At 37.5% G+C, this 72089-nt stretch overlaps 4 protein-coding genes and 1 long non-coding RNA gene across 6 annotated transcripts; 2 read left to right on the forward strand and 3 right to left on the reverse strand.

Moving 5' to 3' along the window:
* Positions 1 to 2505: 2505 nt before the first annotated feature.
* LOC149960445 (basic phospholipase A2 PA-12C-like) lies at positions 2506 to 9472 on the reverse strand. Its single transcript, XM_090164417.1, has 4 exons — positions 9384 to 9472; positions 6133 to 6259; positions 3873 to 3997; positions 2506 to 2762 (listed from the first exon to the last, which is right to left on the reverse strand). Exons 1-4 carry the CDS (start codon positions 9451 to 9453, stop codon positions 2587 to 2589), a joined length of 498 nt encoding a protein of 165 aa, XP_090020543.1. The 5' UTR covers positions 9454 to 9472; the 3' UTR covers positions 2506 to 2586.
* Positions 9473 to 18763: 9291 nt separating this feature from the next.
* LOC149960446 (fibroblast growth factor 1-like) lies at positions 18764 to 23680 on the reverse strand. Its single transcript, XM_090164422.1, has 3 exons — positions 23404 to 23680; positions 21411 to 21517; positions 18764 to 20449 (listed from the first exon to the last, which is right to left on the reverse strand). The coding sequence occupies exons 1-3, from the start codon at positions 23573 to 23575 to the stop codon at positions 20270 to 20272; spliced, it is 459 nt and encodes a 152-aa protein (XP_090020548.1). The 5' UTR covers positions 23576 to 23680; the 3' UTR covers positions 18764 to 20269.
* A 2186-nt stretch (positions 23681 to 25866) lies between these two features.
* On the reverse strand, positions 25867 to 45713 carry LOC149960447 (uncharacterized). 2 transcript variants are annotated; one of them, XM_090164429.1, is made up of 6 exons: positions 45630 to 45713; positions 44371 to 44403; positions 37177 to 37266; positions 35656 to 35966; positions 29055 to 29244; positions 25867 to 26636 (listed from the first exon to the last, which is right to left on the reverse strand). In XM_090164429.1, the coding sequence occupies exons 3-6, from the start codon at positions 37244 to 37246 to the stop codon at positions 26365 to 26367; spliced, it is 843 nt and encodes a 280-aa protein (XP_090020555.1). In that variant the 5' UTR covers positions 37247 to 37266; positions 44371 to 44403; positions 45630 to 45713; the 3' UTR covers positions 25867 to 26364. The 2 variants fall into 2 exon arrangements, with proteins under 2 accessions (XP_090020555.1, XP_090020562.1); XM_090164436.1 differs by lacking the exon at positions 44371 to 44403 and having other exon boundaries at positions 45630 to 45709.
* A 239-nt stretch (positions 45714 to 45952) lies between these two features.
* On the forward strand, positions 45953 to 50867 carry LOC149960448 (uncharacterized). The gene is made up of 3 exons (XM_090164439.1): positions 45953 to 46061; positions 47519 to 47756; positions 47895 to 50867. The coding sequence occupies exons 2-3, from the start codon at positions 47669 to 47671 to the stop codon at positions 48182 to 48184; spliced, it is 378 nt and encodes a 125-aa protein (XP_090020565.1). The 5' UTR covers positions 45953 to 46061; positions 47519 to 47668; the 3' UTR covers positions 48185 to 50867.
* Positions 50868 to 54852: 3985 nt separating this feature from the next.
* On the forward strand, positions 54853 to 55768 carry LOC149960449 (uncharacterized). Its single transcript, XR_016478097.1, has 4 exons — positions 54853 to 54923; positions 54996 to 55138; positions 55198 to 55323; positions 55388 to 55768. It is a non-coding gene; the product is annotated as an uncharacterized LOC149960449 (long non-coding RNA).
* The last annotated feature ends 16321 nt before the right edge of the window (positions 55769 to 72089 follow it).

Genomic DNA, 72089 nt, shown 5'->3' on the forward strand with positions numbered 1-72089 from the left:
TTTATGGAACCTTGAACGATTTGGATATTCATGTAAAGATATAAAATACACGGTATTTATTTCGTCCTGTGAAAAATTCAATTGGAATTCAAATTTAGCGTCGAAAGAAGAAAAAATTCACAGTCACGAGCTTTAGAGACGAGAGAGTCCCTGCATACCCATTTTTAAAAGAGCGACACTTAATTCCCTCTTTGAAAGAGGGGGAGGGAAAGAGGGACACTTCATTCCCTCTTTTGAAAGAGGGAGATCACTAAGAGCGCCGAAAGGGGTGGAAATTCACACTCCGGTTACAGCCCTCCTAGAGAGAGGGAGTGGGACCAAAAATCGTAGTTCTTTTTTCAAGCAATTTGCCTCTTGAGGGAAAGTAGGTCAGTTGAGAGGGCTCACATTTATCCCCATCTCTGCCCCCAACTCCTTTGGCTTCCGACGAACAGCAATATTTTCCCTATAGAGTTGCTTTCCGAAGCTCCCCTTTTCCTTTCCCCCAATGCGCAACGGACAGCCAACTTTCCTGGCAAGTTTCCACAGTGAGAGCTACGCTCGATTATTTGGGTTCATTGTATGGGTTAAGTAATCACTTGAAGTAGAATGGACGCTCAAGAATTTCTATCGCAGTGTCGACTACACCAGTCGAATTTAGATACTGACGCGTCACTTTCACTATTAGGGAGAGCGAAGTGAAATTGTTCAGAGGATTTGACGATAATAAATAAAAGTCATTTTTAAAGTAATGGCACCAAGTCATCGAGTTTAGGGGTAAGCATATAGACCTTTACCACCAAATCTCCAGCCTACGTCAGTTTAATTTCTTTAACGTCAAATATGCCACGTTTACAATCTTATAACTTACGCCGCTAGCGCTCCCAGGTCATGATCCTTTTCGAACGTCATTCGTTCGGACCAATTGTAACCTTTGACCATAGATATAGGAAACGTATATAAAGGTCTAGACAAAATATTTTAAAGGGAGTTAATACGGAGGTGACAGCTAGCAGAAACGCGTAATTTCTGCAGGCTATCCTTATAAGGCGCTATCTATCGGTAAGAAAGCTCGTGCTATCGTCGCGAGATCCATTGTCTCCTGCTTAAAAATTATACTAAAAGTCACCAACCGATGGTGTCTAAAGACTACGGCCTGCGGAAAGGTCAAGAGCTTAGTACTAAAATGCTAAGAGAGCTCGTGCTCTTGGTCACGTGCCTTCCTCGGTGTCTGCTTGGTGTCAATTCCGTATTTTATGTTAGGCTTAGACGCCCCGAAATTTATCTAGACCTTTATATTCATTTCTTATATCTATGCCTTTGACAGGGATCCCGCGCTGGGAGCAATCCAATCACCCACCGTGGGATCGTCCACGGTGTCGCGCACCGTGAAAGGGGGACCCATACATAACTCCAAAAATATTTATGAGAGATGGCGCCAGAGCGACGACCATCATAAATTTTGCGAAAGTTCAGCAGAAGTGAACAATACCAAAAATAAAAATTAATAATTGACAGGGCGATACCAAATATATTTTCGCAATGATAAATGGATAGTGGGATTTCCACGAATCCTCTCAAAAATGTAAAACATGGCAAAAGGAATGTATTTGCACAATACAGGCGAACCTTAAAGGGAAAATTCGAAGCAATTTTTAACGTTAATAAAAGGGGGTAGGGGGCGTCGATACGCCTAAAGTCGGTGCCGCGGATCGGCCTGAAATTAAATTGCATAGGAATATGTTCCAATTAATAAATAATTTTACCCATGTAATAGTTTTATAAAGTCGCTGTATAATTAATTTAATCCGGCCCTATGTTTTCTATCTAAATGCATTTCGATAAATCAGCGGGAGCCAGCTATGGTATATTTTTCCAGCGATTAACATCAGCAGTATAGGAAGATGAATACTTATCTCGTAAAAGAAATAATATACACTTCTGCTACTACCATTAATTATTTCTACACTTCTGCTACCACCATTAATTACTTCTACACTCTACTACCACCATTAATTATTTCTACACTTCTGCTACCACCATTAATTTCTTCTACACTTCTGCTACCACCATTAATTATTTCTACACTTCTGCTACCACCATTAATTATTTCTACACTTCTGCTACCACCATTAATTATTTCAACAATTCTGCCACCACCATTAATTATTGCTACACTTCTGCTACCACCATTAATTATTTCTACACTTCTGCTACCACCATTAATTATTTCTACACTTCTGCCTCCACCATTAATTATTTCTACACTTCTGCTACCACCATTAATTATTTCAACACTTCTGCCACCACCATTAATTATTTCAACACTTCTGCCACCATAATTAATTATTTCTACACTTCTGCCAGCACCATTAATTATTTCTACACTTATGCCACCACCATTAATTATTTCTAAACTTCTGCTACCACCATTAATTATTTCTATACTTCTGCTACCACCATTAATTATTTCTACTAAGTGACAATCTTATGGAATACCATTATAGACTTATGAAAGTATAAAAATGAATTGAACTAGCTTTTTATACAATCTATTGCGTTACATTATGTTAACCATTTTTAAGATTTTTTAATGATATGCAGTCATTAGAAAAATATTGGCTGGGCAATTGGTGTTTTTCTCAAATTCTCTTTATTGAAGTACTGTTCGTTGTCTCTGAGGCACATGACCAAGTCAGCGTCACATTGACATATCAATCTTTTGCAATCGCACAGTATGTACGCAGGGTTGGGGATTTTTTTAATGATGAATGGTGGATCTCCTATAAACAATTAGAAAAAGTGACGTTTTTACAATAAAATTTTTAATAAAATGTTTGATTTAGTAACGGTGTTCTGACTGGGAACTAACTGTAGCTCTGGTTACGATATTCAAGGTGATACTATAAAGAACTTGACATAATACTTGTAGCTTTGCCCACAGATAATATAGATCTGGTACCCTAGATTCGAGAATAGAGATTTCTGATTGATAGTTTTTTGTAAAAGCGATCGATTAACCACTTATGACACGAGACATCCGGAAAACGGGCTCCATTCAGTGGCGTAACTAGGGGGTGGGGTATCGGGTGCCACATATTTTTTGGCCGTTTTGGGGGTGACACCCGACCGTGAAAAAATTAAAAACTTACACAAACTATAGAAATTCGAAAAAACGTTTTTCCACGTTTTGACTTGTAAGAGCACACCATGATATCCGACCGGGTGCCACCCATGCTAGCTACACCGCTGGCTCCATTGCCATGGTTGCTGTAGGCCGATATCTCTAGTAGGTTACCACGGAAACTATAGAGATAATGTTATTCTGAGTTCCTCTAAGAAGTGGGTAAACGCTATTTACTACGTGCAAGGCAGTGATTTCAAATCTAGGGTACGATTTTTATATTATATTTACCTAAGGGGTTTAAGGGGGCCGAGACCCCTTCCAGTAAATGATAATTATTTATGGCAACAGGCGTGGGTCTTCCGGGGCTCTTTCGCTGTGAAATTTCTTTAATCAGCCTACCAGAAGTGGATTTTAACCATTTAATTTTTGCTTAATTTTTACAATTATTCATAACTATACAATTTTGGCACAAATAACAGTGAAGAAAATATTCATTGCAGATACCGATCAAAATACCATCTGCCTTTCGCTTTTAAAGATAATACTAAAGGGTTATGATAGTTAGTGTTGAATATGAGTGCAATTAATGTAAATGTCGTCCACAGAGGCAAATAAAAATAGCGCTACGTGAAGAGAGTTTTTGTAGTCAAATGTCCAATGGAGCTGGTTAATGATGTAAGGGTGAACTAGTTTTAATTTACTGAATGCATTGGGTTCATTTGCTTTTAATAAACCGTTGGATTTTTTTAACTGCAATTTAACTTACTGCACATTTGGCAAGTAACATTTCCGGAATTTTCCAAATCCCAAGGGTAGAGAATGAGAAGACCGTGCAAAAAGTAGCATTTCTTATCGATCTGGTCGTAGCAAGCATCGTGTCGCTGACAGCACCTGCAATAACAGAACATCACAGTAACAAGAAATAGTGAAAAGGATGAATATCGAACTGCATTAAGTAATCTGCCCTCAGTTGCCAGAATGGGGGATTAGTCGTTATTATGACGTTGGCCACGCGTCATCGCTCGAAAATTGTGTTGATGGGTTAGGTTATGAAACTTTAAACGTTCAGCGCGAAATTAATTAGTAAATTTTAATGAGCCTCTTTCTTATTAAAGTACAGGTATTTTTCTTTGCCAGTAAAAATATATACGCAATCCCTGAAACGTTTTGTGGGTCGTGTCAACGACAAAGACCTCTCCTCTAATTGGCTTAAAGGGCAACGCAAGTGGCCATGCAGGGGGTAAATTATCTTAGAGATAAAAAGACTGCGCAAGCGCTATCTGCCATAGCCATTCCATCTGTAAAAAAAGGAGAACCATATTTTCCAAATTTATTTTGTATAAATGCGCCTCTTGCGGTTCTTATCCATGCTTTCCGAGGAAAGTGAAGTTTCCAAGGTTACTAACAAATCGTATCCTTTATACAAAAAATAATAATAAAATATACATATTCTGTCGGGGTATAATGATTTGGAAATTGAAAAGGGAGACTGGATATAGGCCCATGTGCGTGAGGTTAGCGGCAGAGATATACCGCGTCCAAGGCCTAATGTTTAAACCTAATTGTAAATATTCAATTGGCAAATAATTTAACATTGTTAAATCGAAAATATCAACATCAAACTCTCGGAAACTAACTCAGTTGTTTTCTCCATAATAAATAAATTATGCTAAACCTAAAATCCTCGGTTCGTTGGTGTTGAGCTGACGAAATCGAAAAATTCGCGAATGAGAGCGAAATTGCGCCGCGTGGCTACACCAACGAGAATATGGTTTTAGCGCTGTATAAAATCCTCTTTGGAAAAACAACTTACGACTTGTAGAAGAAAACAAGCGCCCCCCTACATGGCCACTTGCGTTGCCCTTTAAAAGTTATTACGTATAACACAGACAGGCACCAGCTAGATGGTAGAAAGGTTAAAGATACAGTTCGATATATTACATCGAATATTACGTTAGGAATTTTCTCTCAAGTAACTTCTTGACTAAACTCGGAGGAACGTCGGCGTGAAAGACACACGTGTCCCAATTTTGCATAAAGCGGTAAGAGTAGAAACTCATACAGAGGTTTTCCTCCTCAAATGAAATCAACGGTGCTTCTAGAGGAAAACACATGGAATTCGTTGATCCATCATAAAAAGTCCTAATCTATATTCCATTTATTGCTATTCACGCTTAATGGTTACCTAATAAATGGTATCATGAATGTATTGATTTCAAAAATCAATATCGAGCTCTATCACTACCCTTTCGGCCATTTGGGACTTGGATGGACCAAGGCCTACTGCGCTTTACGTCACCCCTTAAAGGGCAACAGTGGCGTAGCCAGAAATTGGTCAAGGGGAGAGGGGTCGAAGTATGTGAATGTTAAGGGGGTCGAGGAGGGGGAGGGAATTTAGTACAATCCAAGGTAGACCCAAGGGGGGTCTGGACCCGGAAACCCCCCTTGTCTACGCCACTGAAGGGCAACGCAAGTGACCATGTAGGGGGGCGCTTGGTTTCGAACTATGTTATACAAAATAAATTCGACAAATATGGTTCTGCTTTAGCGCATGCGCAGTCGTTCTTTTTATCTATAAGATAATTTAACCCCGTGAATGGTCACTTGCGTTGCCCTTTTAAACCAATCAGGAGACAGGCGATTGTAATTGCATTGAACCACAGAACGTTGCTAGGAATGCATGATATAACCGGTCAAGAAAATTACGTTCATAGAAAAATACCTCTACAACTACCATATCAGTTGAGAAACATAAATAAGGGTATTTACACTTAACCTATTTTCATTCAATAAAAAAGGTGTGTATGCAATAAAAATTCAAATTTTTCAAAAACGTTGCCCATCCAAACAATTTTTGAGCGGTGGCGGGTCACCAACGTCATAATAACGAAGTGCCTCTCGTCATACTACCTAGTGCAGTTCGATATTTATGGTTCAAATTAATACATTCATTATTTTATTTAACATATTTTCTAATCAGCTTCTTAGGTAGCTCCTTCTTAGAGAAATAAGCGAGGATAACCTACGCATCGACCTGGTCCATGGGAGTGCCAGCACCACCCAATCCGCAATAGTTTCCGTAGCGGGCGTACTCGAAAGGACTGTGCTCGGTCACTTTCAACATCATCGAAGTGAGACTCATCGGGTCACTCACTACAATACAGAAAAATACCATTCAATAATCATTTGCCATAATACAAATGGCCGCTGTATGAGTATTAAACTAAGTTCCTAAATTTGAGCCAGTGATTCTAACAAAATAAACCGTTTTCTTACTTTTGGGGCTTATCAGGACTATGTAGGAATTCTGGCTTTTCTCGGAAATCTATCAATATCAGTAAAACCAAAAGTAGCATAAGACCCAAAAGTGTGTCAGAACGGTATAGTAGTTAATGGGAGTTTGTCACAAAGTAAAATAGGGAAATGAAGGGGGGTCGGAAAAGACGTCATCAAAATCGAGGTACTCCAGCGCCGCCGAGTGAGGCGTTTAAAACGTATGTCTACGGGCGAGTAAATCGAAGAGAGATAATCACGCCAGACTATAAACCAAATATAAAGTTGCAATTACTATTCCAACTAGTAGGTTATGTAGTCTATAGTGTGGCTAGGTCTCACTAGAAATTTTAATAGGCGCGAAGGTACAGCTGACCAACGTTTGGGTCTTATGCTACTTTTGGTAAAACTGATATACAGCTGAATTTGATGTCCATTCCAATTTATTATTTATAAAGTAAAACAATGGTAAAAGAACAGTTAATGGTAATTTAAAAACGCAGTTCTTCGGCAGAATATGCCTTCGAGGCGGTAACAAAAACAAGACTAATAAATTGAAGAATTTAAAAATGTTTGAACACGCTCAAAATGAACGCGCTAAAAGTAACGAGATATAAAAACACAAAATAAATGGTCAAAAAGAGAATAAGCCAGTTCGATCTATCTTAGGGGTGAAATGGGAGAATGAATCGGAAATGCCCAGATAGTAGTACCGGTTCTTACAGCCGGCTTAATAGATTTTTTGTAAGGCTTTTCTTAGGGCAGATGTTAGATTACCAAATTAAATTGTAAATACTTAATTTAAGAAATGGTTTCGTATAGCGTTGTTGGCTGCAAAAGCAGGTTTGGTTGTTCAAATATAAAATTCCATATATATCTAGCCGCTAGAATAAAAATTTGGGGAAAAATTATGAATAGTAAAAATTTTACCCCCACTGAAATTCGCGAGTGTGTAGCGAACATTTGGTGACAGGGTTTCCAGGCTTGGATTTCAGTGATCCCGATTGGGTTCCTATGTTAAAATTGCCCGAAAGTATCAAGCTTTCAGAAGAAAAATTGCTATTTTCACATCGTAGGAAGATAAGGAATGATAAAAGTACCAAAATTGAGGTAAGCATTAACAATTGTATGGCTTCAAAATGCTTAAATTTTGCGACATTCTTATTAATGCATATTTTTAGTTTCAGGAAGAAAAATATAAGCATTTCTTAAATAAGCTGGTATACAAAAAAGACTTTGTTTCTTTGGGTTTTCATGATTATGTTGGTACACGTGTTAGCGCTAAAGAAACTAGTAAAACTGTGGTGATGGAAACGGGTGAAACATCTGTAGAAATTCCTAGAGAAACTTAATCTGAAGAAAGTGAAATCACGAGTGAAAATGAAATCTCAATGACTACAGTTAAAGTCTTTATTCAAGAGAAAAAGAAACTAAGTAGTCAAGGGTATTATGACGTAGAAATGGAAAATAGAAATTTACGTCAAGAGATAGCCGAGGCATGGGGAGGGAGAGTTGCCAATAAAACCATAACAAGTGAATAAAATTTAATTTTGTTACTCGATGAGCATGATAATGTGGTTGCTGACAAGGGCATTTTGATTGAAGACTTACTTAAAGAAAAAAATGTATATTAAATTACCCACCTTTTTTAAAAGGTAAAGCCCAATTTTCAGAAAACTAAATTATTGAATTATTGGAAGAATGAAGAAATTTCACATTTTTGATGGAATTATACCCTTAAAGGGAATATAACCTCTGGTATTTCTGTCGCCCACCGAGGGTTCCAATATTGTCCGCTGCCTCCCTTGGCTTGTGGCGCTGATAATCGCTGATTGTCAAGGGAATAAAGGAAATTGATGGGGTCTTCCATAAAGAACGCGTTGGAGGTTCTATTCCCTTTAACAATCACTAAAATGGCTTGTAGTATTTTCTTAGTTTGCAGCTACATAACTAATATTTATTTATGAACCACGTTTCTAAAATACTTAATCAATTTGTTACTTAAAACATCCTTGATTCTATGAGGGCGAGTGTCATTTGAGTGATTTAAGGACGTGGAAGAAGATAGCGTTGATAGTGTGAACATTATTAAAATTGCGAGTAGCCTGATTGTCGCGGTTGCTTCGTATCTCACGTAAACGGTCAGCTAGGTGACGATCAGTTTCCCCAGTGCAGCCTATGGCGTAAATGACGTTGGAAGTTATACACGTGTAGGAGCCTTTGATAGTGTAAATGCAAAAATTATAAAAACTTGTGAAAAGGTAGAAAAGTCCCAAATGTATAAGAGCCAAAAAAGCTAAACCCTAAAATCATTTAAAGTAATCACAAAACTTACGGGTCACTCGGAATGATAGGCCTTCTAGAATAATTAAAGATTCGAAACTTGGACCAAATAGATCTTTGAGAACAAATAAAGACTCGAAACTTGGACCAAATAGATCTTCGAGTCAAAAACGAATTAAAAAGTATTGAAAATAGCCGAAATTTCCAACGGTAGACGGCCTTTATTTACTCTTATCGTTGAGAGTTTACGAAAAATAAATATTGTGTTTCGCCCTATTTGGGGCTCATCAGTACCGTGCAGGGAATCTAACATGCTACTAACAAAAAGAAAAGCTAAGCCCATCCTCCTAGCTACGCCTAATCATTAAAAATTTTAAACTCGTTGCGTAGTAAACGAAAGCCGAATGAACTCATAAATGTGTTTGGTTCGAGTTTCAGTTATTTATTCTCGAAGACCTATTGGTCCGAGCAACTTAATTGTTAAGTTAGTGATTTCTTTTTTTTAGGGTTTAGTTTTTTGGCCCTTTTACATCATGGACTCGTCTATCTTTTCGCATGTTTTTCATTCTTTGAATTGTAGTCCAATGGTAGTTTTTATGAAATTAACAGCATTATTTGATAATGTAAAACTGTTGTTTTATGAACGTCGAAAGATATTCGGGCTCCCGAAGTAAATAAATGGTTTACGCATCATGCATAAAGTAAAGTAATTAATACTTACACACTTTAGGAACATAGTAAACCACTGCGCAAACGATCAAGATAATAATTTGTTTAACCACAGCATTCATTGTCACCCTTTGTGATTGAAAAATACTTGCAAAGACCGGTTTGAAAGCACTATATTAACCATTTATATCGTTTCGGTACGACAAGAAAGGTTGTGAAATAGAAGATTCATAAAATGACATTCCAATTTGTGACAAGTATATTCGTATGCTTCTGCTCAAGTGTCAATCAATTATTTTTGATTGAGCGACATATTCAACGGCGTTTATTTTTTTATAGAGGCAGTGTAAAGATTGCCACACCAAAGTCAGCAACATCATTCGTCTCCTCGATGGGAGGGAAAATAGTCTTCTGTTGCCGATTGTTATTGAGATTATAACCAACACAATCACTACTGTCAAAAAAACGCTACGAACAAGACCCTTCTATTTTTATAGTTAATGCATTTGTTAGAGTGGCGTTCTTATAACATCCGCGAAAGTTTCAAAATGCGCCTTACCTTTGTAAATGGATACAACACCTGCGTTATTAATCTCCGCTAGAAAAGAAAACCGGGAATTTATATCCTGCCCGGCTTAATTAAATATATTAGTACTTAGGGTTTTTTAATTCGTTATCAAATTGCTAGTGTCATTCTGACTTCAAAGCCGTGATTACCAGTATTAATTTACCAGAATTTTGTATTTCGACACTGCCTTCAGCCAGTTAATTAGATTTTCGAAAATGGAAAAATTCTTAATTCTTTAAAAGACCCGGCTGGCTAAAACACTGAAAAGTTATATTGAGTCTATAATGCTGCGTATTTAATCATTTACTTTTTGGAAGATTTTTACTTAGTGTTAAATATAAATTTCAGAAGTATATCTCCTACATAGTTTAGGCAGTGTAATATTAACATTTTACAGATACAGAGGAGAAAATAGGGCTTAGGAAGTGTGTTGAAAAAAATGATTTTGACTTTGTTCTTTTATGTAAATATGTTTTTTTAATAATTGTATATATATACTCACCCTCACGTAATCTAATCAGTTCTACCGAACGTTCGGTGTTTCTGTTTTACCTCATGATCATTTGTTAAAATGATAATTAAATAAATAATACTAATTTTAAGTTTGAGTAAATGTTTTTTTTTTCATCTTTACCTGTTGGCGCGTTGGCGCTTTGCTGCTAGATTCAACAGGTTATGGATTGCATCACACTTTCATTGCGCCATGATTCGAGATGATCTAAGTATACCTTTGAGTCAACTGTTCCTGAGTGGCTAAGACTGTATCCTGATAAAATTCCAGTACCTTTTTAAAAATGGAGTCTACTACGCCATAAGGTTGTAAAGCTGTCTTCTCCAGTCTCCGGAGAACTGGAGGAGCTGCAAAAGACAGATCGTTGACACTCTTACAATGCGAGATGTGTTCGAGATTGTAACCAGCGATTGCATCGAGCCAGCGATGCCTTCATCGACAGCAGACAAATCGGAGACTACCTCAGATGCAGGAGCCATGAAGAAGTATCGGGTAGCGTTCAATACCGCCCGTACTGTAATTTGGTCATCGTTGTCAGTAAAGGTTCAGAACATGATTACTGATAGTGAGATAAATTACTATAAATCTTCGAGAAGAAATCATCGAATGGTCTACGAAGATTACTCGCTCAGTTGATGAGAGTCTCGAAGTCTCAAGACGTTGATATGACTACACACATTGCTCAACTACGTACTCTAAGGGCTAATATCCTGACAGCTGCAACGATGGAAAATAACGTTTATTTTGGCGATTGAATTATCATCGCGATGGCATTTTTGAGTCACTCACTCACGACTAATTAAATTTAATAAAATAGCCAGAAATTCCAACGGTAGACCGGTTTCGTCCTATTTGGGACTCGTCGGCACCGTGCGAGAAATCTGGCTTGCGACTATAACACCGAATAGAGAAACTTAGCCTAAACATTAAAAATTTAACAATTCGGCCCAAGCCGTAATATTAGTTCCACATCAGTGTATTCGAGTGGGCAAACCCATACACCCTTAGTAGACCCAGGTAGGCAAACTAGTACAAAAGCAGTTGAGGCTACGTGATATATAAATTGCCATCCTGAGTTAAAGAGGGGATGCCGCCCACCATCAGGAGACCCGGGTGGGAAAACTGATATAAAAGCTGTTGAGCCCATGTGATGTCCTATTGTTTGATATATAATTTACCATCATATGTTAAAGAGTGGGAACCGCCCACCGTCAGGATACGCGGGCGGGCAAACCAATACAAAAGCTGTTGAGGCCATGTGATTTCCTATCGTTAGATATATAAAATTCTACCCTAAGTTGAAAGATTAAAACTTGGGCGCCACCCACACTCAGGATACGTGGGTGGGCAAAGAAATACAAAAGCTGTTGAGGCCACGTGATTTCCTATCGTTTGATATAAAATTTACCATCCTATGGTCCAGTGGCGTAGCCAGGGGGGCACAGGGGGCACATGCCCCCCCTCGAAACGTATGGTCATACGTACAAATATTTTTATTTTTTTACTTTTTTTTCAATGGTGTGCCCCCCCGAAACACAATCCTGGCTACGCCACTGCTATGGTCACATACTTTGCAGCTTAAGGGCCTGTTGCAAAAGCCCTAGTCAAAGTGCTAGCCCATTGAATTTTCGATTCTAGCAAAGCAGACTTTTGCAACAGGCCCTAAGTTCGACTGCTTTGGATTTTTTTGGTCTCACTCTTTCACGAAGACGCGAGCGTAGACGATTCCAATATTTTACTTTTATTGTTCTATCGAATGAGAACAGCTTGTTTTTTTTCGGTCACTCTCCCTTTAAGGGGGTTGGTCGGAGGGGGCGGAAAATAACGGCACTGTGGGCGCGTCAAAGAGTTCTATCGAATGAGACCAACTTTTTTTCGGTCACTCTCCCTTTAAGGGGGTTGGTCGGAGGGGGCGGAAATTAGTGGAACGCGTGAGGAAGCGGAAAAAAGAGTTCTATCGAATGAGACCAACCCGCCCACTCTCAGAAGACCCGGGTTTAATTCAAACTTCCCGCTAATATATCTACTCGATGAAATATTCAAACAAAAAAACGTGTCGAAACTTTGAGGCAAGAGCGACATCTCTGGACCAAATATACAAACTATAAATGTGTTCAAAAATAAAAGTTGCAAACTTCCCACCAAACTAACCGCCAAACTAATCCTATTACATTTTTAATTATTTTTCAAACTAATTGCTCAATGAAATATTCAAACAAAGAAACGCGCCGAAACTTTCGGGCAAGAGCGACATCTCTGGACCAACTATACAAACTATAAAAGTGTTCAAGACTAAAAGTTCCAAACTTCCCACCAAACTAATCCTTTTACATTTTTCCTATTACATTTTTAATTCTTTTTCAAACTAATTGCTCGATGAAAAACAAATTAACGGCACTGCGCGTTTGATATAAAAAGTACCATCCTAAGTTAATAGAGTTGACTTTAACGTATTGTTATAAAAGGGGGGGTCGTAATTGTGCCCCCTGTTTACCTGGAAGACCTGAAACTGGCCATCGGTAAAAGTTGTGTAGCCCCACACTTTAATTCAAACTTCCCGCCACACCCGTGTGGTGTCTCCACTGGGGTTGGGGGGTAGGCGAAGTTTGAGGTTCACTTGACCTTAAACTCCGTAAATACATGTAAAATAACGCGGAAAATGGAACGACATTTGCGACAACTTAACTAGACAAATCCCGCCGCGTCGCTAAAAACGACTAGAAGTTCCGAGTGAAGTTTGAGCAGAGCAGCGTGACTCGGTTGGTAAAGGCGTCGGTATTAGAGATAACGTGGCCAGTGGCTATCTGGGTTCGATTCCTGGCGCCGCCAATAAAATTATTTATATAATTTATTTTTCGCAGCTCTTTCTACCGTGTCGTCGCTTTTCCACGCCAAACAAACAAACAAAAAACTACAACACTTAACGACATTCCGTCCATAGCAATAGTCCCACTTCGATATATATATATATATATCGATGTGGAGCTAAAAATGAGTTGCATAGCAACGGAAAGTCGAATAGGGTGGAGATTAGTATACAGGGTCTTTTTTTTTGCTCGGAAAAGTGTTTTTTTTCAAAAACTATTTATAGTACCGATTTCAAATTTGGAAGGTCAATTCTCTATACCGGGGTACATCAGTTTGAGAAATTTGAGCGTTTTCGGTAATGTTTTTCACCAATTTTGAAAAATTATTTTTCGACCACTAGGTGCGAGATAAAAAATTTCTATTATAAAGTTGTAGGCCGTCATCGAAAACCCTTAAAAATTGTTCACTCGACGAAAAACCATTTATTTATCAGTGAAAATTCGAGCTTGAAAAATTTACAAGTTGGTGAAGCCAAATTACGATTGTTTGAAACGATAATTGAAACCGAATTACCTAATCCAGTTGAAACTTTGGTTAAAAAAACGACCGGATTTAAAAAACACGAGGCTATAGGTCAATCCTAAACATGCATTGGGTATTTAAAGGAAAACTTTGGGAGATTATTATCAGTGTTTGATAATATTTCGAACAATGCCTCGTTATTCAGTAGCTGAGCGTACCGAGATAGTTGCCATTTACTATGGAGAAGCAGCGCAAAACCTTAGAAGAGTGACTGAAATCTTCGCAGAAAGACATCCAAATGGAGCACCATCTGTAAATACAGTAAGACGAGCAATTCACGATTTCAATCAATTTGGTCACTTGCAACCTAGGTTTCGCGGATTGGGTCAACCGGATTTAGACTTCGAGAACAATGTACTCGCGTACTTTGTGGCATATCCTCGTCACAGTTGCGCTAACGCCGCTGCTGATTTGGGTTGTTCTGCAAATCGTGTGTGGAAAATTCTTCGTAAGAATCGCTATCACCCATACAGAGCTACGCTCCACCAAGGACTAATTGACGGAGACCATCAAAGACGTTATGAATTTAGCAACTGGTTACTAAATGCTGTCCAAGAAGATAGACAATTTTTGCGCCATGTTTTGTTCTCCGACGAAGCGTCATTTTCTAGAGATGGGCCCTTTAATCATCAAAACAGCCATCTTTGGTCTGACATCAACCCACATTGGGGTTTTGAATATCATCACCAGGTTCAATTTGAACGGGTCAATGTTTGGGTTGGACTTGTTGGAAACCGTTTGATTGGTCCCTTTTTCCTGCCGACGAACCTCAACGGCCAAAGGTATTTACATTTTCTACAGAACGAACTGAGTGACGCAATCGACGACCTTCCATTGGCTGAAAGACGTCAGTTGTGGTTTCAGCAAGATGGCGCCCCTCCGCATTTTTCCCGGCAAGTAACTGAGCACCTCAACAACGAGTTTCCTGAAAGGTGGATAGGTAGAAATGGTCCAGTGCATTGGCCAGCAAGGTCACCTGACCTAACACCGCTGGATTATTTTCTCTGGGGATTCGTTAAAGCAAAGGTATACGCCACGCCCATTGAAACTAGGGAGGAACTCATTAGACGAATAATCAGTGCTTGCCGAGACGTCACACCAGAAATGGTAGAGAAAGCGTTTGAGAACTTAATTGTCCGCGCACAAACCTGTGTTGCAGCCAATGGTGATATTATTGAAAATGTTTTGTAAAAATTTATGTGAATAAAATATCTGCATTTAAAAACCAAACGTGTAAATTTTTTAAAGTGTGAAAACTCTACTACGTTTGTATTAGACTTGTTCCCTTTTCAATTATCGTTTCAAACAATCGTAATTTGGCTTCACCAACTTGTAAATTTTTCAAGCTCGAATTTTCACTGATAAATAAGTTGTTTTTCGTCGAGTGAACAATTTTTAAGGGTTTTCGATGACGGCCTACAACTTTATAATAGAAATTTTTTATCTCGCACCTAGCGGTCGAAAAATAATTTTTCAAAATTGGTGAAAAACATTACCGAAAACGCTCAAATTTCTCAAACTGATGTCCCCCGGTATAGAGAATTGACCTTCCAAATTTGAAATCGGTACTATAAATAGTTTTTGAAAAAAAACACTTTTCCGAGCAAAAAAAAAGACCCTGTATACGCAATGTATGAGCTATTATTAAGTTTTTAAATTTCTTCAAATTTGTTTAGGGTTTAGCTTTATTATCCCTTTTCATAATGGACTAATCTACTTATAATTTTATCATCCTTTACAATGCAGTCCGTAGGTGGTTCCTTTTAACTTAACATGTCGATAAATTGGAGCGCCTTCTCAGAGACGGAGATGTATTCGAGGAGTCGTCTGGGTTGATCACTCAACGAAATGGCAGAGGAGGACTGTAACATATTTTGTAAATATTTATGTACGCTCCCTAATCTTTTAAAAGAACCTTCGTTGTGGTATTATCTCTGGGTTTTGCCAGTTCATCAGCTCTCTTTCCCAGAAATTGCTATCTTAAAAAGTGATCCTGTCGCGAGATTTCGGACGCTATGTGCGCGGTGGACAACTGACCGTTGTGGACTTGTGGTGAATTCTGTAACTATATATTTTTATTTCCATGAAAGCCGAACAAGGCGAATCTTGTAGTAGATGTATATATTTATATTTATTTTGGCCTTGTTTCCTATATCATTTTGCCACCTTAATATTTTATCTTAATAAAAAAAAAGGTTGTTTGTAATGTAACAATTTCTTTTTAGTCCAATGTAACACTTTGAATACCCTAATCCCATATTAATTATAAAAATTCCCCTAGACAACGCGCAATTATTTTTAAAAATGTTGCAGGACCTCACGTCGTCAAGAAACAACCACAGAAAAAGAACGCAAGAAGAATATATTACAGCTGCAACAAGCATGGCCATATTTCAAAGGATTGCCTAGAAGCAAGGATACGTGTTGGAGTCGGAGGTAACAGAGGAAGAACTGGTCCGAGTCGTAATAGTGGAGAACTCTTTGCGGCAAACGGCTAAGTTACACACTCAACGGCAGAAACTGCTTGGTATTTTAACTCCGGTGCAACACAACATATCACGAGTTTCGCGTTTTTTGTTTGCTCGAAGTACTATTTGTACGAGTAATTAGTAAGTTTTGAAATTTCTTCAAATTTGTTTAGGGTTTAACTTTATTATCCCTTTTATTATGGACTAATCTACTTTTTCGCGTATTTTATCATCCTTCTCAGAGTCCATAGGTGGTTTCTTCCAACCTAATGACTGGCGAAACTGGCTTAAGAATCCATCTGGTGGTAAAAATCTGAAACTTATGTACAAATCCCCCAATGCGTGCTATGAGGTAGTATATAGGTGGTAGGGGTGAGGGGGAGGATTCGCTTTTTTTCTCCACCAAGTAGCGTAGATTCGGTTCTTCTCCTTCCCACGCCTGTCTAGTGCCCAATTCAAACTTAGGGGGATGGGGCTTGATAGTCTTATGCAGAAACACTATAGTTCCCTAAAGACCTGAAAAGAAAACAGAATTTTTCTGCTCTTACCCATAGAATATATTCGTGATTTTAAAGCAAATGGCGACTCTAGTGCAAAGGTCAACGGGCTCGGGCTGAGCCCGAGCTCAATTTGAGACCGAGCTCAGGTATTTTAAATAAATACTGTCAGCCTGAGACGGAACCCATAGGTTTTCACGTTAAAGCCGAGTCCGAGCTGAGGTATTGTGGAACGCGTATTGTAAATTACTTCGAGCTCTAGCTTGAACCCATTTTATGCTTCACATTACTAGGAGCTCGAGCTCGAGCCAGAGCCCGTATTAAAAATTTACGTACTAAGAGCTCAACCTGAAACAGATTTTGATAGTTTTCATATCTGAGGTGAGCCCTATCCCGACACCGATTTGAATACTGTTTTCGTATCTGGGGATGAGCTCGATCTCCATCCAATTCGCGATATTGTTTAGCTCTAAGCCCTCCTTCAAAAAGCGTTAGAATCTAGCGTGGCCTAGAACCGTCTGGATTTTGGCCTTAGGGCTGCCTGACCACCTCCGACTGTCTTCCAGGTGTTCAAGTGATGCCGGAATGGAGCTCGAAATAAATTGTATGATTAAACATCGAGCTCAAGCTTGAGCCTTTAGTAGTTTTAAAACATAGTGAGACCGAGCTCGAGGCCACCATTCTATTTGTAAGTAACTATAGTGAGCCTGAGCCCGAGATCGCAAGTCGAATTGTAATTGTTGCGAGCCCGAGACCACGCGTCGATTTGTAAATATAGTGAGAGCGAGCCCGAGACTGCCGGTATATATTATAACTACAGTGAGTCCGAGCCCGAGACGGTTTGTAGGTTTTAAATCTAATGAGCTCGAGACCTCACATCGGCGAGGAAATTTAGATTGCGAGCTCGAGCCCCGAGGCCCGGCCAATAATTGGTGACACCAAGGAGAGCGCGAGACCAACCGTAAGCTTCTATTCGAATTCGGTGAGCTGAGGTCGAGCCCAGCTCTTGGCGTTGACCTATGCTCTAGTGCCGTGATTCGCTGGCGCAATACAAGTCATTTTCGGCTCTCGTATTTAATATATTTGGTATGTTATGACTAAGGCTTAGCGTCCATTTTTATTTTACAAATAATTATAATATTTTAGACGGAACAAAAATAAGGAAAAATTTTAAAAACGCACCCACCTATATTTTGTTTATCAACATAAAATTTAGTAATTTTTTAATAAGATAAAAATTAAAACATTGGAGAGCAATTAGCCTTCTGATTGGCTGCTGATGATATAATTGGACACAAAGTATCACCAAGAATGGATTTAATTATACTCATGGGGAATGACTAGGTTTTCCCACTGCACAAAGGGGTAAGAGGAAGCAGCTTCTCCTATATAAAACCAATCAACGCGGTATCTCAATGGTTCCCTAAAACTGACGTCTTCCGACGCTAAACTTTCATGTAAGAAAAAATTTTAATAGGCTTCCGTTTGCCATGGCATTAGAAATTGTTTTTGAAAACTCAGATTGAAATTTACTTTACGGGATTTAACATGGGAAAATCACAGTTGTTAGGGTTGCCCAACCCCTGTAATTAATTTTTAAATTTAAAAATTAGGATTTTACAGTAAATAACTCAAATGAACCAAATTATTAATAATTTTTTCGAATTTGGGTCATTTTGGGTAAATGGAAGTAGTTTTGGATAAATGTGACTAACATTGAGTAAAAACGAATATACTAATGAAAATTTTGATAAATGTGATTAAGGCTAATAAATTTTAAAATGTAGGTAAAATTGGATAACTGATCAACAATACGCCTGTATTGAAAGGTGGGTAAAAATGCCAAACCCACCCAGCAAAATTGTAATTTATTTGAAAGACCAATAAGAAACTACATTTTTTGTTACAAGTCGTCTGAAACGCAGATTTTAAACCCAAAACACGGAACAACGCAAGACAGGAAATTCGTTTCTATATAAATTCAAATTTCTTAGGTACGTCATTTTAGTGAATTTTTATGAGCTAAAAAGGTTCACGAATTTTTTTAAATACTAACTCAGAATCGGATGATATACAAGTTAGGAGCAACCCCACACAAGTAGAACGCAAGGTGTCAAAACTCGTCCATTTTTTGTGTACATTTTTCCTTGGATAGACCTAGGAGTAGCAAAGCACAGGAGTGTCAGCTTACAATATCTCTTTTAGGGGAGAGAAGGCAGACCTCTGTTATTCGTCCAATTCAAATGGAACTTTTAATCTATTATCATTGGTGGTTTTGTTCTTCTGTTTATCTTAATTAGCGCTCAAAAATATTTTGTAAGTTTTTACTTCGTAAAGTAAAAAACGGGTCGAGAAAATTATGTTTTTTCTTCAGCCAAAAACGCTGATGATCTCGGTTTTTTGTTTGTCTCTCCAAAATTTTATATGGCATATTTGCTAGTGATTTTCACGATAATTGAGCAGTGTTTAGCAAATAACAATTGTAATTTAGTATTGACTTAAATTACTTTCCTAATTTGTATAATTGTTTTGGGAAAATTATAGAACAAAACCCGATTAATTAAATTATTGGAAGAGCAATTTTGGCGGTACAAATACTTTGATTGTACCCCCGCTGGAAATCTAGGAGGGTAAATTGTACCCCTGTACCTTCCTATAACGCCGCTACTGCTTTACAGGAATGAGGGGAATTGGGAGCAACGTTAAAATCATATCAACATAGTAAGTTTTCCGACAGTAGAAAAAAAAGTACGTTCTTGGTACTACCCGAAATTTTAATCTGAACCTCTGTATTTTAGAAGAATGATCGAGTTATTGAAACTACCATAAGCAACGTAATAACAATACGTATGACACTTCCTATTGCTTTAATGCTAATTTTCTAACCGAACCTTTTCGGCACGCTCTCAAGCTGTGACTTGGTCTCGCGACTTACCGTTTTGGATGACTATTTTTTGATAACAATTTAAGCCTTATATCGGAGAGCACGTTCTGGATTCGCTAGGGACTTCGGCTTTGTTTCGAAGCGCGCGTGCGAAACACGCGTGATAAGAAACATGAGCTCCTGGAGCTGAGAAAATCTTTTTAATTTTTATCACTTTAGCCTAATATTCCGCCTATCTATCGGAAAACTGATATTTCGGCTTAGCGGAAGTCTCGCATATTTTAATCACTAGAGGGCTCTGTGATGAGAAAACATCTTGAATACGCAATAGCTATGAAAATCAGTTTGGTTGTAAATCTTGTTAATTGTCATACTTATTGTTATTATGTTACTTATGAAACTACCAAATTAAATTTCTTAATTTAATATTTTATTGTTGGACCTTAAGCGAAGAAATCGGACTGAATAAAACAGTAGTGTTTATGTTTCCCAAACTATGATAACCTTCGCTTTTTGTTAATTTTACAAATAAATAACAATAATCATTTGGAGATAAATATTAATGTTTGGCGTGTAGGACCTTTCCGCTTTGTTGTTCTTGTTAGTGAAACCAATGTTAATCATTTGGCCGGTCGAGGAATGAACTGGATAGACTTCATTCCAATTTCCGTGTCATTTCCATTTTTCATTTTCCCGTTTTTCTTGATCGCCAGGTACCCTGAGTTCATTTTCGATTGGTAATGATTCCAGCCATTACTCATGGATTCCAAGAAAACCGTCGCGTCTGATGTGGGAGCGTCCTAGCCAATGGAAATTATTAAATGTTATACTTGTACATTTAGCAGGGTGACCACAGTTTCTATTTTTTCCTATTAACGTCTTTCCTTTTTCTCCTATAATTTCATAAAATTTCCTATAATTCCCTATATTTTTAATCAAACGTCTGAAGAAATGAAAGTAGTTGATATTTTACCTTTAGAAGTCTTCATATTGACCTTGTTTTTAAAGATGCTTATTTCCAACACTGTTTGTCGTTAGTTTTCGACTATTTTTATTGGTTATCAACTTTATTTTGAATGTTATTCCCCCTTTAAATAATTTTGACAACCGTTTTCTCTTATTGTATAATTAATTTTCTTGTATTTCTTCCTTTTTGCACCCAATTTTCTTCCTATATTTTCCTTTTTCCACCCAATTTTCTTCTTAATTTTCCTTTTTCCACTCAATTTTCTTCCTATATTTTCCTTTTTCCACCCAATTTTTTTCATATATTTTCCTTTCCCACCAAATTTTCTCCTATTTCTTCCTTTCTTTACCCAATTTTCTTCCTATATTTTCCTTTTTCCACCCAATTTTCTCCTATTTCCCCCTTTTTTACCCCATTTTCTTCTTAATTTTCCTTTTTCCACCCAATTTTCTTCCTATTTCTTCCTTTCTTTACCCAATTTTCTTCCTATTTCTTCCTTTCTTTACCCAATTTTCTTCCTATTTCTTCCTTTCTTTACCCAATTTTCTTCCTATATTTTCTTTTTCCACCCAATTTTCTTCCTATATATTTTCCTATATTTCACTGATAAATTTCCTATAATTCCTTTAAAGGAATTAAAAATTTTCAGTGGTCACCCTGATTTAGGTGTAAAATCAAAAACAATACAATTCAAACGTATTTATACTGTACATATAATTTATATAATATTTATACATCACCATTACATTTATCTTATGAAATTAAATATAAACAATATCAATGAAGCTAAATACCTCTACGTACACCTTTCCGTGAGCATCCATGGCGATGAACATTTTCGTTTTGATTCCCATAATCCTGACTTCTCCTCCTTTCTCCGAAGAAAGTTCGAACACATCATCTGAAAACGAAGTTGCAACGGCTTATGCTTGTTATTTAAAAGGTCTTTGAGTAGTGTTGTAAGTCTGAAAAGTTTCCGGAAAACGACCGAGGCCTTTTTTCCGGAAAATATAACGTATTTTTCCGAAAAAAAAGTTTTCATTCCATGATTAGTCTAATATTATTTGCCAATTTAAATAAAGCGGCATTTCGCCTCATTTTTTTTCGAATCTAAAAGTAAAACTAAACCCTTAGACTAGCTTTAAACTGATTATTAACAATGTAACGCTATTAATGTTTTGTAGTATGTTTACTGTTATTAGAAATTTTATATCGATAAAAAGTTTAAAAAATTAAAAACCCGAAAAAAGTTATTTATGCTTAAATTTTTTCTTTTTCCGCAAAACTTTCTGGAAATTTTTCGGCATTTTATTTTTCCGTAAATTTAACAACACTATGTTTGAATAACCTTTTGTAAAATAAAATATGGGTTCATGGATTTTGGGTTTAGTGGCTTTAGAACAACATGTTTGCAACTCCTTCTACCCTTAGAGACATCAATAACAACTCGTAGAAAATTACAGTTTTCAGAAAATAAAATTTTATTTCAAAACCACACTTGAAAAGACCACAATTTTGTGGTTTCTTAATTTAAAACATAATAATCAGCTAGACTAATACCCAAGGCACCACCTTAGGCCCAAGTCATCTAGCGACATTTGTTGCCATTATTTCAGGTGGCCAGTTTATACTGCATAGGAGGTTGGTGGAAAGCCCTTCATGCCCAACGAACCAAGAGTTCCCTACACTAACTATTACCTTTAAACTCAACATTTTTTCATGTAAATGGAAAACCCCTTTACCCAGTAGGGAGAGGAACTGCAAAGTCAACGCGGAAGGAGTAGCTCAGAGTGCCCACCCAGCTGGGATCGAACACGAGTTTAGTTCCATTCTCAAAATTGGATCTTTATGACATTTTCGTCAAGTGTTTTCAGTTAAATCAAAAGAGCCCAAAGGTTCATAATCAAAGTAATTATCCAAAAATGGACCGAGGTCTCTTCCCCATCAATTCGGCCTAAGCCCTCCCAGCATGCACTGCGTTTTTGGTAGGGGCCTACGTTTTACCTTACTCTAGCGACGAAAAAGAGAGTTATTTCCAAGGGTGTTGTGAATATTTGATCTTGATTTTATAGAACCAACTTACCAAAGCCGAACAAACCGTTAAAAGTTTGAACTTAGAGGTTTGAATGGCAACATTTGTAACAATCAAAATCATGTTTTAAAGACGGTATTATATAGTTTAGCCATTGACAGAGTTAGAATTGTTCATAATGAAAAAGTACTGCTGTTATAAAAATTACAAATGTGATTCAATTAATAATTTTAATTTATAAAAGAGAAAAAAACTTGTTAGGCCTTGGTTTATAGTACAATATTATATAATAGAACAAAATTTCCCTTATTTTTTTTTACTAATTTTGGAAAATTTGATATGTGTGATCATGTTGGTATCCAAAAATATTTAAACTAAAACAATCCATTATAAAAAGAACTAATACAATCCATTATAAAAATAACTAATACAATCGGAAATACAAAATTCATTCTAAACTACTCCAAGCTTCAAAACTAAAGCATGGCGAATATTTACAATTTTATTTCAATAAAAACCCGAATGAGGGCGACACTAAGGCGCCCCTACCGCGGAGCAAAGGATTCTGGGTAACGTTGAGCTTACAGACTTCCCACCCTCTTTTCCCTTCCAGTCAACTTCTCTACTCCAAGTAATAACCAGCTATAGGCTATTACCCAAGGCACCATCGATCGAATTTTAAAGCCATTAGGTCAGGTGGCCGGGTTACAATGCTGTCGTAGATTTATCCTAGTGTATTTAGTAAAGATTCTTACCACAATCGGCACAGTTCTCTAAGGCACCGTAGACTTGAAACAAATGGCTCTGGTCCATCGAAATTGCCAGATTGTACCCCTGGCAGTGCAGCTTCTTGATGGATCCCAGGTGCTCCGGAAACTCGGGGTCGTTGCCGCCGGGAAACACAAAATGTGAATACATAGCCGACATATATATTCTTTATAAATGCGGGTTACATTTTCAACTGTAATTCGATAATTTTTAGCGTTTTACCTGATTACCCAAAATCGGTAAAATACCTAAACATTTATTGTATTTTCAACGCATTTAGCTCGATTTTGAAACCGCGCCTTATACATTGCACAACAGCATTTTCGAAAGTAAGATTAGATAACCAAAGTATACTGTACATAAAAGCAAAACGACGGATGTTATAATCTTATCGTGCTGAAACGTGTAGGAGGGTTGTTGCTCTTACGATTAGCTAAACGATCAGAAGTAACTAATTCATACCTCACGAGAGAAGTATCCATCGAAACTATAAATGAAAAAAAATTCACTTTCGTCGGTTCAACAAACGTGACATTTCAGGCCCCCCCTGGGCTAATAATATCAAGCACCCTTTTAAATATGGCCCAGTCTTCATTGAATACTTAACAATAAGCCTTTCTATAAAGTCATTACGCTTGCCGAACTTAATTTAAAGGTATCGCCTTCGTCGCGAGATACGTAGGAGTTCAGTTCGGTTTTGAAGGTTAGATATTTAAAACAAGGGCGACTCGGTCTTTTTAAATTCATGTCTTGTTCAACTTTGTTAAAATGTTCCACGCGCTTTTTAATATTTTAGCGTAAAAGGCTCGCGCATTTTTTTTATTTCAGGGAACACGCGCGAAATCGCTCGAGCCCGTTTACGCTAAAATATTAAAGAGCGCGTGGAACATTTTATCAAGTTGAATAAGACATAAATAGAGTTTATGCTAACGTATATTGGCTATCATAGTGATACGTCACTTCTACGTCACGAGTGACGCGCCTGATACATCTAAACAAGAAGGCCAATGTTACTTTATAGAAAGGCCTATTAAATTATAAAAAAATATATAAAGGGCCAGACAACACCCCTCCAGAGCGCAGCGCCCTAGGGCTTAGCCCTGCGTAGCCCAATGAGAGAGATAGGCCTTTGTCTTAGGAACTTATTCTTCGAGCGTGATGCGGATTGGGAGCAACAACGCTATAAAATTAAATCTCTCGAAGTTAAAAAATTTCCTTCTGGGTTATATTTACTTATTTTTAATGTGAAACCTTAGGTATTACGTATTTGTACTGCCCAATATTTTCATCTGTATTTTGAAAAATCAGCGAAAGCGAAAGATATTAGAAGTTTATGAAGATAAATATTTCACTCTGCGAGATAGATAAAAATAATTCCAAAATGTAAATAATCTAACTTGTATTGAAAATAAATTACAAATTTAAGGCCCCAGAACAGTTTGTGCCTAATTTCAGGTGGCTCCACATCTCCCATCACGTGACTGCTTCCGATTATAATAATAATAATATTACTCAGCTAGGCTAATACCCAAGGCACCACCTTAGGCCCAAGTCATCTAGCGACTTACTATGCCTTTAAACAGGTGGCAGGGTTACAATGCGTAGAAGCATGGACACTGTATCTCTAACCGGACGGGAAAGACTGTAGCTTCCACCATACAAAATCACCTGCCGCCGCCGCCACCGTCTCTCTGTAAGGGCGGAGGTTCAAGAATTTTGAAAGTTTCGGACTGTCAAGGCCATATAATTCGTCAAGTGGTCGACAAAACGTTCCGTTTGTAATGGGGGTTTACATTCTTTCGAGTGACCTTGACGGCCCTGCGAATCGAGTACGGCTGACTATTTCAGCTAATTCGAAGTAGGAAGCAAACGGAGAGTGAGGGGGTACCTCTTTTAGGCTGCTTTTCCCGTCCGGTTAGAGATACAGTGTCCATGGTAGAAGGGTGGTGGCAAGCCCTTCATGCCACGCGAGCCAACACTGCTCCCTACACTAACTATTACCGTTAACCTTAACAATTTCTTATGGAAGGGAAAACTCAACACAGAAGGAGTGAGTAGTTACGAGTTTTCACCCAATGCAACAAGCTGGGATCGAACCCGGCTCCTCTTGTTGCGAGGCGGAAGTGCCAACCACTCTTCCACCCCACCTCATGTATAGTGCCAACCTCAAAAATGAAAAGAGTTCCTGGTCTTTTAGTGTTTCGTAAATTCTCACCACGTTCACACTATCGCTTGAAAAAAGGTTTCATGACGAGTTCCTCCAAATTCCATTTATAAAAACTGGCATTCAAACCGACTTTAACTGGTTTTTAAAGTCTGGTGTGACCGTGGCTTCACAGTCTGGGAGCCTTACCCAGCTTATCTCTTTAAATGTTTCCAAATTAAAATGCCCTTAAAACAGAATTACCTCATAACGTGAAGAATATTTACTTTAATTGAAAAGCCTTTTACAATTTAAAATTCTGTTACAATTGCAAAACATTATCCGTCGCCCGACTCTTTTCCGATTTTTTTTAAATATTGATTTAAATGTTTCATAGCGTTAAAAACATATTTTCGAGTCTGACCTTTTCGGCACTGGTTTCAGATTCTATCATGGAATTTATACAACACTTTATAGTAAAAACCACTTGGTTTTGGCTTTTAGGTGACGCATTAAAATATAACATTAAAAAAATGAAAATATTAAAAAATTAAAATTAAAAGTTTTAATTTAAAAAATGAAATATTTGTATATTTTAATTTTACTAAGTACTGAATTCGACAGAAAATTAATTAATCTTCGTTAAATTTATTTATTAATAAACATATTTAATGGAGTTGAATCGTAATAGGATATCTAATTTACCAAATTAAATCAAATTTCTTAAAATCAAATAACCCTGCTTAAAACTTAATTTAGAAACTTCTGCAATTATTTCAACTTAGCTTTAAAATCAGATTTTACACTAGAGAGCACTGTATAAATACATATCGAAATTAAATTTACCGCAGCATTTCAACTTTTCTCCTTTGTATTTACGAATCTTGAATTTCCGACCGCAATTTTCGCAATTGCTTTCTTCCATTCCATAATCGTACAAATCGGAAGTTTTGTGGACTACGTAGCCAACTCCCAAAGAACCAATGATTCCTCCGCCAACAGAGCCAGCAAGGCTTCCGACAATTGTGCCAATGCCGGGTATTATGGCCGATCCAATGGTAGCTCCTAGAGCGCCACCTACATTTCCAGGAGAAAAGCAAAACTGTTTTAAAAAAATGTAGTACACAGGGAGCCGAGTTTCAAATTTAAATTGACACAGTTTGCTCAGATTAAATTTCCCTAACTTTTCCAGGTTTTCCCTGAAAAACTCTTAAGATTTTATCTGAATTATTTGCGTCAAAATGTTTTATTTTTTTACCTATATTTTAGTAAAATAAATTCTATTTTCTACCGAAATTAAATTCCCTCGCCATTTCCCTGATTTTTTTGACATTTTTAGAATTCCCTGACTTTTCCAGGGTAGCAACCCTGTTATAGAAACTATAGGTTTTTTTTAATATAGGACAATAATAATATAAAAAGGTATGAGCCTAAAAAAGCGCGGATTTTATCCGATATCAACGAGCGCCCGATGTTTAAGCTGACGACGTAAATATAAAATATTTAGAATTTAAGGGCGGAATATAAGTTAAAAATAAGAGTCCCGCGGTCGGATAAAATGAGTAAATGATTAATAACGATAGAAAGACCCTAGGTGGCACTGCGACGCTTTTCTCCAAACGTGAAATTAGAAAAGATAGATAATTTTTGTGGTGAATCATGCTGTTTCGGAAAAATATTGCAAAATTATAGTACTTTATAGGAGATTTTATGGAAATACATACAAATCTATACACTTACAAGGAGACGATCTGAGGTGTAACGGACCGATTTAGTTCCAACTCGGGGGTTTGGTAGACCTTTATGTAACTTGAAAAACCCTAAAGGGAAATGTCTCCATAGGTAACCGATTTGCCATGGCAACCAAAAGTGTTTTTTCAACAAAAAACGGAAATGTTTCCATTCAATATAACATGGGAATCTGACCAATCTAAAAATTTTAAGCGATTTCGATTTTTTTCGTTATTTTTTATTTATATTTTCTGTTTTTAACATTTTCAAAAATTATTTTTTTTTTTAAAAATTGGTCAGATTCCCATGTTATTTTCTTATTTTCAATGGGACAATTTCCATTTTGTGTTCTCAAAAACATTTTTGGCTGCCATGGCAAAACGGTTGCCCATTGAATAAATTCCCTTTAGGGTTTTTCAAGTAACATGAAGGTCTACGAAACCCCCTAGTTTGAACAAAATCGGTGTGTTACACCTCGGGTGGTCTCCTTGTTAGTTTTGCCTCTACGGCAGCCGCATCGTCAAAAGGTGGTGTCGATGGATTAATTCATAGTTCCACCAAACTATTATGATTAATATCTCAAATATCAATACAAGTTTCCAGAAACCAATTGTTAGAAATATATAAAGTTTATTCCGTACTCAGTTCTAATTCAAGAGCTGTCTTGTGTATAGCATCCTACTTCTTATTCGTTACATCAAAAGTGACACAATTACCCACAAGTGTGACAATTCCAGTAATTTCGTATGCTAAATTTTTAATGAAGGTTCGACTCGTGATCGACCACATAAAAGACTATTTATTTTTGCCTTTCTGGATCTTTTTTTAGTCTATAGTATTTTATCGTAGGTAGATGGCGATAGCATCTCCACAGATCGACGAAAATTCAAAAAATACACTTACTTTGACCCATGCTACTTACCCGAGGTGATAATCACCGATTTTGTTGAAACTAACAATTGTAAGTGGGTGTGTAGAACTTATGGTAATACCAAATTTCACAAAGGTAAAAGTTGAAATGGGCATTAGTTTTGCTACGGCAACCGGAAATGTTTTTGACTACACAGTATGTATATTTTTCCATGGAAAATAACATGGGAATCTGCGTACTTCTAAGGGCCCCCTGTAAAAAAATAATGATAGAAATTCTAATTAAAATTGTTAATTTTGATCAAATTCAAACAACTTCATTCCATTGTATTAATTTCGATAAAATTCATTTATTATCGTCGATTCGGCGATTAGTTGGCAAATACAACTTTTTTATCTCCATTTTTGCCGATTCTGATCAATTTTTACATATTTTGATCAAATTGACCAAAATGCATCAAAATATCATAAAATTAATTTAATTTGTCAATTTTGATCTAGTTTTTTGTTTTCAAATTTTTCAAAGTGCTTAGATTCTCATGTTTTTTTCAATGGGAAAATATACATACTTTGTTGTCAAAATCATTTTCGGTTGCCATGGCGAAACTAATGTCTATTGCAACTTTTACCTTGGTGAAATGTCATGTTAACATAAGGTCTACATACCCACCTAGTTTCAACCAAATCGGTGATTATCACCTCGTATAATTTGGTTTTAGCTTCCTTCCCTCCCCAAGGCATACTTTCCCTTCTCCCCGCCCAACTTGTATTTGGCTCGTAACATTCATTAAGAAATAGGTTCGATTGACACACTTTTGGTTACATGGATTGGGCATCGTTATAGGTAGCATCTAACAATTGTGATGACTGAAATACAAAGAATGTCCATAGTACCTCCCATTGCGCCAGTCCACCCTCCGGCAGATTGGGCAACTGCCTCGACGGAATTACGGGTGGTTCCTTGTTGGACATCGTCGTTAACAGATTTCCCAATAAAAACGCATTCGACGGCCAAAACCACGGGTAAGGCCACTTGGTTTATTTGATTAATCACTTGTGCCGTCTTGGCCGTACCTTGGACCACCTACACAATAATAAAAACACTTTTACGAATCGGTAATTAGGAGGGCGCAGGTATAGAAAGGATTTTTACTATTGTAGTTCAGAGGTGTACTGTGTTTAGTTGTGTACAATATCATTTTAAAGGTCACTACTGTTTTCTTTCAGTATATTTATGTGTAAAACATTTCGAAGGTTGAGATAGGGAATTTCAAGGTTGGGACAGGCATTTATTAAAGATCGAACATTTGAGCACCAGCCACTGCTGGATTTTCGTCCACTAAGCGTGACGATTTGCATTTATTATAGTAAACCATCTACTTAGCAGACGGAATTGTAGCAGTTTATGAGCTCCTCAAGTTGGATGTCCCGTGGCTCTTTGTAAATTGAAAATGATAATATAAATTTGAAAACTTACAGCTCAGGTGCTTAATTGTTCGAAGCCAAAGTCAGGAAAGGAAACTTGAAACATTTTGGAAATATAATATTTGTGTCAAGTGAGTTGTGAGACCAATATGTCAGGTTTGAATGAGCTCCCCAGTAGCAATTGTCGCCTGCCCGACGGGGCCGATTTTCGGTTGGGCCGACTGTCTGACGGCGACTATTTCTTGGCCAACATACAGTCGGGAAACTACTCTTTTGACTGGTAGTATGTCCGCCGGAATTACAGTCGGAGAAACTATTCTTACCGCAAAGAAATTCATTTCCGACTAACAATGGGTAGGTATTACGACTCAATATGGCAATGATTTGAAAAGTCGGTAAATTGTATTTTTACCGTCTACAAAGAGACCTTTAATGCAACGGTCGGCCGACTGTCGGTAAACAGGCCCGAAACAAGTATATCACCGACATTTATTTGAACAATCGGTAAATTGTAATTTTTACCGTCCACAAACTTTGGACTCTTAACCAACTGTATTTCGGCGCCTATGTGCTACTGTGGCTGCTTCTGAGTTCAAATTGCGTTTTCAAAAAATGCCCATTTGGGCACCAATTTTGAAACTTTAAGGCCCTTCCTTAGCCACAAAGTACCGATTTCTGCCACTAGATGGGGACACAGTCGATTATACAGACTAAAGAATCGTACTAAAGAATAGTACGGGACAGATAAATAATGGGCGGATACCCGCCATATGATTGATTGACATGTTAAGCCGATTACATCCCCCTTGCCAATTGATATATCCCTAGATGACAAAGGACGATAGCGAAAATACATGTAGGATGGATTTTAGTAAAGATTAGAAACAGCGTCCTTTGACACTGAAAGAACAAGGGGAGTCCTCTCCGGCGATAATACAATATAGAAGGTCATACGGAATTTCCAAGAAGAGAGCATTTTGAGGTTTGTTTAGAGAGCGAAGAAGGGATTAAAATACAAATAAAATATACAAAAATACATTCTTTACTGTTTACAATATTTAGGTTACAAATTTTAGATTTTTTTTAAGTTTACATATAATTTAATTTTAGATTGACATTTAATTTTAGATTGACATTTAATTTTAGACTTACATTTAATTTTAGACTTACATTTAATTTTAGACATACATTTAATTTTAGACATACATTTAATTTTAGACATACATTTAATTTTAGACTTACATTTAATTTTAGACTTACATTTAATTTTAATCTTACATTTAATTTTAGACATACATTTAATTTTAGACTTACATTTAATTTTAGACTTACATTTAATTTTAGACTTACATTTAATTTTAGACTTACATTTAATTTTAATCTTACATTTAATTTTAGACATACATTTAATTTTAGACTTACATTTAATTTTAGACTTACATTTAATTTTAGACTTACATTTAATTTTAGACTTACATTTAATTTTAGACTTACATTTAATTTTAGACTTATATTTAATTTTAGACTTATATTTAATTTTAGACTTATATTTAATTTTAGACTTACATTTAATTTAAGACATACATTTAATTTTAGACTTACATTTAATTTTAGACTTACATTTAATTTTAGATTTACATTTAATTTTAGATTTACATTTAATTTTACATTGGTTTGAAACGAGCAGGAAATTATTCATAACATATCTTGGTCATCTTAATTCACAATGAGCTACTCAATAGCGAGAAAATATCAGTACCAGATATACGAGATACACACTCGACCTAAAATAAACAATTTTATTTCACTTTTTCTTCTTCGAGACGCAGCCAGCAGACTAGACGTCTGCTGGCTTCCTTTTTCTCGACTTTAATTTCCCCTGTTCTTGGGCGATTTTAATGTATGGAGGATCTCGACACTTTTTATGTAAAGGCACTTGAGGATCCATTATTTCCGGTAACATGCAATCCATATAAAATGCCCTCAGTTTTGGCAACATAGTTTGGGTCCACAATCGTTCGTCTTTCTCTATTTCTTCGACGAATAACTCAGTGTCTTCGTCAACATACAAAACAAAGAAGCATTTGTTTTTCCCAGTAATATTCAATTGACCTTGAGCCTGGAAGTAGTACAGGTGGTTTCTTTTCAACTTTAATTTCTCGTTAACCAATTCCAAGCAAAAGCTCCTGTTTTTTTGGGCATGATCTTCGAGTTTTCGCCCTTTGGTGGCATTTCTAGCTGAAGGCACCGTTTTTATTTCTACAATCGCGTCGTTGTTCGTGAAAACCGCGTCGGGGCTAGCACCCAAGAACCCGTTTTGTAAATCCACATATAGGCCGCTCATTCGAGTTAGTACTTCGTTTTCATTCATTTTGAATTCTTTTTTATATTTTTCCTCGAACTTCAGAAGTGCTAACGATTCATTTTTCCCCCATACTCGGTATTAGGGTTGCTAAACCCTTGAGGGTAAAGCAATTGCTTTACCAAAGTATGGCAAGAGGTTTTTGGCAATCGTTTTATTACCTTTCCAAAATTAGACGCTGTAAGTCTATTTTTCTTGTTGTTGTCGTAAACCTGGTTCCCATGCTGACCACGGGACATTATTTCAATGTTGTCCCTCTGCTCCTCGGACACTTGCAAGCTTTGTAAAAGACTGCTTCCTGAATCTCTAAGGTGACCAAGCTCTTCTTCGGTCAAAGGGGGCTGTTCCGCTAGAGGCCCGTAGTCCGTGTCTATTGGTAATGGTTCGGTTCGTTTTCTGGAATATTTTTGACCCGATTTCGAAAACAATCGCTTTGAGGCTAGAAATCTTGGTCTTTCTCCATGTGCCGCTTGAAATACAGCCCGGGACTTCTCCCCGCGAATTTTTTGTATGGAGATCTATGGAAACTTTCGTCCCCTTTTTGGTACGAAAGTCCTGAAATCAGGCATCGCCTGTTGTAACCACCATTCTGTGAATAATTTATTCTTTTTCCAGCGGTGTACTTCGCGACTTTACTCATGAACATTTCAGCACGGTTACTCGTTTCGTTCATGTACAGGCGGTCGGCTTTCAACTTTATCCTGTCAAGTAACACCATTACTTGAGCGTAAAGTCCCGATTGCTTCAGTTTATTAACTAAATTTTGGCCTTTAGCTTTGGTTTCTTCCGTAAGAGGCTTTTCTCCAGTCCGAAATTTGCAAAAGTAAACTCTGCAATTATCGTGAACTCCAAAGACGTGCAAAGGTCCATTAGCTAAGTCTCTTCGTAGATCGTCAGCTGTTCCTTTGTTTTTTGACACGTACGTAATAGCGCTTCTGGCCGCCATGGTCAGTCGGGGAATTAGAGGTCTAAGAGTTTTTCGAGCGTCGCAAGGGTATTTGGTATCAGTCGCAATTTTGTGCAGGTGACCCGTGTAGTTTTTCACGCAGTGGTTGGCGCATTCCAATTTGGTGACCTTTGCTCCGTACGTGACTTCTTTCTTGATTTTGCTATACACGCTCGAGTCGCCATCGGCTATGGAACGGGTGTAACGCAATCCGTGCATTTCTGCACTGCGATTGAAGCATTTGACAATGATATCAGCCTCCATCGCCGACGTTGAAGCAGTCCAATTTTTTAAGCAGACATGATCCTTATCTGGTTCCGCACCCAGTGCGCATTTGTAACAGTATTTGTTACGAGTGTCTTGGTCTAATATCTTCTTAGTTCTATGACCAATAACCACCAACGTCCCAGATTTTGCATTGTAGTTATGGCCGTAAGAACGTTTGCTGTAGCCACCGTCGCAAATGACAGTTACGCACTTCATTATTTTCAATCGCCAAGCGTCTCTCTTACTCTCCAGCTCGTTTCATTTCTAAAATCAACTGGTCTCTCCAAATACCCTCTAGCGATTTCTCGATCTTATTATATTTATTCCAATTTATGGTTGGGATGTTCATCGTGGATAGAATACCAGAAAGTAAGGTATGTCCTGCTCCAGCTGTAACGGTGCCCCAGACTGCATTTGCATTTACTCCGGGCTTCGAATTTCCAGAATACCGTTTTACAGAACGTCCACACGACGATCATTTGAAAATGAAACTACTCCGAAGACCTTCTTTTAGCTCGTCCACCCATTCCAATATACCCATTGTGCAAACACCACTCAATAACAAACTTAATCTCTACGATCCGATAGCCTTCCAGTGTTGACTTTTCAATAATTACTTGGCCATCTTTTGGTTTATCAGTAAAAGCAGACCTACAACCACCACAAATAGAAAAATAGTGGTTATAATAATTATTTGGGCTTAGGAGAGGTTTTTAAAGTCCAGTACATGTATGTGAGAAATATGATTATGGTAAAATAAAATAAAACTTCGTTAAATTTGAACATTTAATATTTTTATAAAAATAAAAAGATGATATTTACAATTAAAGCCTAACCGGTTTCGTGGTTCTTATTTCCTGGTAATATGGAGCTAAGCATCTAGACGTTTATTATAAATATCATCTTTTGATATTTATAGAAAAAATTAAATTTGCAAATTTAACGAAGTTTTATTTTCTTATAATCATATAATTATTATTATAACGTACCAACTAGATACCCCCCCCCCCCGCCAAAAAAATGTATTAAAATAAATAACTTCTACCAACCAGATTTACTTTAGGTATTGATAATAGACAGTTTCAGTAAACCAATTTCTTGGCGGTTACGAGAACGTAAGAAACAATAGTGTTACCTGAATTCCAATTGTCCTAAATCAAACTGGGTTCGTTTGGGAGTCAAATCCAAATTTGGCGCCGAAGTGGACGGCACACACAGATCGTATTCGGGATTCTCCAAATTTGACGCAATGGTCTGCTCCGCGTTGTTCAAAACGGAATAAGAGTGAACTACCGGCGAAAACACGGGCTTCTCAGAGTTATTATAAAGAGCGATAGTAGATTCATCTTCTGCAGATTGAGGGTCAACCTCTGTGTCATCAGATCGATTCGGTACGCAATGAGATTCAACTACTGTATTCTCAACATATTTTTTCTTTAGATCTCTAAGTCTACACGCTTTCGCACGTGTCGTTCTACACCGGATACGAGAACGAGCAATTCTCCTATTACCCATAGATCTAAATACTTGAGAAATTAAAAATTTCAAAAAAATTACAAATAATTTTTGAAATACGCTTTTGTACCGAAAGAGAAAACTAGCCAAATATGTTTCTATGCAGAAAACACCGGACAGAGTGAGGTTGATATTGTCCCCCCTATAATTGAATACTGACGTTCTTGTCGATTTCCCGCTGAGAAGATTATGCCTATTGTTAGTCCCCCCGAGCTGTCAAATTCCTTAGGGGGTCAAATAGCTTGCCCTTCTGCGTGAAAAACTCCGCTCTTCGACGTTTTTGGAACCCTATGTCCCTCTAGCGGTACTAGCTCGAAGCTCTTTGCAATGTTTATTCAATGGAGACCTCGCTTGTCTTGACTCGGAACAGTTAGACGCGAAAACTAATTAACCAAAAATTTTGCGCGATACTTGTAAAAATAGCGCACTTTGCACCGCATATGCTAACGTATTTCTTTTAAGGATGAATTCAAAATAAATGACAGTTTCAAGCGTTTTAGAATAGGGTAAGATCGACCAAAAATTTAACTTTTGACTTTTAACTTAAATATCTTTAAAACTAATTATAATAACGGAAAACGAAATATGCTAGCATCTGGTCAATATTGTTCTTAGTCAGCCAAGACCTTTTACCACCGTTTCAGATGGACGCTTTTCTCTTGTAGTTGTTCCGAGTGTTAGCAAGTCGAGGGAAAAATTAATCAACTTTAAATTAAAATAACAAGTAAACCTTAAGCCCCAGAGAAACAAATGTAGCATATACCTATAGAGTGAACATTTGTTTCTAATATATTTGAAAACTATTTCGCTAAACTATATGAACAAAACGTTATAACGATTTTGGAAAAGCGTGAAATCAGGTTTTTGCTAAGGAAGGGCCTTAAGAAAAAGTCGTGAAGGGAAACTTAAAACACTTGAAATATAATATTTATCTCAAATGGATTGGATAAAATGAACAATATTGTTATCCAATTGCTTACTTGAGTAGAACCATTCGGCATCCATACGTGCGGATCCTTTCGGAGACCCGCGATTTTTGGGTTAATGTTGATATGTTCGTACGGAACCTTCACTCCGTGCGGTTTATCGAAACGAACAATCCAATGTTTGGTTCCCTTATCAAGCACTCTGACCACACTGGATCCTGTCTCCGATGCGCTGTACTTAATAACATATTTGCATCCTTCTACAACATTGAAGATTTTGACTCCTTTAATTAATCCATTCACTGCTTTAAATGTTCTACCGCTAGTCCACGAAGAGTTATCCGGAGAAGCTAACTTCGAGTTAGCTGAAATTGGAGTAAAAGGTCACACCGTTATTGGAATCATAATTCATCATTACTATAACACTATCTGGTCAAGAACCTCAAAGGTCACACCGTTATTGAAATCATAATTTATCATTCATATAACAATATCTGGTCAAGAACCTCAAAGGTCACCCCAATATTGGAATCATAATTCATCTTTCATATAACACTATCTGGTCAAGAACCTCAAAGGTCACACCGTTATTGGAATCATAATTCATCTTTCATATAACACTATCTGGTCAAGAACCTCAAAGGTCACACCGTTATTGGAATCATAATTCATCTTTCATATAACACTATCTGGTCAAGAACCTCAAAGGTCACACCGTTATTGGAATCATAATTCATCTTTCATATAACACTATCTGGTCAAGAACCTCAGAGGTCACACCGTTATTGGAATCATAATTCATCTTTCATATAACACTATCTGGTTCAGAACTTCAAAGGTCACACCGTTAGGGGAATTATAATTCATTCATATAACACTGCCATGTCAAGAAACTCAAAGGTGAAACCGTTATTGGAATCATAATTCATCATTCATATAACACTTTCTGGTCAAGAACCTCAAAGGTCACACCAATATTGGAATCCTTATTGAGTATTCATATAACACCATGTTTTCAAGAACCCCAATCAAAATTTAGCATTTATACAAGGTGTTTTTTTGGTCGCACCAGTGATTTTTATGAAACTACTTAAGGTAGAAATTAAAAAAAATTATGACTAAGTAAATACACCGACATTGATTGGTGAAATCTCATCGTTTTCGGAAAATATTTTCACGCTTTTAGAAAAATTAGTTTTTCACCACTAACATTGTGCTAGATCAATTTGGTCACTTGAGAATTGGTAAAGCATCATCTGAAACTACGAAAACCTTTGGTTCGACGGAAAATGACCTACTTTTCACTTGAAAAATTGACTAGTTGGGCAATTTAATTACCCATCAATATTTAAAATTTCTACTTTATGTAGTTTTTGTAAAAAAATACTTGTCAGAACCAAATAAAACACCCTGTATAATACTATATTTTCAATAATCTCTGGGAATGGGGATTACCAAAATGAATGATAAAACATATTTCGTGGAGTCACACGATAGATGTTGCCAATCAGGACGATAACACCTACCTAAAAAGAGGGTATGTTTACGGAGTACGGACAACATTTATTTACTAACCTTCACCCGTCTGTAAATCTGGGAAAGCGATTTTCTTCAAATGACCGTATAACTGTTGAAAAACGTCCATGGTAAACGTGGCAGAGAAATCTGAAGATAAATATATTTCAAATGCAAAATGGAAAATTATGAGACCACTATTGAGGCAAACGAGTATGGGTCCGCGTTGGGACAAATCCTGGTTTTAATTTAAATTCATTTTTCCAAAATAGTTTTATGCAACTATAGAAAGAGGGCGGGTAATTGTAATGGTCAACAAGTGAGAAATGACTGAAACTTGACCTTCGTTGCTAGGGTTCTACTCCATTTACGTCTACATGTTTAGTCTGCCTTAATTAAACCCTAAATTTGAGTACGAAATTACTAAAATTCTGAGCGTGGAATCAACATAATTCTTTTTGAAAATATTCATTTTCAATTATATTTTAAAAGCAGTCTTTGGTTTACGCCATTTATTAAAGCATGGTTTAAACCATGGCCAGCTTTGATCTCTCGCGCTATAGAGGCCAACCCATCCGTTGAAGTTTCTATGTTAACCTACGAGCAAAAATATCAGTATGGTTTGAGTACCCTAGCGGAATATTATTTTTTTAGAGTAGTTTTGGCATTGAAGTATGAGTGCAGCGCCACGCTCGTTATAGGCTTGTTCACGGAATTTCGGCGAATGGGTTGGCCGCTATAGCGCGAGATCACAGTTGGCCGTGTTTAAACCAACCAACCTTATTATTTGTCTAGACCAAAAACACATTTCAAGTGGAAAAGACCAAATGTACTCTTTGATGTTAGTAGTTTATACGAGCCTTAAAGCACCACCTGTATTATGAAAAGGACCCTATTATTAGAGATGGCCATTAATCTATCCGATTCTTCGAAAAACTCGACTTTACTGGTGCCATCTATTTATGGTAAGAATGCATTCATTCGACCTTAATTTGTTTCCATGTAATCATTTTGTGAATCAAGTTATTGGTGTAGTTAAAGGGCCTTAGAATGAAGAGAAATACGTTACAATTTCACAGTTTTAACAAATAAAACGATAAATAGATAACTGAATACTAAATGAAACTAAATTCTCAATTTTGTATTTTTTCTACCATCAGAACGTATTTGATCATTTAATGAAACAGAAAAATTCGGATTAATCGACGAATAATTACGGAACTTATTTTAACGTAAGACATTTTAACATCCGCCATTTTGCAAAAGTAGGAAATTTCAAATTCATCGGCGAATAATTTCGGCGGTTATAGCATGGACTCTTAAATTTAGAGTCCATGGTTATATAGCATTATGAGATATTGATATCCGCCTTTTATTCGGTCAGATACAGGGTTGCCACAAAATGTTCAGATTCAAATTCCCTGACTATTCCCTGTTTTTCCTGAGCATTTTAAGAGATTTTACCTGACTTATTAAGGCCAAAATTTTTCCTTTATATTTTACTTTTTTCAGAAGTTAATAAATTTAGATGGACTTATATTTCAGTAAAAAGGTTATTGCAATGTTGAAAAAATTAGCCAAACAATCAAGTAAATAAATGATAATCGTGGAATTTGTCATAGATCTAGAGTTAAATTACCTTCAAAAAGTGCCAAGATAAAATTGAATTCCCTGACTTTTCCCTGAATTTTTACCAATTCTTAAAATTCCCAGACATTTCCCTGTTTTCCCTGACGTGTGGCAACCCTGGATAATGTAATGTAGAAAATTTAACATAAATCGGCGAATCATTTCGGAAGTTATCGCATCGTAAGATATATTTAATTTCATATTCCGCCCTATTTCAAAACGGCGTCGGATTTCTATGAGTATCTATAGTACTAATTCATTCCGGCAGATTATGTAACGTAGAAAATCTCAGATTAATGGCATACCAAATACCGAACTTATCGCACCATGATTTATATATTTATACCCGCCATTTTATAAAACGTCGCCGTATTTTTATCGAAATCTAAAAGGCGGTTTATATCGTTCAGATAAGGTAATGTAGAAATTTTCAGATTTATCGGCGAAAATATATGGCAGTTATCACAGCATAAGTTTTACAATGAAATATTTTGTATTATACTTAAAATGACGCCGTATTTATTCAATTTAGCTCGTGTTCACCCAAAATAGTTTTTATTCACTCTAATTAGTGCAAAGTAATCCAAAAATGTAAAATTTACTTTTTTCATTAAAAAACTAAATATTTTTTTATGTTTTGCATAGAATTAGAATTAGCAAAAGTAAATAGGGGGAGAAAGTCTGGCACTTGGGTCCAACCGCACGACGTCTTATTTGAGGGGTAAAACTTTTGGGCTTCGGAAATGACTTCCCCCTCGCCTCTTTACAGGGACAAAAAGGTATCGGTTGTACTCCGCCACGATGAAAAATAGTTATCTATAAAATACGTGAATATTAAACTTTTGCTTTCGATAATTTGGTTAATTTAGTTCCTAAATAAAGTAGATATATGATAGAAACTAAAATGCGACATTTTAATAATAATAACATGACCTTTGAAAAGAAATAAATCGTAACTAGAATAACGCTCACTTAAATCGTGGAGAGCGTGACGCCATCTAAGAGCAGAGATCGGGACTAATTGGTATATCTACGATGTTAAGGCCTAACAATTTGCAAGTTTAACTGAAATAATAGCTATAGCTACGAGCTTTTGTTGTTTATTTTACAATTGATATAGTAATTATTGATTAAAATCAACCATTATCGAAGGAAATAATGGTCAGCATTGGACAGAGAGACTATTGGAAATCGCGAGGCGGTAACATGGTTGCCAGGGAATAAAATTCCAAATTTTCATCTTGTGTGCGAACCGGAATACCACAAATGCACTACTTCGCGCGTAATGTGCTATCCTTATTGGTTAGAAATATAACGTGATCACTAGTTCTTTAAAAAGGGTGTCAAGCATGGTGGAAGGTAAAATCTGAAGGCAGTCATAGTCTTTCTCCCTCTATTTACTTTTGGAATTAGTCATTTTCCCATGTTATTTTACGTAGAATTTTTTCATATTAAGTTGTCAGAAACATTTTTAGTTGCCATGGCAAAACGGAAGCCTAGCGTAAGTTTTCGTTTTAGCTTTTTACATGCTAAATCTATGTCTAACAATCCCCCAAGTTTGAACAAAATTGGTGAGAACCACCTTGGGTCGTCTCATCGTTAGGCCGTAGACGTAAGGAGAGAGTAGGCTTGTGCATGCCCTAAAAAGTGCTTTGTCATAGGCATAGAAATAGAAATGAGACTAGAACCAATGCGCTATCCGGTGATCTCAAGGAAAACGGGCAAGCTAGAAGGCTGCCATGAGAGTGGAATCGCTACTAATACACGCAGGAGTGCGCCATATATTAAAACCAATTGAAGCTTTAAATTTTTTTTAATAGATGGCGTGCTCAAAAAATACTGGCGATTCCACTCTCATGGCCTTATAACTCGTACATCTCAGTACAATCTATTCGTGCTAAGGCTGTGCGAATAGTCGGTTTTGGGAACCATCGGTCGGATCGAATTTCGAAAATGACCGAATAATTGGACCAAATTTCGTGACGTTCAAAAATTCAGACCAAATTAATTTTTTATCATATTATTCTATCAAATACCAAATTTTAGTTTGAAAAAAGTTTTTAGTGTATTAAAGTATTTAAAGGGAGCAGTATTACCGTTGCGTATGATTTAGTAGGTTTTACCAAGCTTAGAAAATACGTCGCTTCTGCCTTTCGCTAATATCGCTAATGAGTAAAACGATTAAAATACAGCTTCAGAAAATAAGACACTTCTCGATTTTTTTCCCACAAACAACCTCACGTCAGTAGCAGCTTACCTAATACTCTAGTATCTACCCACTACCTAGTAGTAGCTGCCGTTTGACCTTTCTTTAGTTAAATTATCTTAAGAGTTCCAACTAGTCTAGATCACCAATCCCAAAATGGTTTCTTCCACTCTATAGTGTATAAATCTACTTCATAGTTATCTTGTGCCCATATAATTCATTCCTGTATACAAAAGTCAAGATAACTTGCAAATTTAAATATTGTTTGCTTCGTCACTCGTGACCTTCGGTTGCATGGCTCTAGGTTTTTTGTTTACTAACTTAGTGCCCTCTGGTGGTAAAACTTTTATGCAAATACCAAATCTATAACTATAAGCATGCGTAACGGTATATTCCCATTCGATCGAAATCCCATTCGACCGAATTCAATATGTTTCCGAAATATAGCCCAAAAGGCGGATTCGGTTCATTGGGACCTTTTGTTTTGTTTTTTACTTCTGCCCCGAAATATAGCAGGGTACGCAAAAAACGTTATACCTAAACAAAATTGCTACAGGTGTACTAACGGTAAGGTTAGGTTAGGTTAGGTTAGGTTAGTCTCTCACTTCCCTAGGGTGGCGCGCTTTTATAAATATATTTATGATTTGAACTTTTTATTTATATCAAGAATACAATAATAACTAGATTTATTTACCGTTTTGTTTAAGCGAAACAAATAATCATTCTTAATGTACAAAAAACCCCCTTTGTGAGCTATTTTCTCCATTTTAGCTAACTGGCTCCAATAAGACTATCAACACTTATTTATATAAGAAGTAAACCTTTTTAAAAAACGTCTCATAAAAACGAAATTTGATGTAGGCCTACTATAAAAAATAATATAAACGTGCAAAATTGGGCTGTAAACCGCACAATTGGGGTATTTTCGATCGATTGGGACTCAATGTTAAATCGTTTTCGAACGAATGGGATTTCGGTCGAATGGGATCAAAGCATATGTAACATAATTACTTATGAGTATGCCACTGTACCTTTATTCCATTCGAAAAAATCATCACTAACGGTTTGTTTCACCACGAACCAGTAAAAAAGTGGACTACCTTAGATTTTAACCTTTTTATTCATCCTAGTAATTTTGGGAGTTACACTATTGGCTACTAACATATGTAGCTAATGGGAAACCTCTAAATTGCGAAGGGATTTTAGTCAGCTCAATGTCTCTTTATTGAAATTTATAAACTTACTCGGTTTGTGCAGACTGAAGTTAAAAAATGAAAAGTTTAGTAAAATAAAAGGTTGGGGAAAATGACCAATACGGTTCGGTTCGAAAATGGAACAAGTCGTCGAAGTGGGATATTCCACCAGCGTTATAAAAACCCATACCAAGCCTAGAAAAGTTAGGTCTAGGCTTAAAAGAATCTGAAAAGAATCCAAACTTGTAGATGCCCCAGAAAAGCTCAACCTGAATTTAAGCTATTTTTGCCAATAAACCAGCTTTTTAATTAGACAATGCAAATTTATTTTGGAATCTGAGTCTCCGAAAACTTCATTAATTTGCATAATAATTGCATTAACAGCACCTGACAGTATATTGTAGTTCATTTTAGCTCCTAAGCCTTGGTTGTTCTCACCGGTTTGTTTACTAAAATAATGGCCGTCGGTTTATCAGACCAAAGATAATCTAGACTACATGTACGTACCCTAGATTGGAAATGCGGCGAGTTTCCTACGGGCTCCCGTCTAACCACGCGGTTCCCTAGTTGCGGGGGGGCAAAGTAATAGCGAGGGGGTAAAAAGTCTGAAAAATTCAGTTCGGTTCAGTTTTAAATCTCGTAAAAATCGGGACTGGAGGACGAGGCCCGAGGTTTGGACCAAGTTTGATTTGAAGCGTAAATTTTCTTTATTTTACTAATTGGAATTTTATTTTACCAAGGTGTCAACTAAATACGGGAAAATCTTGTCAATTCAAGAGTTGTAATAACTATCACAAATCATCTTTAATTATAAGTTGGGTTAAATTGAAATTGTAGCGAAGTTTATTAATAACGTTGGTGCCTTCAATTGTAAATATGGACAACTAAGCCTAATGTAATGCTTCATTTGTCATCATTTTTTATTGGATTTGCCTTAATTAGAGATCGGCGTTTGAATAAGAAATTATCCAATTATTTATTTTTATTCATAACCGCAAATTATCCAAAAAATATACGAAAAAATCGATTATTTTTGTATGTTAAATCGTTGTTTATTTCTATAAAATGTTCATAAAAACAGTTAACCAAACGTTTTATGGTTCATCGAAATTTTGCCGGTTAATTTATTCGTTCCGCCGACCTCTAGCCTTAATTTTTTTTAAGCAAAGCTGTTTAAAAAGAATAAAAATATAGAAAAACATTTGAAATTATGCATTTAAAACTTATTTATACAAAAGGTAAATTAGGAGATTCAATCTCTTCATTGGGCAAATATATTAATTTTGAAGCATTTTTTAAAGTTTACCCCTGAGATTATATTTAAAACAAACAATTTATGACTACATCGATGATAATTAAAATTGTAGTACTACCCATTCGGCTTTTTAGATTTGGGTAGTTTATTTTGACAATAAGCGTGATCCCTTTTTAGCCCGAGGCCCGAACGAGGACCATATATTGAAGCAGACGAACCCGCTGAAACTTTTCAGACTAAACTTCCACCCCCACCTCTCCCACTAGGGAATCGCATGAGACAACGCATTTCGCGTACGTTTCTACCCCCTGATCAGACGTAGAGCTAATTGTGCGACGGCATAATCAGCATTTGAGATTCGATGACATCAAATATGACGTCAAATATTACGTAGGGTACGGATGACGCAATATCTGTGAAACAAACCGTTAGTGAAGAAATAGAACTAGTGGCATACTTATGAGTAATTATGTTACATAAGCTAGAAGTCTTAAAGTTTGTCCTTTTATTTATTTGTATGTCATGTTCCTAAAAACTCGAGAACGGTTTAACTCAATGTTCAGGGCCTGATTTACAACTAAACCCGCCTAATACCAAATACCTGACATGGTTATTAATCTAATTCAATTTTATTTTTATTTTACTCGACTTGGACTTTTGACTCTTTGCTTCCCTTATCTATTTATCCGGCTGGTCTCGGCTTTTAAATTTTTTTTCGACTTATACCCCTTTGCTTCCCTTATCAAATTTCCGGATGGTTCCGAACTTCCGACTTGCACCTCTTTACTTCCCTTATCTATTTTTCGGATCTATTTTTTTAATTGTCGCGTGGTAATGGGGCACATACGTTTTTACTTAGTCGACTGTCCGATTGGCTGTTACACGAAAGAACGCCGTATATTTACAGAAAGTCAATACGAATTTACCAAGAACTATAACAATTATTATATTTTGCACTTTCAATCACTCACATATTTCGTGTATCCGACTTTACTTCAAGTTGACTGAAATATAAAGTTATACATCTTTACAAAATCTGGATAAATTTACGACATTGTCCGTCCATGCGTAAATTTGCATTTTTATTTAGAGATTTTCTCTGGAAATACGACATATTTCGAGATTTTGGTACGTTTTGGATGAGGTAGGACTAATGACGAATTAGATTTAACGGCAAGATATTACTAAATTTTTAAAAACTGTGCATACCGAAAATGTGTTTTTTTTATGGCGAATTCAATTCGCTAGATACTAGGTAGGATTTCACTAGATACGATGTCCGTAGGTGGTTTTAATATATGCACGGTATGCACCCAGGAGGCGGGGAAACTCCTGAGTGTGGGATCGATTAATCTTTCAGTCGCTCTCCCTTGTTTAATTCGCACCACAAGCGACTATACTAGGTACTGTCGTCTAGGTAGCGTTATAGATGGCACAGCTAAATGGTACCTTTTCCAAAATGTTACTATTTACATTTAGTTCCTTGTTTTTATTTTGATGTTCAGTAAATGCATTTATTATACTTTAGTATATATAGTACAGTTTAACCATTTGGTGTAGCCATTTAGTTCCCACCACCAGTCCTGCGGTATCCATTATATTTACGGAGGTGAATCGACGATGTCAGTAGACGGCCGTGGTCGGAGTTAAGGGAAATACATACAGTCTTGAAATTTTTAATCAAATTTAAAAAATACTTGCGGCGGGTTTTTTGAATATTTTTTTAACTCCCCATGGTCTAATTAGACAGAATGAAGTTCCCCCCGTTGGCGTGGCCGTTACACATATCTCGCCCTGATTAATCAGTTATTGTGTTTGTGCTGGTGTCTAAGGCCTCGGGTCGACTCCGATGTGTGTGTATCGCAAAAAAAAAAGACAGAATGAAGTATTTTTTTTGGGGGGGGGGGGGTTAGGTTTTTATTTTTGCCTTCGGTTTGTCCAAATTTCACTGGGGTTTGTGTTGTTGTGCGTTCTACTGGTTCTCTTCAACTCAATTTTTCTTATATTAAATTTAGTAATATCTTGCCGTTAAATCTATTCCGCCATCAGTCCTACCTCATCCAACACCTACAAAGATCTTGAAATATGTCGGTATTTTCCGTGGTAAAAATTGCTGGCAAGTAACAATTTTACATTTATCCTATCTTTCTAAATAATAAACTGCCGTTAAAACTTTTTGCATTACTGTAATCCTAGACCAATAACAAACCAAAAAAAAAAACAAAAGTACCTGTTGTTAAAAAATCCCAAGTAAACTAATAGGTGTTTAATAACTACTCAACTTTTACGAAATGTGTCGCCAATCCGTTCCTCGAAACTCAAGAAAAGCAACTTACCAGAGTCCATTCGGCAAAATCTCAAATTGTCGGAAAAATAAAATATAGAGTACAGTAGGATACTCGATGCAGCTAAAAATAATTTTAGACCAAACTAAATCCAAATTAGTTTAAATTTGTCTTTACACAATAGAAACGAAATAGAAAAATCACGTTTTCAATGAGAAAAACCTTAATATAATTTAAAATATCCAAAAAAACTACTTTTAGACCGAAAAAGGGCGAAAAACCAATAATTTGCAAGAAACATAAATAGAAGGCAGTGCAGTTCCAGTCGGATTAAGAAAGGCGCGAACAATATCAATTGAATTTTTTCGAATCTTGGAGTGAGTATATCAAATCTATTTGTAAATTACGAAAATAATACTACAATTAACGATCTATCTAAAGATACCTTCTATAGAAATAAACCTTATAACGGCGGAGACACTACCAAAGAATAAAGGAGTTAAATCTGTTTCGCGTTTTTCGCCTTTAATTTTCTCAAATATGATATAAATTTACGTAGTTTATAGAAGACTTCACGATCTATCGAAATATATCACGTATAGACGTGTACCTCTTTTACGGGATAAATTTTGAATTAATTAATATTACCAAAGTATAATGGCGTTTACTATGTTTGGCATTAATTTTCTTAAATATGACACGGTCAAACTAATTTAAATTTACGTAGTTTATAGAAGACTTCACGATCTATTGAAATAGACCACGTATAGACGTGTACCTCTTTTAGGGGATAAATTATTAATTAATTAATATTACCAAAGAATAATGGCGTTTACTATGTTTCGCCTTTAATTTTCTTAAATATGACACGGTCAAACTAATTTAAATTTACGTAGTTTATAGAAGACTTCACGATCTATCGAAATAGACCACGTATAGACGTGTACCTCTTTTAGGGGATAAATTATGAATTAATTAATATTACCAAAGAATAATGGCGTTTACTATGTTTCGCGTATTTCGCCTTTAATTTTCTCAAATAGGATATGGTCAAACTAATTTAAATTTACGTAGTTTATAGAACACGACAAGGGGACATATCCTTCTGTTTCCGGCAATTTTTATCCCTCGTTTCCGCCCCCCCCCCCTCTGGGAGTCTAGTAGGCTCGGGCACTTGGGCATGGGGGTTAAAAGGGGAAACAAACATGATATGTTTTTTTGGTATATATACCCCTTCCCAAAATGTATCTTTGTCACTTTTGATTGATTAATTTCGTTGAGTTTCTCTTTTGCGTTACTTCAGATTTATTTGAGCAATTTTTGGCAATTTTGTTTTCAGCTTTTTTTAGTTTGAAGTTTTAGATTTCGGTTTGTTTAGGTGTTAGTTTTAGAGTGATTGGGACCAAAATTGGAAGAATGTAAGTTATTCATTTTTGAACTACATGTATGGTATGGGTATAGTTTTGAAAAAAAAAACGCTTATTAATTTACATGCTTACTGCATCCGTGTTTATTCCTCAATATTTTAAAAGTAGTATAAATATACAATTGTTATGAAAAATCACAACTATTCGAGTAGTTTTCTAGTTTAAGTTGTGTTTTGAAATTATAGTTTACTCAGTAAACTATAATTTCTATTACAGATTTAGCTACTGCATATATATGTTCATTCATGCTGTAAACCTTACTGCATGAATGAACATTAATATGCTAAATCTATAATAATTAATGATAATAATCAATAATAATAATGATCAACAATAATGACGGGCAATATGATTATTGTTAATAATTATTAATAAATAAAAAATATATATTCTTCGCATTTTTTAAGGGATGTTAACTTTAAAATCGGGTCCGTATGGACTAGAGCTCGAGTGGTTGACGACATCATGGGTAACGAAACCACACTGGCACTATGGAGCGCTACTCGAGATAAGAAATTGTCCCCAAAGCTTTGTACCACTAATCCTCAGCACATTGGATGGGCGGAATTCGTAGTAACTACGTAAATGTTGAAAACAGCGAGGGTGCCTTTTTCTGTTACCAAAGAATTTACCAAAATTTTATAAGTACGTATTAATTTCAATGAAAGTAGTGAAATTCGTGAATACGTTTAAAATACTAAATACTTAATTTTAAGGCATTTTAATGACATTTTTTCAAACCTCTTTAATTTTAATGAAATTTATTTTAAATCTATCTCTCAGGCAAGGCTTGCTACAACATACTTTTCCCGAATTGCTCGGATGAGATAGCGAGGAAAAGGGCAATTGTCCATCAGCACGATGGATCAGTTTCAAAAAGAGCCAAACCAACGGGAATTTTGCCATTATTGAATAACAAAAAAGGAGACCTGTTGCTCGTTAAACCAAGATTGATTCAAGACGAAAATTTATGTCTATATTACTACAAGCTATTGGATAAAGAAATTGCTGATGGCGTTTTCTTTTCCTGGAAAAAGAAGTCACTTATTTCGCAGGCAGAATGGCACAAGTAAAAAGATCGGGACAGTGACAAAACATTCCGCGAAAACAAGTCGCTTATGGCAACGATGGTCTCACTTATAGTTTTTCGGGCAACACTTTTCCCGCTAAGCCGTGGCTCCCGGTCCTTGAAGACCTATGCGGAATAGTGTCGCGGATAGCGAAATGGAATTTTAACTTCGTGCTCGTCAATCGATACAAAGACGGACAAGGTTTCATTGGCGAGCACCAAGACGACGAACCCGATTTGTAACCAACGGCACCAATCGCGTCGATTTCTCTTGGGGGGAAAAAATAAAATTTGTTTTACGCCACCGAGACCTAAGAAATAAGAGACTGACGAAGTTAAAACCAAAAAGCTTAGATTTAGAACATGGTTCACTATTGTTGATGAACAATCCAACAAATACCTTAATACCAAAATCAAATGTTCCTGGAGCAAGAATTAATCTTACATTTAGAAACATTATCAAAACAAAAAAGAGCAAATGATTTTTTAAAACTACTAAAATTTACCGACCGATCAAAGACTTTGTAGCGGGCTAGGTTTAACTTCGAAGAATCTATAACTATAATGCTTAAAGTTTGTCCTTTTATTCGTTTATTTATTTATTTATTTATTTATTTATTTATTTGTATGTCATGTTCCTAAAAACTCGAGAACGGTTAGCTCTAGAGCTTTGAAATTTTAACTCAATGTTCAGGGCCTGATTTCCAACTAAACGCGCTTAATTCCAAATACCTGACATGGTTATTAATCTAATTCAATTTTCAGTTTTATTTTACTCGGCTTTGGACTTTCACCTCTCAGCTGGAGTTTTTGACGGAAAGGGCTTCTCTTAGTCACCCATAGGGGAGCGTCCATAATTTACGTGAGGGGTTTAGGGTAGGGAGGGGGTCGAGCTGAATCTCACCCAATCTCACGTGGAGGAGAAGGGGGGTTTCGGCAAGAAACAGTGTAAAATTGTGATAAAACTGGGTAAAATTGTGATAAAACTGGGTAAAATTAAGTAAAACATGATTATCCACTGAAATATGCCTAATCCTACACATTAACACCTTTGCGCCTAAATAAATTCAACGCAATCAAACGCAGATTAAAGGCGGATTCACATATAGCCTTCGCGCGCGAGATTTCGCTGGCAAATCACGTCGCGTGACTTGAATAGAATGGAAGTCATGGCGCATGGGCGCGTGCGCGAAAATTCGCTTGCGAACCGTATGTGTGTTTGGGACTTAACGTATTTACACTAAAAATACGAATTTTGAAAAATCTCACGTGATATTAGGGGGGGCTGTTTAAAAATGTCGCGCATTTAGTGAAAATTTTACTACTTTGTTGTTTATAGTCTTTCTTTAGTACCATTGATTCGGAAATATAACGCTGTCAAAATTATATTGTCAAAAAGTAAAAATATGTATAATTTAAACGCATGTATATGTATATGAATATTATTTGCTCATAATTTAGAATTAGTAAAAGGAATTCAAATGATTTTTCAGTCGGTCATTGGAATTTAAAGTCGGAATAGCTCTCCCAATTAACGTAGTGTCTAATACAATTCCGACATCTACTATCCCAGTTGAAGACTCTACAGGGGAGGGAGGAGGACGAGTCAAATCTCAGGACATCTCACTAAGGGGGGAGGGGTCGAAAAATCGCCAAAATCGCCTCACGTAATTAATGGACACTCCCTAGGCTCTACATTGACTGACAGGTAGATGGGGTCGAATTTGGGGGCTCTTCAACGGACTCAACACAAGTCATTTGGAAATTAAAACTCGAGAATTGTTAGCTCTCCCAAAACTACTTAGGAAGAATCATCAGAAGGAAATAAAAATACGAAGTTTTCTGAAGACGGTTTTGTTATGGTACCGTACTTTTATTACGTACAAATCAAAAATACCCCGGGCGAAGCCGGGTAATAAAGCTAGTAATATATAATTGTGACATGACCAAGCAATCCCACGCTACAACCTAATATAGATCCGGGTTCACGTCTGGCTTTCACTATTGGGGCCAACGTTAAACTAAATATTAAAACTAAAACTTTGTCTAGGGGTATGATTTGGATTAAATACTAGAAGGGATTAAAATGTTGCCAACTAAAACCTTTAATATTAACACGCTTATAAAATATAACACAACACTAACTAAAACTACGGTGCACCTAGATAATTGTACACTTCAACGACAATCCGGGAGTGAAAACCAAAACGACTTTTTCAAATAACCGTCGTTCCAGACCGACTTTAAAACGATATTTATATTTTATTTAAAAACACGAGATGCTTCAAATTCTCCGCGTGTTTTATCGAATGAGCGAATAGATTTAAATTAACAAATTGGCTAACGAATTTTGTTGGCACGTGCCCAATAGAATATAGTCCGAAACTTTTATAATGCTGGCAACGTTTTATTTACAATGATTTGAAGTTTCGAAAGGGGGCTAAAAGGAGTAACGGGAAACGTGAACGCCAGAATTTAATGGAATTATACCACAGTCGAGCGGGGATCGGAACTCGCTGCGCAGACAAGCACCAAATACCCCAACCACAACCTCTGAGCGACCAGCGCCCAGAAATATAGATTTCAACGACCGCGGAATTCCGGATGGCAGATATTATTAAATAAAAAACTAAAATAATTAGGAACATTTTGAAATAAACCAGAATTTCACGTTACAACTTAAAGAATTAAATTTATTTCACTGAATAAACCAATATTTTTTAAGAGAAAATCAAATTAAACTATATTACTATAGGGAGCGGAAATGATATTACACTTTACAATCATAAGCCTTTAGACTGAATCCTACAAATAAGTCTATACAAATAAAATTCTTTGTTTGTTGTTCTTTATGCACGTTCAAGATAATTGTCCGATTCACACGAAATTTAGCCTACGACCGCAAGACCGAAACGGCTGAGTTTCGCGGTGAAATTAGGAATTATAAATTTGATTTACCTGTATAACTGATAACTCAAAAAAGTAAAACTGTTCAATTCATTGTATTGAAAATCCATGTGAAGAAAAACCTTTTGTAAAGTATCGTTTAATTGATTTGCAATAATTTATCATTTTATTGTGAATTGTTTGTGTAAAAAGATTTGGTAGCTAATATTAGGAAAATATTAGGGGGAGTTTTACCTTTTAAATCTTTTTACAGAACCTATATTTGGATTATTTACATTAGGTACTAAAATTAAAATTACAAACTTAAACTAAAATTTATAATAAACCATAACCCTATAAAAATTTAAATATAACCTAAAATCCCCCCCCCCCTTTATAAGCGTAGGCCCCCATGTATTTGATGGCAACAGCTCCGTACCTGTTTTTTAAATATCTCTTCATCAATTCTTGTAGCAATCATTTAACAATACTGTTTAAAAAAAAATAAATTCAGCACTTAATGGTACGTAAGACGGGTACATTGTGTGTGGTACGGAGAGCAATGTTTAGACATTTTGAAAAAAGCACCAATTATGTCCCGCAAATATTTAGTTATAACTCGGAAACTATTTATCCTACGGACTTGGTTTCATTCGATTCGGTACTTAACAATACGTATGTATGGTCGGTCATGGCCAAAATTTTGATATAACCTTTCAATATTTAGTCATAGCTCCGAAACTATTAGTCCAAGCGACCCGCGGTGGATCACATTCGACTCAGCGTTAAACCATACTACAGAAACGATACTTAACTCGACCCGTGTCTAAATTTAATTTTTTTTATTTTTTAGCATAATAGAGAAAAAACCACGAAATTTATTAAAAATTCAGTCATACCTCAGAAACGGTTCATCCGACGTCCCTGTGTATAGCGAGCCTTGGAGGTTGTGAACTGTCGCTGAAGATTTTGCAATCCGGGGAGATCAGGATCAGAGTAAGATGCACGCAGAAATTTGATGGGACTAACGATGCTACCGTAGGCCGACATAATATCACGAAGCTCAGAGTTCTCAAAGTAGGAGGGCATCAACTACGCTTATACCGGATTCAGACTATCATGAAACTAGGCTCTCTCTCTCTCGTGCAAGTTCACGAATCTCTGAGCGCCGTGGCAGTAGCGCTGCCAGGATTTTTTTCCGGGTCGGCACCATTTAATTTTAACTCCCCCTATATGTTTTTAATTTAAGTTACATGATTTTTTAAGCGTTTGCAAGTTTTTAAGACCAACCGTTTAAAATAATTATTCTTTAAATAAGCCTTTCAAATAATTCGATATATCACAATTAATCGACAATGTGGCCAGACTAGAAACTTAGAAAGTGATCACACTATGTCTTAGCTTTTTGTTGGGGATAATTTTTCGTTTTCTTGAAGCTAAACGTTCGATGTTTCGATCCGGTACAAGGATAACAACCGCCAACTTTGAAGCTTCTTCCCAAATTGCGTCGAATCGTTCGGAGTTCCTAATTTCGTCTAAAGTAGTTGCAGTAGCTGAGCAAATGGCAACGGCTTTCATATACACAGCTTTCGAACTTTGTAAGTATCCCAACAGCGAATTTGTAACACCTGAAACTTCATCCAACGCAACAATCAAAATTAAGTTGTTAAAATTCTGTAATTGAGAAATATTTCCTCGACATTCAGCTGGTTCCTCAGGTTTACCTTTCTCAATCGAATTTTTTAATGCTAGAACAACAGAATTGAACTTATTTCTGCCGTTTCTATTCTAACTCTAACACTTGATACTCGTCCGCTCATTACACTAGCCCAATCGTTCGTTTGTGCAACGCAATTTCCAATTAATAAATCGCTTTGCGTTAGAAAGGTTTATAATATCTAAGCTGATGTTTTGCGAACAAACCTTATGTGTACCCTAAAAATCTCTCTAAGACGCCTATTTCTTCTCTAGTATACCGAACGCAAACACTTAATTGCTCTCCACCCGCATTTTCACTAGTTTCAAAGTCAAATTGTTTTTTCTAGTTAAACTAGCATATTAATAGAACTTTGCATATATTTGGCATTGTTGGGCATACTCTCGTACTTGGTCTTTAAATCAGGACATTTCCTTTTCAATAGTTCTAAAATTTCAACGAAATTCCCTCTATTTTCATTTTTGTCGTCTGACCTATGTCCCCGAAGCGCGAGATCTTGTTGGGCGCGTAATAAAACAATTTCCACGTGAGTAGCTAACACCACTCTATTTCGAATAACGTCCAGTTTATGGTGGTCATCAACCCGAGCCGCTATTGTGCCGCGGGATTTCGATTCCAAATAGTCTAGGTGCTTTTTGTAGAATTGTTGGTGCAACGATTTAGGCGAAGTAAAATGTTCTTCAAAATGTTTGGCCATATTTATCCAATCAATAAAAGCTGTATTTCTACCACTGATAAAATGCCGGCAACAAAAACAATAATCTTTATATTTCGCTACAAAGTACTCAAGCATTGGGTAGTTGGCTTACCACAAGGAATTAAAGCCTCGATTTTTACCACCAATCAAAGTTTTGGGAAAGGAAGTGAGCGTAGGTTGAGCAGGCAAACAATCTTTATCGAAACTAGTGTTGTAAGTCGGAAAAGGTTCCGAAAAATGACCGAGGCATTTCTCCCGGAAAATTTTCAGTATTTTACCGCAATAAATAAAACAGTTTTCATTTCATGGTTAGTCTAATATATTGTTTGCACATTGAAATAAAGCGGCATTTTCGCCTCATTTTTTCGAATCTAAAAGTAAAATTAACCTCTAGACTAGTTTAAACTGATTAACAATGTAACACTATTAATATTTTGTAGTATGTTTACTGATATTAGATATTTTATATCGATAAAAAGTTAAAAACATTAAAAACCCTTTATTTTTTCGATTTGCAGAAAATTTTCCTCATTTTACTTTTCGATAAAAAGCCAAATTAATTTTTAAAATCAGCTAATAGACGCTAAAAGAAATTATTCACTCCAAAATAAAAACCGTCAAAAGGAAGGGTTTTTAAATTAAAAACGCGTGAATCTCGATGATATCGCCCATTTTTTCGTCGCACGTGTAATTATTTATTCTGATAATAAAATAGAATCACGTGGGCTTAGCAATATTTATCCGCATTTGTCTTAGCCAATAAGATTATCCCTTCCGAGCAAGCACGCGCCAATTTACACAATATAACCGTTGAATTTTTCAAATCAATTTCTTTTAAGATCTATAGCTTTGAGTTTGAAAAAGTATGATCTACTAATAGCCTTGTAAAAGCCTTTTTGAAAAGAGTAAATACTAATAGCCTTTAAAAAGGCTGTTTAAAATATTATCTAATAATAGCCTTGAAACAGGATTTTTGAAAAGAGTAAATACTAAAAGCCTTTTAAAAGGTTGTTTAAAAAATTATCTACTAATAGCCTTGAAAAAGTAGTAGCGTTAAAAAGGCTTTCGGAGACTTGAAATAGAGAACTGTTTACTTCTCGTGAAAAAATCTAAATGAAGACTTAACAAAAATGACGATAGAGGTCCGATGATTCAAGGAAGTCAGCCTCGCAAGCTCCATGTTGCAATATAAAACCAGTATGTAGAAGTACAACCCGTGCCCCCCTCCCCGAACAGTTATTAAATTCACTTTTGTTCTCTATGACCATGACAGGGGTATCTTTCCAGGGAAAAAATTAAATAAAATAGCCAGAAATTCCAACGGTAGACCGGTTTCGTTCTATTTGGAACTCATCAGTACCGTGCGGGAAATCTGGCTGGCGACTGTCAAATCTAAAGGAGAAACTAAGCCTAAACATTAAACCTATTGGGTACGAGTTAGTAGTAAGTTTTTTAATTTCTTCAAATTTGTTTAGGATTTAGCTATATTATTCCTTTTAATTAATTTCGAGAAAGAGGCTTATGCTCAAGTTCTTTCACTTTCTCAAATTTTGCGGACAGTTTTGGTAATATTTGTGATAATTGGAGGTACGACCTTTCTACTTGTAAATTAAATCAGCAATTTCATTCGGGTGATTATTATTCAAATCACATTGGATGTAAGGGCATAGAGCAATTTTTGGCCACAAGTGGATTTCAATGATTTTTAAAATTGCAGGAGAATCCCGGAGATAGGGTACAGCTCTCTCTATGAATGTTGTTACTATAGCCATTAACATGATAAAGCTTTGCTGGGGATACCTCAGGTTTCCTCTGTCAGATAATTTTATCAATCCAACTAATGGTGAGTCAGAATTAGGCTGTGATACGTTTTTAAGGCACAATTTGCAAAAATGTTTTTCTTCTAGGATTTGTACTACACAACCAGCCAAGTATGCGATACTTGCTAGCCGTAAGGTGCATCTCTGTGTATCTGGGTACTCATCCAAAGCATTTAGTATGTCAGTAACTTCAGATGGTAACGTAACTTCATTGCCGTTAAAAATAGTTGAAAATTCATCGAGTCGAGTATCAATCATGATCTGTGAAGTTGTCTTGGGGAACGTTAGATGTTTTAGGTTTTGTTAATGATATATAGTGCCTCTCTTAAGGATGGATTCCAAACTGAATATAGTGGCTCTTGCATCCAGCATGTCATTCCCTCCCGCCATTTGCCTGAGAATGCTGAAAAACATTTCAATAGCATCGCTCGTTAAATTTCTTGTTAAGACAAATTGGAAACCAGATTTAAGGAGGTATGACACGCAAGATATTGTAAACAATGAAGTTATTCTAATAGATTCATATGTTTCCTTTGTCAATATTTTCTTCTCGCAGTCGGTTTGAACTTTTTCTAGATATTGAGGAAAATCATTTTCTAGCCGAGCCAGTCTCTCGTCATTAACAGAGAAGAATGGACACTTGTTCTGATTTCTGGACCTGGATCCAAGACTCATAGTGGCTACATTGTGAATGTCATACCACTTTTGAATAACTTTCATATAAGTGATAGTTGGACCCGCTGTTTTAAACTTTTGCGCTTGTGGATGACTTCCTTGGTAGTTCATTAGGTATTCCAAAGGAGTTGAAAATATATCTATAGCTCGCCTTACACCAATGAACTGGTTTGATGTTTTCGTCTTTTTGAAGCTCGTAAGTCCATTTAACGTACTTAACCGAAACATCTTCAGAGCCTTCTTCACTATCAGTTTCTAGGAATCGGGTTTTGACATTCTTCATTACGTGGCTAGCATCAAAACTAAGATTAAAGACTCTGCTTTTGTCCACAGGGTGTGGAACTGTTGGTATTAGGGTGGAGCGAGGACCATTACCAAGCAATCGCATCATGGCGCAATTTGTTTTGTGTTTGTCTGTCATTAATCTAATGACAAAGAAACCACAAGCTTCTATTTCTTGGATAACTAAAATGGTTAACTTGTGGAGCTCTACACCTGTATGTTGCTTTGAAAAATAATAAGCAGCTGGTATGCTAAATGGCATTGACATCCCACTCATCAGGAAACATAACAACTGATTTGCAATTACTAGGACTGTTGGTTTTTTAGGCTGTGGTTCATCACTTGCGCTAGCAACAACAACAGTGATGTTCCGTGCAGTGTATTTCAAGCCAAAGATCCGGTCTAACTTTTTATCATAAATCGCTTGGGGCTTGATGGACATTTCATCAATAATTACTGACACGAATCTATCTTTAGGATCAAGTCTCCCAGCTTCAAGTCTCCCAGCTTCAAGTCTGAGTCGTTCTTTGATGACTGTTGTCACACCTGTTTCTCCATTGATACCACCTACAAATCTCTTCAGTGTTCTCTTGGAAGGTAAGGAAAGGATTCCATTTTTCCTGGGGTAGTTATACCCTTTAGGAGAAGAAAAATTCCACAGAGCACACTGTCTCACTGCAGCTTCATTCCATGTAGGACGCTTTTTTTATAGTTGCAAACTATGTTCAGCAAGAAAATAGCCTCGTCATTTTCGTCATCAGCATCAGCCATCAGTTGTTGAACCTACTTTACTGGAGGGTTATTAAATGCATGAAGTTGGGTCCGAAGTGAGTCAATTATTTCTTGCAGATCTGGAATTTTTGGTTTTGGCGCCAGACTTTGCTCCTAAAGGTGTTAATGATTCTTTTTATCTGTAGATAACGTTCAGCAGTTGGCTGATTTCGTAAAATGGCATATGTCGGAACTGTTTTTTTCAGTTTCAACTTCATTATTTCCGAAGGGCTCAGATAGTGAAAGTTCATTTGAACTAGAAATATTGGGAATAAGTCTTGCATCTTGTAGAGTTGAAGTTGATGCTCCCTTTAAGATCTTTGATGGTGGAGCCTTATAGATTTCTTTCTGTAACATTCCTGGTAACTTCCTCGTCTTGTTGCATGTATTTTGGATAATCAGGAAATAAGTTGGAAATGCACCTTTCTTTAATTTGCGGATCTTTAGATCTTCATAGTAATCAATTTCCTAAAAATGTACACTATAAACAAATCTTTTGCGTGATGCGTAAGCTTCATTGACCCCAAAATCTTTTCTAGATATGTTCTTAGTCCATAATTTGCATAAATTTTCCTCAACTGGAAACTGATGAAATGATATATTGATATTCTTCTTAGATTCACAGAATGGAACGCAACAAATTTTTGTGGTGGGCATTTTTGCATATTAAAAATAAGCAATATTTTAAAACTAAAGTTTGAGAAATGTGAACTTAATTTAAAGAATAATAAAGCTATTTATAATAATAATATGAATAATATTGTGGTTATTTATTTAAAATTCTGATAAAATAAATGTGAATACTGGTTTGAAAACTGAAAACCTTGAAACCAATATAAGCATATTACTTTAATTAAATAAATGTTTTAAATGAAAACTTATTGGATAAAGATCAAATCATAAGTTCTATATAACAAACTTTCCAGAAGTTTTTGAAAAACAATGCAAAAAGGATTAACTAGTTGAATTTACCGCCATAGAAAACTATTAAATATCCCGCTGATTTTTTACATTTAAGGGGGGGGGCTCGGACAGCGCTCCTAGTGTTAAAACAAGTCGGCCCAGGCCGTAATATTAGTTCCACATCAGTGTATTCGAGTGGGCAACCCATACACCCTTAGTAGACACAGGTAGGCAAACTAATACAAAAACTGTGCCACTACTATGCTGATGATCTAGTCTGCTGTATCCCGGTTTCAGTTACCATCACCGTAATACGTATCCTGTCAACAGTTCCCGTTAGTAACCATGGATAGTCTTTTTCGTCAAGACGTCGAAAAACTATCAGGTCCAGAGAATTGGAGGAGTTGGAAAAGACAAATCGTCGACATTCTAACCGTACGAGACGTATACGAGATCCTTACTGGCGAATGGATTGAACCTACGGAACCGGTACCTGGAGCAACAGCAGCAGAGAAGTCCGAATACACTTCAAACAAGAAGAAATACAGAGTGGCATTCAGTACAGTCCGTGGCATCATCTGGTCAACCTTATCCAAAAAGGTCCAAAACATGATCACAAATTGCGAGACACCAAAGGAGATGTGGGACAAACTACTTGAAATTTTCGAGCAGAAGTCGTCCAACCGTCTGCGTAAGCTTCTGGCGCAAATTATGCGAACTACGAAGTCACCAGACGTCGACATGGCCACCCACATTGCCCAGATGTGTTCTCTCTGGACAACGGCACAGACAGAGAAGAACGTAACATTCGACGACTGCATACTGATTGCCTGCATCTTCGAGTCTCTACCTCAGGATGAGTATCGAGAATTCGGTATGCTCTGGGACACGCTGGCAACCGAAAAACAGACGGTCGCAGAGTTAGAACGTTTATTGATTGGCCGTGCAACTCGAGAAGGTGACTCTTTCAGAGATTCCTCTGGTCTGATGGCGAAACGCAATGCCGGAGGTCATCGCAGTCACTCATCAAACGAGACGAAAGGCATGGGACGTAAGCCAAAATGCACCAATTGCCGAAAGTTTGGTCACATAGCAGAAGACTGCCGAGGACAAAGGAAAACTCCTAGAAGGACGAGCGTTGACGAAAGTAATCGCAGCAGCATTGGGGGTCTGGTCGCAGCAAACGGTCTCGTTGCTTGCTCATCGTCTGAAGCAGCATGGTACTTTGACTCTGGTGCTACACAGCATATTACGAACGACGCCACAAAGTTCCTAAACTTCCGCAAGTTCGCTACTCCAGCGACTCTTCAGATTGGAAACAAGACGCAGATGACAGTGGATGGTGAAGGAGACATAAGGATTCAGTTCCGGATCGGAAAGAAACTCTATCAAGAGGTAGTCCACAATGTCTGGCACATCCATGACTTTGCCTGCAATGTTTTCTCGCTAAAAAGCGCAATGAAGAGAAACAAGAATCTAGAGTTCAAGGTCACAGCAAATTCTTGCGGTCTCTATGAAGTTGTCGGAGGCAAAAGGAACCTTTGTGTACCTGGCAAGGTCGAGAGTCTGTATCGTCTGGATATTAAAGTCATGCAGCCATCATGCTCCGCTCACATCGCAGCATATCCGAGAAATGACCGGAAAGCAGATCTCCAAGTCTGGCATGAACGCATGGGTCATCAGGATAAACGGCATGTAGCAGCGACGTTACGGAGACTCGGATACGAAGTTTTAAATCAGACGTCTGACAAGCTCTGTGAAGGGTGCATCTACGGCAAGATGACTAGGCACAGTTTCGGCACTCGTTTGGAGAAGGCTACGAAACCAGGTGAAAGGATCCATTCAGATCTCTGGGGACCATCACCAACACCGTCCATGAAAGGGAAGAAATACTACCTCCTATTCAAAGACGAGTATTCCAGTGTTCGAGCCGTATATTTCCTAACGAAGAAATCCGAAGTTGTCAACTGTTTCAAAGAATTCCTTGCCTTTTGCCGAACCCGCAATCACAAAGTACAAGAGCTGGTCACGGACAATGGGACTGAATATGTCAATGAAGAGTTCCGTCAATGGACGTCTCAAGAAGGGTTACATCACCGCAAGTCCATGCCATACACGCCCGAACAGAACGGGGTCGCTGAACGAGAAAATCGTACGATTATGGAGTCTGTAAGGGCCATGTTGCATTCCAGATCGGACTTACCACCGAAACTCTGGGCTGAAGCGGTGAACACGGCCGTCTATATCCTGAACCGAACAGCACCTACATGCATTGCTGGGAAGACACCGTTCGAATTGTGGACAGGGAAGACAAACCCATCGATCCAGCATCTGCGTGTCTTTGGCACTGAGTGCTTTGTCCACATACCAAAAGAGAAGCGAAAGAAGCTGTCTCGGAAGGCGTATAAAGGTTTCCTGGTTGGCTATGAAGACAATGCAGACGGATATCGAGTTTATGTTCCAGAGCTGGACGACATACTAAGATCTCGAGATGTCAAATTCAATCCCGAGACGTGCGTTCCTGATTCCTGGATTCCTGTCTCTGGGGAGTCCTCCAGCCAGGGCGAGCAATCGACCGACGATTTCGTTTGCGTAAACCAGCCTACCAGAGCCACCAACTCATCAAAAGACGGACCAGCCAGAGCCACTAATGCACCATCGGGCATGCCAACCAGAGCTGCCGACTACTCAAACGACGAGACAACCAAATCCGTCGAAGCGTCGGAAGACGTGGCTACCGGACATAATGAGGCAACAGTGTCTCTTCCTGACAATATCCGGGACAATCAACCTGAGAAGAGCGGTCCAGTCCTTAGAGATCGTTCAACACTAAGGAAAGTCCAACCATGTCAGAGCTGCCAGCTAGCAAATAAAGCATTCCTCATCTGCGACGTGTTACCGCAAACGGCACGAGAAGCACGTTCAAGCAACGAATCCGCCGAGTGGGAGAAAGCGATGGTAGATGAACTTTCGGCAATGAAAAGACACGACGTCTACGAAATGGTTGATCCTCCACCTGGTCGCAAGATAATCGGAAATCGTTGGGTCTTTCGTACAAAGAATGATGAAGATGGGACGATCGTCAAGCACAAAGCCCGACTCGTAGCTAAAGGCTTTACGCAACGAGAGGGTGTCGATTACGACGAGACTTTCGCTCCGGTCGCTCGATTCGAGACTCTACGAATATTCTTCAGCCTAGTCGCCCAGAAAAAACTTCATCTACGGCAATTCGACGTGAAGACGGCTTTTCTGCATGGCAAGCTATCTGAAGAAATATACCTACGTCAACCCGAAGGTTTCAACGATGGCAGCGGACAAGTCTGGAAGTTACGGAAAAGTCTTTATGGTCTCAAGCAATCCCCACGGTGTTGGAATGAACGAGTCGACAAGTCCTTACGTGACCATGGTTTCAAAAACGCTGATGGAGACCGATGCCTGTACATGCTGTCCACCAACGCCATTTTCTTGGTTCTCGTCCTCTACGTCGATGATGGTCTTATTGCTGGAAATACTACCGAAGCTGTAGACGACTTCCTTTCCAACTTCAGTGATGAATTTGAAAGCGTCAACCTATCTTGGGCTGAAAATTGATACGTTGAAAGACGGGTCTATATTTCTACACCAGAGCGCCTATGTCGAAAAAATCCTGGAGAGGTTTAACATGCAGAACTGCAAACCAGTAAAAACTCCCACCAGCAGTCCAGACACTACCGATCAGAGCAGAGAGTTTTTCGAGTCAACGACCGTATATGCCTCAGCCATCGGAAGTCTCAGATACGCAGCCACAGGAACACGACCTGATATAGAGTACGCTGTCAATCGAGCGTCACAAGCTATGGCCAACCCCACAGTCGTCGACTGGAACTGGGTGAAAAGGATCTTTCGATATCTTAGAGGGACCTCTACACTTGGTCTCCTATTCAAGGCAGGCGATTCTATGACAACAAATCCTTACAGCGACTCTGACTACGCCGGCTGTGAAAAAACGAGACGTTCAACATCTGGAATCGTATGCTTAATTGGTTCAACTCCAGTTACATGGGCGAGTAGAAAGCAACAATCCGTTGCCCTATCAACCACAGAGGCTGAACTAGTAGCTGCCACTGAAGCGGTGAAAGATGTCGTTTGGATTGAACGAATCAAGTCTTTCCTGGGTCTCAACGTAGACGATGATGTACCCGTGCTCCGAGTCGACAATGCAGGGGCCATTAAACTCATCAGAAATCCTGAGTTCCATCGCCGAACGAAACATATCAGTATTCGTCAGTACTACATTCGTGAACTGGTCGAAGAGGGCGTCATCGACGTTATGTACGTCCCGAGTGAAGAACAGCTGGCCGACATTTTCACTAAGCCACTACCTAAAGAAGTCTTCAACAGCCACCGTCAGAATCTCAGTTTACGGCAGTACGAGAAAGTCGTCAACGAGGGCGAGTGTTGAAGATAAAAAGCGTTATCGGCTTTTCCCGTTTAGTTTTTTTAATAGGTTAAAAAATGTTTATTGTAAATAAGATATATTTTTAATCACTAATCTTATCTTACTATTTTTTAACCTTAAGTGTATATATATTCGCTTACAGCGTTTATTATTGCCGTCACTCCTAATATGTCGTTCATCTTGTAAAGTACTCATTCTTAATAAACGTTTGTTTTTTTAAATCACTATGTTATGATTTCTTACTAGTTTCATTAGTTAGTTAGTGTAGGGTAGCTCTGCTGATTAACATTGGATTTAAAACTCCAATACTACGTGATTTCTTATCGTTTGATATATAAATTGCCATTCTAAGTTAAAGAGTGGGTGCCGCCCACCCTCAGGATACCCGGGTGGGCAAATCAATACAAAAGCTGTTGAGGACATGTGAGTTCCTATCATTTGATATATAATTTACCATCCTATGTTAAAGAGTGGCCACCGCCCACCCTCAGGATACCCGGGTGGGCAAACTAATACAAAAGCTGTTCAGGCCATGTGATTTTATATTATCTCGGTGATTAAATGTTTTAAATAATTAAACCTGATTTTTGCGGTTATTGCTACCCTTGTCAGGTGTTTTTTATAATTTTGATGTTTACGATGAATAAAATATAGTTTTTCATTTGTTAAGTTTATCGTTTTCCTTCAATACACATATAACATTGGCGACGTCGTGAGCTACAAACTGAAAGAACTTTAATGTTTATTTATTTATTTATTTAAATAAGAAAATAGTATCTCGGTGTGGGGCTTTTAGAGCATTTATAAGTACATATGGGGAAGAGGGCATTTAAAATTTTCGAGCTCGTTTATTCGCGTACTCACTTTCGAGAGAGGTATCTTAAGCGAGTGTGCCCACCTACCACTGCTCACCACCCGAACATTTAAAATTTTCGAGCTCGTTTTTTCGAGTACTCACTTTCGAGCGAGGCATCTTAAGCGAGTGTGCCCACCTACCACAGCCCACCACCCGAACATTTAAAATTTACGAGCTCGTTTATTCGAGTACTCACTTTCGAGCGAGGCATCTTAAGCGAGTGTGCCCACCACCCACCACCCACCACCCGACGCGAAGTTTGAGGTTCACTTGACCTTAAATTCCGAAAATATACGTAAAATAAGGCGCAAAAACGGACGAGAATTTCGACAACTTAACTAGCCAACTCCCCTCGCGCCGCTAAAACTGACGAGAATACAGTAGAAGTTCCGAACAAATTTTGGGAAGCTTCCAGTGGCCGAGAGCGTAAAGGCGTCATTCATCGGAGTTTTTGACTGCGAGTTCGGATCCCGGTTTCGCCAAAGCTGCAAATTATTTTCGCAGCGCCATCTGCCGTGTCGTTGCTTTCCACACCAAACAAACAAACACACAAACACACAGACACACACACACAAACACACACACAAACACACACACAACACTTAAAGACAATCCGTCCATAGCAATAGTCCCACTTCGATATATATATATCTCGATGTGGAACTAAAAAGGTATTCGCGGAAATACATAGGAGAGGAAATCTTTGCCTGGGCCGCGATGAGCGCGAAGCAGATCTCGAGACGGCCGTGGCTGGGTTGAGTGGCTTGCGTCAAAGGTGGGACAATTAAAAATATCAGAATTTCAGAAAACAAATATTATAAAATTATATTTTCTTACAAAATCGGAGGAGTAATATGTTAGTATCTAGGCACATAAATATTTGGCACCCCTTGGCATTGTCCAACCGGTTGGTCAGCTTTGTAGGGGCAAGCCAAGTACTTGGACCGTGGGGCTTTATCAGAGTTTTGGCGCCTACTCTACTTAATGGTTAATACGCCGCTGCATAAGAATCATAAGTTTTATAATTATTAGTTTTTTTAGAACTCGTTACAATGAATGTTTTCCGTTGTAGTGATTGTAAATCTTACGCCGCGATACTTAATGGACAGGATGATTGAGATAATTATCCATATTTGACTTCAATACTCGACGTAGTTAACATGTCGTTCAGATTGTACTTATTAAGACCACTAGGGCGTCTCTCTCTCTTCCCTCTCCTCTCCTCCCCTCTCCTCCCCTCTCCTCTCCGCTCCGCTCGCGTGTATGGGCGCTGGGCAAAAAGGACCATTACTCGCAAATAGACGTTATAACAAGTCGGCCCAGGCCGTAATATTAGTTCCAGATCGGTGTATTCGGGTGGGCAAACCCATACACCCTTAGTAGACACAGGTAGGCAAACTAATACAAAATCTGTGATTTCTTATCATTTGATATATAAATTGCCATCCTAAGTTAAAGAGTGGATGCCGCCCACCATCTGGGTCACAAAGAGGAAACACTTTTATTAGCCCCATACTGGCGACGGATTTGTTATAGGAAATAGGAAATCAGTTAAAGAAGCGTCAGTGCGATGATTTCATCGCAATTTTTAGGGCGTTTAACAATTTTCGTGGGGTACGATATTGTACTATTCGGTGACTCTCTCTTTAAGGGGGCTGGTTGGAGGCATAGCTGAACGGGCTCGTGAGCCCCGCGAGCCCGCATGTTAATTGTTTATAGGAAGGGCTCGGCTCGGGCTCGCGTTACGTCTATGGATGTGTGAGACGAGTCCGTTCATCTATGGTTGGAGGGGGCGGATATTAAGGGCACTGCGTGCGCGTCAAAGAGTTCTATCGAATGAAACCTACTTGTTTTTTTCGGTCACTCCCTTTAAGGGGGTCGGTCGGAGGGGGCGGAAATTAACGACACTGCGTGCGCGTCAAAGAGTTCTATAAAATGAAACCAACTGTTTTTTTTCGGTTACTCACCCTTTAAGGGGGTTGGTCGGAGGGGGCGGAAATTAACGACACTGCGTGCGCGTCAAAGAGTTCAATCGAATGAGACCAACTTTTTTTCCAGTCACTCTCCCTTTAAGGGGGTTGGTCGCAGGGGCCGAAAATGAACGGCACGCGTGAGGGGGTGGAAAAAAGAGTTCTATCGAATAAGACCAGCCCACCCGGGTTTAATTCAAACTTCCCGACAAACTAAATGCTGGATGACATATGCAAACAAAAAACGCGCGGAAACTTTTGGACAAGAGCGACATCTCTGGACCAACTATTATTATTATTTGTTTATTGTGCAAAGAAGAAAAATGGTTACAAAAATTATTACAAAAATTTAAACTGAGCACAACACGTCTCCCCTTACCTAACAACTAACTATTTGGGATGCAACGGATAATCGGAACCGGAACCGGAACCGAGAAGAACCGAGTAAATTCTAGGAACCAGAACCGAAACCGGAACCGATAATATAAAAATTTTATAACCGTATCCGGAACCGGAACCGATATTTGTAAAAAAATGATAACCGAAACCGGAACCGGAACCGAGTTTTTCATTGTTTTAAACGGTTTTTAAACGGTTCTATAACTTTATTTACCAACATTAAGCGCAAGTTGAAATTTAGTAATTAAACTTCCTAATTTACTATTAGTTTTCCATATAAGCTCATCTTTATCCTATCTCAGATAACTTTATGCGGGTTTCTACGTTACTGTCAACTGACACAACCTTACGTATTCTCAATTGAAAATGGGCTTGTCCTCCAAATGTTTGGTAAAAAACTGGCATAATCCGGAGATCCGCCATAGTTTTAGTTTTATTTTCTTAAGTCGGAAAACTCGACACAATTTCACAAATGTAGCCATCGCCACAAAAAATATTTGTCGTCTACTGCTACTAGTGTGCCTTCCGAGCAATTATTTAGTGGGGCAATGGGCATGCATAATTTTCGATCCCCCTCGCAACCGACTCAGTGGAGAAGAAGCGGAAAAGCCAGTGGCGTAAATAACGCCCCGGCAGACTCCGCAATGGGGGGGGGGGGCTCCCATCGAGGGGCTCCCATCGAGGGGCCCCCAAATTGCCTATGGGACTGTGTACAGTCGAACCGCGCGAGGCCTCGTCTAGTTTTTACTTGCTTCAAATATTTCTTTATGTTTCAACAGGCGCGCCCAAAACTTTATAAATACAACCACAATAACCGTCGCATAAATAACCAAGCAACGTACATAATGAAAGTAACGTGCTGAAGTTTGAAAAGTATCGAGACACGTGTTTTATAGCAGATCGTCAAACCTTGTAAATTAATAACTAAGTTGTGTTTCTGAATTTAAAGTTTTTAAGGTAAGGCTAATTCGTTTGCATAATATAATCGCCGGCCTGGGTAGTTTTTGTCTAGAAAATCTAAAATTTCAACTTACGCATTTGCTTCCATTTCACAAATGACAATGCTTATTGAACGAAATAATATGGACTCCATTTAGAACGATATACTCAATTGAAATCAAAACGAGTCATAGAAATCCCGTCTTTATATTTTTCAATGAAATGAGGCATGGGCGTAGGAACCAGGGGGGCAATGCCCCTCCCTAGAATTTTGCTGGGAGGGGCAACTAATGTTATTGCCCCTTCAACTTTTTGTCAGTTGAAATCTTCAAATGCTCAAATTCTCAATTTAAAAGCATATAAAGCTTAAAGAAGCTCAACTGTGTCTTTTCCCGCCAATTTACATAGTAGTCAAACAGTAACACATAAATTCGGTGAAGCTACACTCCTTTAAAAATTCAAAACCATTCTCATTTTATTATTGTGGATTTGTGTATCTTAAATTAATAAACGACTCTAAAGACTAAAATACACTTCGTATGATAACTGTTGTTACTGTTAATGCCTTTATGACATTCGCGACCGATTACTCACTCTACATCCGGGGCTAAGCTCTTAGACCCCCGTTTCGTTTCTCTTTGCCCCCTCCAACTTCTAAAACGTTCCTACGCCCCTGAAATGAGGAGCGGAAGGGAAGGCAATGTCTCCCCAAACCTTGAAAGTACATCATTTCCCCCCCCCCCCCTCCATCATGAATCGATGAAGCCGTGGGAATTTTCAAACAGAAGATTTCATTTTTACCCTACTTTATTGAATAAACAAATACCGCGCTAACATGAGTTCCCTACGAGAGAACAGTAGCAATAATTTTTTTAAATTATTTTACATTAAGTCATCTAGATCGTGATTCTGGTCGGACTTGGGAGTCTGAACTCCAGACTTGCAAGATCTACCAGAACCTTTCTTTTTAATGCTCCAGACGCTGATTGCCGTGATTCATCTTAATCGTTTCACTTAGGGCTTAAAGCCATTTTTAAGCGTTTTATATATTTAACACTCAAGTACGTGTTAAATCTAATTGTAGAAGGCGATACATGTTAGCCCTCACTCTAGATGGCGACAATCGCGACTCGGCCTTAATGATTATAAGGGACCCCAAAAACAGTTTCACGGGAGGACCCCGAACCCATAGCTACGTCACTGAGAAAGCTACTATTTTTAAAATATAATTTATCAAAAACAAATTTTATATTCTAAATAAATAAATGTGTTGGATTTTATTTCTCTTGAACTTCATTTGAATTGCTTGTGTATTTAACTTTAATAAATACTAAACACACTGGAACCGTATAGGAACCGGAACCGATCGGTTCTAAATTTTGAGAACCGGAACCGAAACCGGATCCGATAAATTAAAATTTTGAGAACCGGAACCGGAACCGGAACCGATAAAGCAAAAATTTAAGAACCGGAACCGGATCCGGAACCGAGATAGTCCAAAAAAGTGGAACCGTTGCATCCCTACTAACTATAAAAGTGTTCAAGGCTAAGAGTTCAAGCATGAAATTCGAGGAGAACGGCGTGGCTCACTTGAAAAATGCGTCGGCTTTGGAAACCGCGCGGTTAGAAATCTCGGTTCGAATCCCGGTGTCGCCAATTTTAGAAATTATTTTTCGAAGCTCCAATAACCGTGTAGTCGCTGACGCTTACGCGAAACAAACAAACAACACTTAACGACATTCCGTCCATAGCAATAGTGTCACTTTGATATATATATATATATATATATATATATATATATATCGATGTGGAACTAAAAAGGAGGGGAATTTTTAACCCTCGCTTCTTCTTCAAAATCTAAGACTAGCTAGGAAGGGAACTCCGGATTGGTTAATAGTTTCGCATGCGCAAAGACTGTTTTTCGTTTAACGACGAAATATATTCTGCAGTATTTTTCGAAATTTGAACGACTGTATTCAATTTTTGTACGTGCTCACCAAGGAAATATTTTATTTGTTTGTAGCTATTTTTGACTGTACTTTCAATAAAAAAATATTGAAAGTTAATACGTTAAATTCTAAAATAATATAAATGTCGAGATTTAAAGTTGGTGAGTATTGTTGAAAAACGCGTTTGAATTTAAATTAGAATAAAATTATTAATAGTTTAGACTTAAATTTTAGTATTACTAGTGCAATTGAAATGATTGAAATTAATTGTTGTATGTTTATGTGTTTAAAAATAAATGTTAAAAAGCAGGAATTGATACCTCTACTTGAAATCGCGGCAGATTTTCGTCTCGAAGTGGCTGATGGTTTTTTGACGTAACTATGTTAACTTAACAAGCAACTATGTGAGAGGTTTATGACCACTAGCGCAGTTCCCATTTGCGCGGTTTCCGAAAAGCGCAGTGTCCAAAAAGCGCGGTTCCCATTTGCGCAGTTCCCAATAGCGCGGTTTCCTGTTTGCGCACTTTCCCGAAAGCGTGGGGCCACAAGTGGTTTTCCAGCGCCACAGTTTCCAATTAAAATATGATTTTCGTAAGCCCTATCTCAACAAATGGGTTGAAAACACCTAACCTAACTTACAGTGCCTACGCGCCTGCGGCGCGCCCGGCTAACCTAACCTAACCTAAAGGTTGGAATTTCCTTTAAATTTCCTTTGGTTTATTTTCATTAATTTGTATATACATATACTTAATAATCGAGACCGCGCTATTGGGAACTGCGCTTTTGGAGTTAGAGTGTTTTTCCCATACGCGAAACGGCAGGATAAGCATTCCAAGTAGAGCGATGGATTCCCGGAAAAAGAAGTAATTCATTATGCATTGCTATAAATAATAAATTTTAATGTATTTGTGAAAAGCCCAATATCCGTTCTTTTGTATCGCATTTCGAAATCATTGTAACCAGCTAGAGATGAAAATTGGCGACGTAGAATCCGGTGGTTACAGTATGGAAAGTTTCTGGGAATAACCCGAAAATACCCCATCGGACTCTGCGTGCACTTATAATCCTGCCAAAGAAAATATTCTTTGATCCTGCCCAGCTTGAGATCCCGACCCTTCCCCCCTTTCGTGGGGACTCATTAAATAGGGTCCACTGTCCGAAGGCGGACCAGATAAACTAAAACTTCAACGGGTAAAGACCCAAATAGTCCAGTCAACGAATGCTCAAAAAATGGTATAGAGGGAGATTTTGGGAACACAATTTTTGACTTGGTAACTTTGTTTGGACTATTTAGGAGGTGAACATATCAAAAGTCCCCGCCCGTAGCCCTTGAGCCGGGGGGGAGGAGGGGGTTTGAAGGTCCCATTTTTCGGTGTTTCGCGTATATCTCGGAAACTATGCGTCCTAGCGACATGGTCACTCTATACACAATGGAAGCTGATTAAATTTGCTACAGGTTTTAATGGGTCACGTTGTTTGATATCTTGTATAGTTTTCGAGATATCCGCTCTTAAAGTCTGTAATTTCGGAAAAAAAAACATTTTTGCCTGACATTTTTTGCTCTTTTTGACCGGATAACCCTTCAACGATGCAACCAAAAAATATTCCGGTCATAGGGTTGTAGAGCATTAAATTCACTTCAATAATATATATTAATTTACTATTTTATCTATTTTAATTAGCATTTTTGTTAGACATCCAGTTTTCAAATCGTTATCGCCCAAAAATGTTGGTAGGACTGGAAAATCACCATCTTTCGACGCCATATAATCTATAACTATAGTCTTAAAGTTTGCCGGGCTTTCACCTAGTTCAGTAAATTGGGGTTTAGAAAACGGAAACAACATGCACTTTACTTTAAATATGCAAATTAAATTCTTTTTAAATAGTAAATAGTAATTTTTTTAAATTGCAAACGTTTAATAGTGCAAAATATCACATATTTGTTTTCTTTGATTTTTATAAGATGTAATTATGATAAAGCGTTTTTGTACACAATATTTGTAGTTTCTCCGTACGGAGTAAGTATGTACAGGTTATTTTCAGCTCTAACTCTTGAGCACGCCACATAAAGCTGACCATGGGAAAAGCATGGGTTTTCTAAATTAATTCCCGCACCTTGAGCTTTATTAATTGTTATTGCGAAGCTAAGATTGATTGGAAATTGCAGGCGTTTAAAATCAAATGGCAATCGGTTGGTATTATGGGTATGCGTGGAATGAATACGGCCGGGACAAAGGTGCCTGCTTGACAGAGATAGAGAGGGAGGGGGGAGAGGGCTGTGAAAAGAAAATGAACGCCAGCGAAAAGGGTCGAAGCATGGACACTGTCCATCGTCGAAGGTCGTGCCATGTAGCAGCTAAGTGAGGCAATAGGCGTAAATTTGGTCTTAACCAACTTGTTAAAATGGGAACACAAAATCTCGTGACTACCATATCACAGCCAACCTCGATTCGGTAACTCGTGTTCATAGTTGCCCGTGCGACGATAAATAAAAAAAATATTCCTTCCAGATACTGCAGACAGCTAATTAACTTACAACCTTCTATTACAAAATAATTTAAATAATAATAATAACTATATAATTTAGATGAATCGATCCAAATTTAAACTATTATTAGCAAAATAAAATTAATAATAGTTCGTATTTCTTAGGATAGATGACGCTGCAGTTCTCCACAAAATCACGTGACTACCATCTTTTCAGCCCGCCTGGACTTTATAGTTTCGCCTAAACTCCCGTGTCTCTTGACAGCGCGAGGTCAGGGCATTCTGTCTTGCGGTTCCGTGGTCAAAAACTACGAAGGTTAGCCATCTCAAGACGCCCCTAAAAATGACGACAGGGGCCACAATTCCACAGGCCAAATTTCGTGCGAATAGGACAATTATCTTGGGCGTGCATAGAAGGTAACAAACCAATATATATATATATATATATATATATATATATATATATATATATATATATTTATTTGTATGTCATGTTCCTAAAAACTCGAGAACGGTTAGCTCTACAGCTTTGAAATTTTAACTCAATGGATTGTTCAGGGCCTGATTTCCAACTAAACGCGACTAATTCCAAATAACTCACATGGTTATTAATCTAATTCAATTTTACTCATAATTCAATTTTATTTTACTCGACTTTGGACGACCCCTTTGCTTCCCTTATATCCTCTCTTTAGTTCCTTGCGCCCGTCCCGACCTTTAACGGGTTAGTGTTAAATTCGTAGAAGGGGAGTTAGTTTGAAAGAAAGGGACTTCGTAGAAAGGGAGGTTTAGTTGGGATTTTCAAGTACAGGACGTGTTGCGTTTTTGCTACAGCGTTTAACTTTCTTACGTACAAATCAGATCTAATTCATTAAAAGCTAGTAAATAATAAAATAATACATCATTGGAAGGTAAATAATCTAATTTTTAATTAATTTAAATTGTTTTTAGCTGTTTTATTGAAGATTTATTGTATCTAACATAAATAATAGACGGCGATCGCTACGATAATGCGTCTCATAGTTTTAAAGGGCAACGCGAGTGAGCTAGCATTTGTGTGAATATGTATGCAAAGTGCAAAATTTACGGTAAACTCTGCGTGGTCTCGCCAGTACCG

This window comes from Leiobunum rupestre, chromosome 1, assembly GCF_980474605.1.
Source record: "Leiobunum rupestre chromosome 1, qqLeiRupe1.1.hap1, whole genome shotgun sequence".
Taxonomy (NCBI): Eukaryota; Metazoa; Arthropoda; class Arachnida; order Opiliones; family Sclerosomatidae; genus Leiobunum; species Leiobunum rupestre.

Bases quoted from the DNA above. Each gene is read 5' to 3' on its own strand.
- LOC149960445 (XM_090164417.1), bottom strand. From the start codon at position 9,453: ATGAATGCTGTGGTTAAACAAATTATTATCTTGATCGTTTGCGCAGTG. The intron at 3,998-6,132 runs GTAGGTTATCCT...CTGTTATTGCAG, and splicing joins CCCATGGACCAGGTCGATGC to GTGCTGTCAGCGACACGATG. The intron at 2,763-3,872 runs GTAAGTTAAATT...AATTGTTTATAG, and splicing joins TGTTACTTGCCAAATGTGCA to GAGATCCACCATTCATCATT.
- LOC149960446 (XM_090164422.1), bottom strand. From the start codon at position 23,575: ATGTCGGCTATGTATTCACATTTTGTGTTTCCCGGCGGCAACGACCCC. The intron at 21,518-23,403 runs GTAAGAATCTTT...CTTCGTTTTCAG, and splicing joins AGAGAACTGTGCCGATTGTG to ATGATGTGTTCGAACTTTCT. The intron at 20,450-21,410 runs GTATTTAGCTTC...TCCATTGGCTAG, and splicing joins ACGGAAAGGTGTACGTAGAG to GACGCTCCCACATCAGACGC.
- LOC149960447 (XM_090164429.1), bottom strand. From the start codon at position 37,246: ATGGACGTTTTTCAACAGTTATACGGTCATTTGAAGAAAATCGCTTTC. The intron at 35,967-37,176 runs GTTAGTAAATAA...CTCCAATTTCAG, and splicing joins AGATTTACAGACGGGTGAAG to CTAACTCGAAGTTAGCTTCT. The intron at 26,637-29,054 runs GTACTATGGACA...CTGGAAATGTAG, and splicing joins GTGGACTGGCGCAATGGGAG to GTGGCGCTCTAGGAGCTACC.
- LOC149960448 (XM_090164439.1), top strand. From the start codon at position 47,669: ATGGGCGGAATTCGTAGTAACTACGTAAATGTTGAAAACAGCGAGGGT. The intron at 47,757-47,894 runs GTACGTATTAAT...TCTATCTCTCAG, and splicing joins AATTTACCAAAATTTTATAA to GCAAGGCTTGCTACAACATA.